The 55,678-nt window shown below is 40.1% G+C and overlaps 4 protein-coding genes across 8 annotated transcripts; all 4 read right to left on the bottom strand.

Annotated features, from left to right (window-relative positions):
- Nucleotides 1-6,692: 6,692 nt before the first annotated feature.
- Nucleotides 6,693-8,038, bottom strand: tmsb4x (thymosin beta 4 X-linked). The gene is made up of 3 exons (XM_039817869.1): nt 7,911-8,038; nt 7,142-7,254; nt 6,693-7,035 (listed from the first exon to the last, which is right to left on the bottom strand). Exons 2-3 carry the CDS (start codon nt 7,239-7,241, stop codon nt 7,004-7,006), a joined length of 132 nt encoding a protein of 43 aa, XP_039673803.1. The 5' UTR covers nt 7,242-7,254; nt 7,911-8,038; the 3' UTR covers nt 6,693-7,003.
- Nucleotides 8,039-8,539: 501 nt separating this feature from the next.
- LOC120569791 (toll-like receptor 8) lies at nt 8,540-15,323 on the bottom strand. Its single transcript, XM_039817868.1, has 2 exons — nt 15,220-15,323; nt 8,540-11,904 (listed from the first exon to the last, which is right to left on the bottom strand). Exons 1-2 carry the CDS (start codon nt 15,220-15,222, stop codon nt 8,815-8,817), a joined length of 3,093 nt encoding a protein of 1,030 aa, XP_039673802.1. The 5' UTR covers nt 15,223-15,323; the 3' UTR covers nt 8,540-8,814.
- tlr7 (toll-like receptor 7) lies at nt 14,686-20,267 on the bottom strand. The gene is made up of 2 exons (XM_039817867.1): nt 19,236-20,267; nt 14,686-18,935 (listed from the first exon to the last, which is right to left on the bottom strand). The coding sequence occupies exons 1-2, from the start codon at nt 19,248-19,250 to the stop codon at nt 15,783-15,785; spliced, it is 3,168 nt and encodes a 1,055-aa protein (XP_039673801.1). The 5' UTR covers nt 19,251-20,267; the 3' UTR covers nt 14,686-15,782.
- A 405-nt stretch (nt 20,268-20,672) lies between these two features.
- On the bottom strand, nt 20,673-55,305 carry frmpd4 (FERM and PDZ domain containing 4). 5 transcript variants are annotated; one of them, XM_039817862.1, is made up of 17 exons: nt 55,036-55,305; nt 41,251-41,367; nt 32,663-32,823; nt 32,253-32,373; nt 31,168-31,213; nt 30,224-30,328; nt 29,074-29,181; nt 28,554-28,685; nt 27,899-28,018; nt 27,635-27,771; nt 27,222-27,348; nt 26,208-26,297; nt 25,937-26,119; nt 25,631-25,754; nt 24,568-25,545; nt 22,812-23,999; nt 20,673-22,409 (listed from the first exon to the last, which is right to left on the bottom strand). In XM_039817862.1, exons 1-17 carry the CDS (start codon nt 55,077-55,079, stop codon nt 21,196-21,198), a joined length of 4,995 nt encoding a protein of 1,664 aa, XP_039673796.1. In that variant the 5' UTR covers nt 55,080-55,305; the 3' UTR covers nt 20,673-21,195. The 5 variants fall into 5 exon arrangements, with proteins under 5 accessions (XP_039673796.1, XP_039673798.1, XP_039673797.1 ...); XM_039817864.1 differs by having other exon boundaries at nt 32,271-32,373; XM_039817863.1 differs by lacking the exon at nt 55,036-55,305 and adding an exon at nt 50,195-50,716.
- Nucleotides 55,306-55,678: the final 373 nt, after the last annotated feature.

Raw genomic sequence — 55,678 nt, 5'->3', positions numbered from 1 at the left:
TAACGCACAAAAACTAAACACATGCTTGGATGCGCAGTTGCGTACGTGTTAGATCTTTTTTTTTTAATGAGCATCACTATTTTATAAAATATACAAACAGACTCCTCTCACAAGTATAATGTTTGCAGCTTTTATTATGATTCACTGACACAAATCATGCTGTTCTGTACATTGTGCAATTTGCACAAAATGTTCCTCAGAAGCAGTGTAAAATCTTGGCATGCACAATAACATGACATAATCACAAGTGACTTTAACTCTCTACACGTACCTCCTTATTTACCTATGCCTTATGTTAACATTATACAGCCCTGTTGAGCACATGCAAAACTTACATTTTTTCTTTCATCAGCTGATGAATAAGTTCCTTCTCTCTTCCTGTCTTGCTTATAAACAAAAATTACAAATTCATCAATGGTCAGCAAATTTTTAGTTACAATTTTTAATAGATTTTTTTACAAGTTTTATTTAAACACTATGCCACTCTACATATGCTGTCAGTCCACCAGCACAGTTTAACAGTGGAGTTCTGCTTCTAAATTATGGCACTGCAGCTCTTTAACCACATCCTGTTACACACCTTTGAAGCTGGTTTCAGATATATTCACAAACAAGCTCCTGTAACAGACAGCAGGACTGTGAATAGCACAAGGTGAGATGTAAAGGAGATTTGACATGTCATAAAACTTTCTTGTCAACACTGGTGTTAAGGAGTTACTTTGTATATTAATGTGGTTTTGCCATCTCAATTGCCATTGCAGAACCAGTATCAAATACTAACACTACAAGTGCTTTGGGAAATTAAAATTGACACATAAGTGCACAAAATGTGGTTATATATCAGATAAATGCTAATCATGTGCAGACAGTGTGGAACTCCATACTGTAAGTGTAACTGTGAGTGAAACATTAGTGTGACTGCATAAGGAGGAGAAGTTGACACATTGTGTAGCTTTGAGGATTTGTCAAGAGCATTATCCTGCTTGGGTATGATGTATACAAGCTGAAAGGACTTAACTGGAGGGCAACATCATTAGTGGAGCTTTGGTTCTTTGTATCCAATAACAATAATCACAACAATGATGAATCAATGCCATGTCCTATTATTCATGGGGCATATTGCCAGAAATCTTTGATGTGATTACAAAGACAATATCGGACAGTGAAAAACATTTTTCTTTCCAAGTGGTTAGCTACACAGAGGTGCTTTCTTCAGGAAAGTAGACGTCTGTCTTAACATATATAGCGTTCTGGTCACTGCTTCAAGCTCAACTTTAGTCTGCACTCTGGACAGACAGAGGCAGTCTGTTCTCAGAAGGAAACTACTTTGTTTCCTGCAGCATTTTTCAGCCTAACCTGCAACTGTGACAAAGCAGAAACTACATAAACTAATGTGGTAGACAAAGGGTTGGTCAAAAAAAAGACACCACAAGAAGTGATAGTGGGTCTACGTAAAAGCAGTAAAATAGAAAAGGCCTTGGTTCCATTTCTTAATTCATCTGCCTTTATTGCCTTGATAACTGCGTGTCCCTGTAGGCGCCATGTTTGTTCATTCATATGGGGCTGTGTGGCCCACTTTGCCAGTGTTAGGACCACTTACTCAGCATCTGAGCCAGAAGGACAAACTCAGTTTGCATGTGTTAACATTTCTGCATATACACCTTAGTGTTTGAGATTTCTAGTTCTACTTTTTTGAACACATTCAATTTCCCTCAGGTTGAACTAATGTTAAAGATATTCAATATGCAGCTTTATCACAGTACTGATTATAGTTCTGTGAAAAAAAAAATGGACCCCAAGACAGATCAGTCAATTTCCTGATGAATATATCACTTTATGGCTCATCTCAAGAGTCTATGGTCAGATATTTCGCTCAACTGATCCGTCAAATACATCGCTTTTAAGACAGCTTGTCCGAGCTCTGTATTGTCTATGTATCAACCTAAAACACTCACTTCCAGTGCTCACATCACATGATTACTGCCACACAATAAACACATGCAGACTGGTGTCTTAGTTCACACTTACAGTATTCCTCTCACTTCCTGTTTCTTTGTCACGCATGATCACTATTATCATGCTAGCTTAAACCCTCACCTTGCTCTTGGAGTCCTAAAGTTATAGCATGTAACACTGTGAATTCTTCCTGCTCGTACACATATACTATAGAAAGGGGGCATTTAGGTTTCTAGGCTCACAGATGGTGAGCTACTGAGCTCACCAGGGTGACTCTTGCAGCTGAAAGGTTGCATGCACATGTCACATTGAATCACACTACATTGCATCTCCATCAGTGCACTCGGGACACATCTGCCTAGCTATCCAGATTGCAAACATGTAGTCCAGCAAGCCAATGACGTCTTTCTTGTTGGAATTAGGTTGCTTTTGTGTTACTAACCCTGTAATCTTTCTCACTTCCTTGTATGGTTGTACATACATGGCAGTGTAGTGAACGGTTTTGAAACATTAACACCACAATTAAGGGACATAAAACCAGTTAAATGAATTAGTATATAATGTTTTAATGTTTATGGCTGCACAGAAATGTCTCAATTTCTCGGTATTGCCAAATCCAGGCTACTTGACTGGTTAGTTTCAACTTCAACATGTTCCCCTTTTCAGTGCAGTTTGTGTTTTCAATACATTGTCATGGTTAGCATGGTCAGTAATTTTGCAGTTTTTGTGACCAATACAGAAGCTGACTGCTGATTGCCAAACTGATTTTTTTTTTTCTGATCAGGTGTCTGTGGTTGTGATGGAGATACCTCTGGGTTTTCTGTTCTTATTCTTGCTATGTAATTCTGTAGGACTAACACCATCAATGCAAGGTGCATTCTTTACTAAGTTGGGGTTTGCTGTTCATTACTCTAATTAAAGGTTAACAGAGAATAAGAAACAGGTCACACATATCTTTGTATTTACTCTGCCTTTGTATTTACTCTGTGGATGTGGTTTCAAATAGATGTATTACATTTTAGATAGCTACTTAGCTTTTTCAGAGATTCCTATCAAAGATAACTCGCACAGATAAATGTTTGTATGTCTCTGCTAAGTGATCAGTTTGTTAGCCAGATAGATGGATAAACTCCCTCAGCTGTCACATACCTCACGTATAGCACAAGGCACATATTCTGGGGTTGTTTCGGGGAGATACTTTTGTCACACATAGCAACCATTATGGCGTGTCATGGGATTGGCCAGCTCACACCCTCAGCCTTTGTGTCTACCTATCACACAATAGTAGCGCTGCTTTTTCCCACCGCAGTTATGATAATGAAGACAAAGATGAATTGTCCTTGTCTTGGTGCAGTCTGGCTTAAGAACATAAAGACGCTGAACCTCCCTATACAGATAAATGACCATTTTTGTCACAGCTTCAACTTTTTATTACACTATATGGTTAATGGTGAAAATGTAGTAAACATTTCTTAAATAAATCAATCTGCATCTGTACTATGACTGAGCTATGTTCATAATAACTTCAGATATATTTTGACAGTATTAGATTTTCTATTTTACTGTTGATAACATTCCATAATGTTCCTCTTCCTAATGTATCTATAATGTAATTCTATGCCAGTGACAAAACAGATAAGTAGACCCACCCATTTGGTACCATTTGTTTTAAATGGACTCCTTCCTAAACATTTTAATGATTCACACCCTGTCGCTTGTCCCTATGTACTGAAACAACAAATAAAAACAACAAAACAACAGCACAAATTAACCCAATAACTTCAACGTGTCAGTGTTCAATGTCAGCTTTTTCTGAAAAAAATGTTGTTATTGGTATTTTAACTGGTGGCATAAACAACAATAAACTTCTGGCTGGCTGTAACGAGCATGCTGGAGATGTGATTTATTTGCTATAATGCATCAGGTGTTCCATTAGAGCACAACATATTGGCTAAGGCAAACATTGGTCAACAACATTTCTGCTGTGCAGCATTAAATCCCTGGAAAAGTAAAGCTGTGCCTAAAAATGAGAAACATGCTTGCGCAGGTAGACAAGTTCAACTTTTTTCCCCCAGATGGGGTCAAGAGTATCAAGCATTCTGTCGACCTGCACAATGTGAACCAAACCAGTGGAAAATAGTTCAATAGGGAGTAGAGTTTCACTTGTTTTACTTCACCTAGCAGCTATTAGGATTAAGGATTAGTCTACAATGCTTTATTTTCATAGTTGAACATATTTCCCACAAAAACTTAATTAAATGCTACATACGTACAGCAAAACAACCAAACTGTGTCAAGAGAGAAGCGGAGGCTCAACCTAATTCCTGAAATCACCACTACTTACACCGATTTAGTGATCCTTGTCAAAAGTTGCTTGCTTAATTGAATTGATTTAGAGCTCTGAACAACACTGCAGTCTCTGATTATGTGAAAATGTGTGGAAAGCTAAAAATCTCCTGTCTGCTACCATGGAAACAGTGCGCAAGAAAGATGGACCGGGCATTCAGGTTTTAGGCTGAATATGAGGAAGGAGCAGAGACATAGAGATGAGTTTCACCGTGCTGCTGCAGCTGTGAGATCCTGTCACGTCCTCCTGCATGTTAAAACAATAACCTGTAGGAACAAGCGTTGTTTTTACCCCTGTAGTATTTCCTTTTGAATAAAAAGACAATGTCAGGGGAATTTGCTCTTATTATCAAGGGGAGTTTACTTACTGTATTTTGTGTATTGTATTGGTTTTTATTGGTCGCACCGTAGATCAATTAAGTTATTTCTAAGCAACTTAGGCAAAAATAACACTACAATGTGGTTGTTGATATACAGTATTAGCCCCTTTGGGAGCAGCATTCCTAGTGTGGCTTCTCAAAGCACATCACGCATGTAGCCATAGGCACTCTCGGAGGCATCTGTGTTCTTAGTAGTGGGCTGCAGCCGGCCCAGAGGGTGCCCGTCACAACACCGGCAGATGGCCTCTTGGTGCCTCAAGCCAAGTTCACCACAATCGGCCCTTAGTGTCATTTCATTGTCATTTGCATTCCTTTTTCGTGGACAATTTTCAGGCCTTGTGTGGGCAGACTCACATAAGCAGCATCAGTAAAAAAGGTAAGTCAGTATGGTACAGTAAATATTTTGATCTTTCCAACATGTCTGGTGTCCATGAGCATGCTGCTGAACCCTTGAGCTGCATTCGCGTAGGAACGTTGTCAAGATAAATCAGTCTAAGGCTAATTATACTGTAGCAGTTTAACAAAGCGTTAAACAAAGAGAGAGTGTAACAGGAGAAAGCAGTGTCTTGTAATGTGTAATACGGCTACTGTTTTCCCCAAAGCACACATTGTTATAGGACACTGAGGAGCTGTTTTGGCAAGACTGCACATAAGGATGGTAGAGAGCTAAGAGGGGGGAGGCTGGCATCACAGATGTGTGTAAGAGTATAAATTGGGTATTTTGGTGCTTCTTAATAGGGCAAATAGAAAAATAAATTAACATGTCCTTTTTCCTATACTAAAACTGACCTTTGATCAAATGCAGCCTCGTGGGAAAGAGGATGAATGTGAGATTGTGCCAATCCCTCAGCAGAGCCTATTGTTACAGCACAGCTGTTATGGTCTATAGAGTTTAGTTACGTAATCCCTCTCCCCGTCCCCACATGATATACAGCTGTCGTCCCTGTGCAGCAGAATGAGATAAAAGAGGTTCTCTCTTTTTTTCTTCTTCTTCTGTAAATAGATCGTTCATTTTGTATCTTCTTGGTGACAGTCTCCAAATAGTGCAGCCTCGTCAACGTTGTGGTTTACACATCCAATGAGGTCACCAAGGCTTTGGTTAACTCGTGTCACTCATTCTGCTACAGTAATGTGTAATGGTCACCGTCCTGAGTGGGGATATTTATCTAGTTTTAATAAACTTTTTACAATCAGCCTCAACCTAGTTCAGGTACAGGCTGTTCAGTGTGCGCCTGCCATTTGTGATTACAGTAAAGAGCATGAGGGGATACCCAGTTGACGAGATACACGGGACATCTGACTGCAATTCATTTTCCATCACCATAACCTGCAATAAGGTCAATGCTCTCTTAAGCTAACATTTTAAATAAATTGTATCCAAACACGAGGCTCAATTTGACAAGAAGATGTGACTTGGGCTGGAGTGATTCATACAATAGGAAGCTGCTGTAGCTACAGCTGGAGGCAGGGTGGGGAGGTAGTCTTGCTCAAGCTTTGTGTAGCTGCAAGGAAAGAACTGGTGTACTGTACAAGTTTAGACCAGAAGTTTGCTCTGGATTCAAAAAAAGTGAACTAGATTTTTGTTCCAACTACATTAAATCCAGGATGTAAGCCAATGCTTTGTAGGCCTAAGTCATTCCATAGGTAATGAAAAGGTTACCCCCCCATCAGTTATTACAGGTAGTACAAGCTTTCTAAATCCTTTGCATTTGATGTAGAAAGTGCTCAAGCAGCAGAGTCCAGAGGTACATTAGACTTATGAATACATCTGAAATGCCAAGCCTTTGCTGTGACAGTATTGGTTGAAGGAAAAAAAAAAAAAAAAAATTTACTTTTAGCAGAAAGTCAGCTTTAGGTCAGTTTGTAAGCTTCACTGTGCTGCGCTAAAGACCGATGCAACACCTACAAAGTGCTACATGCTATCATTTACTTTAAGTGGTTCTTATAGCCCAGCGTGGGGTGGTATAAAAATAAATTCCTACAGTGGAAAACCACAAGGACACATTCAAGTCAGTTTACATTTTTTATTTTGCATATTTAACAAACTTGTGCATTCCAGATTTTGTTACAAAACATTATGTGAGAATTCACAACTGGCCAGAGAAGGGGTACAAATCAGAGTGTAGATCCCTCATGACACATCTGCTTGATAGACGCAACACCAACGATGCATCCAGTGCAACATCCTGACATCAGCCACACTTCCTTACTGTACAGTTTTACATAGTTTCGGCAATTTGTACCTCAAACTTGAAATACATATTGGAACAGGGAAAAAAAAGGCAAAAGCTTGTGGAATGTACAGTGCACAGGACTGGTCTTCATTGTCCCGACGCCTTCTCTTGTTCGATGACTGCAGGAGGGGAAAAGAAAAACAGGTTTGAAACATTAGTTCCAATGGTTAACCATAGCAACTAAAGATGTTGGCTTAAGGGCATTAGGTAGGCTAGGGTACATACTTTCTTTGGTTGGCAGTGTGTTTTTCTCTGCGGTCTCTGCCTTCTTCAGCTTGCTCTTGTCGAAGCTTTCGACTGCCGAGACGTCAGGTTTGTCAGACATGTCTGCAGATGGTCTAAACAGAAGAAACCTTATTAAAATTAGCAGTCCAACTGAATTTAAATTAGAACACACCTGGGCCTGTAGACAGCCAATTAGAGCATAAAAAAGGATACTTAACCTATATGATCTACGTTATGCAGAAGTGACAACTAGGGCTGAGAAAGGTAATGAACGTCATGCAGACCACGACGTATGTGCATGAGTTTATCAGCGCCCGACTTGAGAAACTCTTTGTGTCAGTTAGTGAACGTGAGCAGCTGAGGGGCCACCGCCCTTTAATGTTAATCTAGATGAGCAGACTGCTTACAACTAACCCCAGTCTTAATAAACCTTACCCACTTATACCCTTATAGGCAGAGCACATGTAAGCTACCGAATGTTTGGTTCAGACTATCAAAAATTACTAAAGCATTTGGTTTCATAGACTTTTTTGCCATTTATTCATTCTATAGCATCTTGTTTAAATAGGCAAGCCTTTAAGTTATTTTCCGATTAACTCCAACAGTTTTTAAACACACCATGCACAGCTGACACTCACAGCCAATCGAGCCAGGACATCGCGAGACGAAGAGAAACGTAACAAACTAAAACAGAGTGGCTAAAAATCATTCAACAGTAAAGCTTAGACGAAAGCAGGCTCACAACAGACTTGCACACGAACGCACTCACCTGGGTTTCAGCTCAGCTAAATTAAGTTATAAGATGCACGTCCCGTTGGCGCAGAAGCAGAGTGACGACTGCAGCGTCAATCACACTTTAAATACTGCGCAGTATGCAAATGATCCTCTGACGTCACATCCACTGTCTCGAAAGCCTGCTTTGGTACAAATTTGTTTTTGCGTTTTCTCCTGTCATGAAATACAGTGTCTTTATCATCATAGCGCTCCCAGGTTGTTTGTTCAAAGCGGCCAACACGTAGGCAACAGGGTGATTTATGAGTATGATTTGAAGGTTTAGGTTTAACTTGCACAAAGTGCCCTATTAAAACTGTGTCAGAGGGCGACATCTTGAGGGCAAACAAAGTAATAACCAGGACGTGAAGATGGTGACAAACGTCCAGTGTGGATTCAGAATTTACATTTCATTGCTGAGAGTTTTGGTTGTGCAAATCTTGACAGTGTTTGTTTTAATTCTCTAATAATTTAGTCTAGATGAATATACACAACAAATAAACACATAAATTAAAGGAAAATGCAGCACATTTGATAGTCTCCAATAAATGTCCCCTTTTTTGGTTGATCTTGGGACCTTAAAGATATTTTCTAAGTTAGATGGCGAACAGATAACAGACTGAAGCATTTACATCTACAAATGGCACAGATTTTTAATGGATTTATGTATTCATATAGGCTACTGTAATATTTGCAAACAAAGTACAAGACATTCAATGTCATTGTAAATAAAAAAAACATAATAATAACGAATGTCTTTATTTGTCTTCTATTAGGCAGTGATTAAAAGCTGTAAATGACCACATCGGTGTTGATATAGAACACTAGTTTTAAAAAAGGCTTCAGATGTTATTGTCCACATTTTAAAAGTTATAAATCATTCCCAAACAGTTGTCATTGGTTCACTTGCTGGTGAAGTACTTTGAATAAGTCTTGTTGTACATCACCTGGTTGTCCACTCTGACCACATTTCTCAGGTTCTGCCAAAACCAGGGCTGTGCGGCAGCTGTTCTCGGCCACTCTACAACACTCTTCTCGCACAGCCTCCTCCTCAGGCGCAGGAAGTGAGAATGCTGCAGGACGGGTTCAAGCATCAGCAGCACGATCACATCCACATTTTCATCGAGCAGTCTTTGGTGGGCCAGATACATCGCCATCTTGAAAACCCCGGTCTTAACGTAGCCCTCCGTTAAGACGAACAGGGTCTTCCGACTGTACCGGATGCTCTGAGCGAGGTTATCTACCAGTGGGACTCCAGGAAGCCAATCCCTCTCCTCCAGACACAGGGGGAGATGCTTCTCTCCTTCCTCTTCCAGTTTAACTCGCAGATTCCTCATCACCCACTCAGAGACATGTGGATCTGTGGTGTCGTAAGTCACAAAGACATCATAAACACCAGCTAGCGAGTTCATGGATATGTATCCCTTCAGCTTAGCTTTCATATAGTGTAGGACATAGGAAGCATCCCAGTAAAATAAGTGAGCAACTGTTGCCACAAACATAAAAACAACAATTAAGAAATTTGTGAGAATGTAGATCAAGAACGCCTGACTGTCATTTACACACTGGTTAATGTCAAAGTGGATCAGAGCTTGTCCCTTCTGGTTTGATGGTGTGTCACATAGCACCTCGGTGGTCAGTCGTGGGATCTTTACATCACTGTTTTCAATCCACACAATGAAATCTAATGAATCACAGGTACATTGGAACGGGTTACCCTGCAAGAACAAGGTCTGAATCTTAGATTCGGGTCTCGATTGGAAAGTGGATTCATTGATGATAGTCAGTTTGTTGTAGTCAAGTCTAAGAGTCATCAGGCTTTTTGCACCCTTTAGAAACCAATTGTCCAAGTGGAAAATCAGATTATGACTCAGGTCAAGGAAAGTCAAATTGTGGATGACGTTTGAGTTTATGCCTGTTACATTAGATAAAGAATTGAAGCCCAGGTCTAAAATTTGAATTTGATGGAAAAACTTGAGCTTGTCCCATATGAAATCAGTAAGCAAGTTGTGACTTATGCGTAGTATGGTGAGGTTACGTGGCAGATATTCATAAACATTGTCTGGAATCTTTGCAATCTTGTTGTGGGATATATCTAAAATCGTCAAATTAGTAAGATTAGTAAAAAGCATTTTATATGAGCCATCCCGTTCTTTCCAAAGAGTCCCAAGATTATTATTTGTAAACTGAAGTTCTGTTAATGATTTGCTGTACATCTGTTTGGTCGTTAGTGTAGAAATGGAGTTATGACTCATGTTCAGCACCCTCAGAGCAGGCAGATTTTTTGTAAAATTTAAATTATGCGTAACCCCGAACGCTTTAAAGTAATGATCATTGTTACTGAGGTCCAGCACTTGTAGTTTCTTTAGTTCTTTGAAAGCGTAGTCATAGGCCAGATCAATCTTATTGAATGACAGGTCCAGGTATGTCAGATTAGGCAGCAAAGAGAACTCTGTTCCATTAAGTGCTGCTGAAAATCCATTTCCTGAGAGGTTGAGACATGCAATATTTCCATAGCCCTCGAATTGCTTTGGAGAAATGAAGAAAAGATTATTTGAGCTGAGTATTAGCACTCGTCCAGACTCAAAGCACTCTTCCTTGATAAGGCCGTGTGACAGCTCATAATCAAAATCTTTCGGATGGAATTTTACGAGCGGTGAAATAGAAAGGTCCGACCTCTTTGGATTGTATCCGTTACTTGGATGTGGTGGACTACTCACTGGAATGGGATACAGCCTGTTTTCTGCAAGGTATATCATTTTCAGGTGATGGAATTGGCTGAATATGGTGGAATCAGAGTGAATAATGAAGTTAGTCCCTAAATTTAGTGCATGTAGATGTTCGAGCTTGTACAGAGGTCTGAGTGTGCCCGGTCCAATACTCTGGAAGACCAAACCATCCAAATGCAAAGTTCTGAGTGACACAAGATTTGAAAACTCTGTTGAGAGATTTAATGTTGTAGGGTATAACTTGAGAGCAAAGTTGAAAGAAAGATCAAGTTTTTCCAACTTTGGAAGATATCTTAGAAATGTTGCCTCCTCAGTAATTGCTTTTAACAAGAAGTTAAATGACAGGAACAATTGTTTAAGCTTGTTCAGCTTCTCAAACCAGGAGGGATTCAGGTGGTCCAGTGAGCTTCCTCCCAGGTTCAGTGTCTCGAGCTGTGTCAGACTGTGAAATGCATTAGGATGGATACCAAGAGAACCGTTTTTGCAAGGAACACAGGGATATGGAGCAGTTTGACATCTTGGACAGTTCCCTTGTATTTTTAGGACTTTTACATTTGGTAGCCCAAGAAAATCATCTTCAGATATGTACTGAATTGCATTATCACCCAGGTATAATATGCGTAATGATTGGGGTAATCTTTTGGGAACTTGAGTTAAGTTGTTATACGACAAGTCCAGAGCCTGCAGTTTGCTCATAACTGCAAAACTGTCTTCCATAATCGTAACAGATTTCCCACAAGGATTCCAGAAGTAGCAGTTTTTGGATAACTGTAAATGTGTCACCTTTGTTAAGCCAGCAAGGCTCCTGTTATCCACTGACATAATGTGGTTTGTGTTCAGCTCGAGGATTTCCAAGCTGAGAGGGAGATTGCTGGGAATTTCCTTCAGACCATTGCCAGTCAGTATCAGTTCAGTCAGTTTTGTCAGATTTTTGAAAGCATTCACAGCAATCATCACTTCTCTGTTCTTGTTTGCCCAGCTGAGATTGAGCTGAGTCAGATTCGGCAGTTTGGAAAATGAATTAACCGAAATATTCTTAATGAAATTTTCTGATAAGTTGAGCTCAGTTGCATTACTCGTTATCCCATCAGGTACTCTCTGCAGATGACGCCCCTTACAGTCAAATAGAACCTGAGAGGTATTGTCAGCTGTGACATCACAAGGGAACTGTGGTGTCATCCACACAGGTTTACATGCAGCAGGCTGGATCTCATAATGGCAACACAGAGAGAACAGCAGCAAGTGCATCCAACACGTCACTGTCTGTAGATAAACAATAGAATTAGTGAAATGCAGCAACTTAAACTCATAGTCAGTATTTTATAAACATATATTGAATATGTATTGTATTGTATCGTACATCATACATGTTGTGTTTTAAAGGATACATTCACAACGTTTAAGTATGTTCAAGTATGTCCGAAGGAATGATTGCAGCAAGCAAAATCTGTTTCAACGTTCATATGGGTACCTGACTAATGTTTAAGACATACATGACACATTGTGAACTTATCCTCTAGGGCCAGTTGTTCAAAACATTTAATCTGGATCAAAATGATCTGGATTTGGAAATCCCATTTTTTGCTATTCAGGATCAGGTAATCCGTCTTACTTTTATGCCGGTTTTTCAAAGCAACATTGGACTGGATCACCCTGATCCAGATACACAGTTTTCAACATTACCAAATCCGGATTACCAGTGCTCTAAATGCGATAACATATCACAATGAGGGCTTCCAGCTATGTAAAGAACAGGTAGAAGAGCCAACATGGGGTCAGTGTGTTTCTTATTTTGAGACAAAAATAACATAAACATCCACTTCCATTCATAATTTCTTTTATGACCCCTCATCTGAGCCACAACAAATACTAACAAATATACATTAACAAATACATTGTGGATATTTTGAAAAACGTCTTAAAAACAAAACAAAAGGCTAAATGTCCAATACTTAACAAAATAAAGAATGTTCAGGGTTCTTCTTCATCTGAGGAGGAGAGAGCAGCATTTCCAAGCCCTGCTTTTAGGAGGCAGATCTGAAGTTTGGCTTTGGTTTGCTGCAGTTTGGTCAGCTTGATTTGTTCCTCTGCCAGGAACAAATCTGCTTCTGCTCTTTCACTTTCTCGTTTAGACATGAGGACAAGATCATTTTTATTTTTATTTTAACTTTACTATACTGAATATCTTAATTGGTAGCCTATATCTACTTTATCACTGTTACAACGGTTACACAACTCAAGTGCAAAATATAAATAAAAGTATATACACTAAATGATACAAATGTATTATTTTACCAATTTTTAAGTTTTACTACATTTTCTTCCTGGAATCCACCTTGAAATCCTACCCCCTGTTGGGATCAGGATAATCCTGTTTTTTTGGATCAAAGTTATCCAAATCCTACTGACAAGTTTTGAACAACACAAACTGAAGGTTTGATCCAGATTAAAACTAGGATTGGATTCCGTGATATAATATGATTTCAGATTCCTTCTTTCCCTTTAGAACAACCCATTTTCAAGATTTGATCCAATCCGATAACCAAAATCCGATCAGTTTACCTTTGAACAACTGGCCCCTAAGTATTGAACATTGTTTTTCAGAATGGTACCACTTGCATCCAGCAGGTTGCAGCACTCTATAGCCTATATATCACTCCCTCACATATTTTAAATGATGAATTCTGTAACCCCTTACAGCCAGATTATGTAACGTTTGCTCAACAATGGCTATTGTATACTTAAAGCTACTGCAACAGTATTGAGAAAAGTCCTTGGGCCAGTTGTTCAAAGGTAATCTGATCGGATTTGATCAAATCTTGAAAATGGGTTGTTCAAAAGGTAAAGAAGGATTCTGAAATCCGATTAGATTACGGAATCCAATCCTACTTTTAATCTGGATCAAACCTTCAGTTTGTGTTGTTCAAAACTTGTCAGTAGGATTTGGATAACTTTGATCCAAAAAAACAGGATTATCCTGATCCCAACAGGGGGTAGGATTTCAAGGTGGATTCCCGGAAGAAATGTAGTAAAACTTTAAAATTGGTCAAATAATACATTTGTATCATGTAGTGTATATACTTTTATTTATATTTTGCACTTGACTTGTGTAACCATTGTAACAGTGATAAAGTAGATGAAGTAGACATAGGCTACCAATTAAGCTATTCAGTATAGTAAAGTAAAAATCAAATGAAAATAGAAATAATCTTGTCCCTATGTCTAAACGAGAAAGTGAAAGAGCAGAAGCACAGATACTCCTGGCAGAGGAACAAATCAAGCTGACCAAACTGCAGCAAACCAAAGCCAAACTTCAGATCTGCCTCCTAAAAGCAGGGCTTGGAGATGCTGCTCTCTCCTCCTCAGATGAAGAAGAACCCTGAACATTCTTTATTTTGTAAACTGTTGGACAATTAGCCTTTTGTTTTGTTTTTAAGACATTTTCAAAATATCCACAATATATTTGTTAATGTATATTTGTTTTTATTTGTTGTAACTCCGATGAGGGGTCATAAAGGAAATTATGAATGGAAGTGGATGGTTATTTTGTGTTTTGTCTCAAAATAAGAAACATTTACAGTGACCCCATGTTGGCTCTTCTACCTGTTCTTTACATAGCTGGTAGCCCACATTGTGATATGTTGTCCCATTTAGAGCACTGGTAATCCGGATTTGGTAATCTTGAAAACGGTCTATCTGGATAAGGGTGAGCCAATCCAATGTTGCTTTGAAAAACCGGCATAAAAGTAAAACGGATTACCTGATCCTGGATAGCAAAAAATGGGATTTCCAAATCCAGATAATTTTGATCCAGATTAAATGTTTTGAACAACTGGCCCCATAAGTCAGTGAACTGACTCAGCATTGTCAGATACAACAATATGTATCTAAACAATATTAGCTACAATAAGCTACTGATAATACCAGACCAAGAAAGGCTGTAGCAGGCATGCCCCTGAGTGTACTGAACTAAGCAATTATTTGTAACAATTTTGTTTGTAATTGAGTAAGGTATTTCTTTCCCCAATAGCACACAGTCTCATATTAGCATCTGGTTTCCCCTTTATTTATTATAAATTATTTGAGACACATTTAACAAGATGTCGGCCTGACACATGATATTATGTTCGTTATGTGGGTTTGGCTGCACAGCATGAGTTTGTAATTCCTAATCCAATGACGGACCGCTGCTTGTTCAAATATTATACTCATAGAAAGAAGATGATATATTTTTTTTTCACACAGTTGTAAATACATTTTAATGTAAATTATTTAATGTAGAACACTCAATTATAAAAAATGCCAAACAGTTTTCAAATAGTTTCATAGTAAAATACTGTAAATGTATACACCAAATATTATCTAGTGCCATAAAGTTCCTCACAGAAGACGAAAACCCTCACAGGTTATATTACAGAAACATCCAATTAAAAAGTTCATACAGGTAACCAGTAAATCTATAACAAACGTCGGACGAGGAAAACATTCATATTACTTTCAGTATGTAAATCTATTCTCTGCTATTCATAGAGTAAAGCTTAAAAAACGTACGGAGAAACTTGTATCAATAAAACTCACCATTGTGGTACTGATTCCTTATGATTCTTGAATGACAACCTTGCAAGAAACAGTGGCACTGGCAATCTTTAAAGTAAAACTGAAAATTAACTACTTGATGACACTGTCTTGCATCAAGTCACCAAAGTTAATATATCCAACTTAAAATCTATAAAATATAACACACATAAAAAAAAATAAAAAAATCCCCCTGTTGCTGAAGTCAAACAAACACAGCGAGCTGGCTGATTCTCACAAAGAGGCTCTGGGGCAGAAGTAGCCTCTCAATTGCAGAAGTGCATCTGTTTCATTTCCTTTTTCATGACATGTAAACAGTTTTGTTGCCATCTCAGACAAAGTCAAAATCATAATTATCTGTGTAGATGACAAAGAGTGCCAACCAGTTCCCTATTGAGTTACTGTAAAAAGGGAATTCATAATAGACAATTAGTCATTCATGTCACAATCATTTCTCTTTGTCTTATGTTTAAATAGTGGGATGTTCACACATTGTAATTCATTTACAGATGTACATTCAGTGCCATCTCTAATTAAGAAGGAACTAAGTATGACAGTATATTGTTTTACAATGTCTCTTTGAAGAGATTGTTGTATTGTTTGTGACTTTCAGTTGCTAATACACTTCTCAGGCTGAACCAGAAGTAGAACTGGGCTTGAGGGTTTGTAGGCCACTCCATCACAGAGCGCTTATACAGTCTCTTCCTTAATCTCAGGTACTTTGAATCGCAAGGTACTTTCTCCAAAAAGATCAGTACGATGACGTCATCTTTTTCATCCATTAGTCTTTGGTGGGCCATGTAGAAAGCGGTCTTGAAGTTGCCACTTTTGATATATTTGCTGGTGAGAATGAACACGGTCCTCTTGCTGTTGTGGATGCTCTGGGAGAGGTTGTCGATCAGGGGGCATCCAGGGATCCAGTCCCGTTCCTCCAGACAAAGCGTCAGCCGGCAGTCTCCATGGTCCTCCAGATGAGCAACCATTTCCTTCATCACCCACTCTGTTACCGCCAGATCCTCCTTGTCATATATCACAAAGGCATCATAGGTGGAGCTTTGGGAGTTCAGGCGCCCATAACCTTTGAGCTTTGCCCTGCAGAAGTGGTAGATGTACCAGACGTCCCACAGGAAGAGATGGCTGGAGATTGACAGGGTGAGGAAGCTGAGGACGAGGGAAGTCATGAGTGTGTAGAGGATGATTGACAGGTAGCTGTGCTGGCAGGCCAGCAGGTCCACTGAGAGCACAGGATGACCTCTTTGTGCCCCTGGGCTAGCACAAGTAACATCCGTGGCCAGTCTGGGGATGGGCACTGTGGTCCTGTTGAGCCATGTGACAAACCAAGTGGCGTTGCAAGTGCACACAAATCTGTTTTTGTGCAGAAGCAGCATTTTCATCTTATTGATGACGTCATCTGGAAAGCTTGATTTGTCAATGTACTGTATGTGATTAAAACTAAGATCCAGATATTGTAAGTTGTAGGCATCCTTGAGGAAATCTGGCGTGAGTTTTAGGATCTGGTTTTTATGTAACAGGAGCTTCTTTAGAGATTTGGTACAGATTGACAGCATGGGCGGAACAGTAGTTAAGCTGTTCCCACTGAGATCTAAGACTTGCAAAGAACTTAAAAGTTGTAGTTTCTCCCAATCAAAGGAGTTATCCTTTAGTTTGTTATTTTTGATGTACAGCTCAGACAGTTTGTCTGGCAAACCACTGAACACTTCCTGTGGAATGAAATTAAGGTTGTTATGAGAGATGTCGAGGACAGTCAGATTATGTAATTTCTTGAAATAATTGACATACCTAATGTCCCCGTCCCTCCACAACATATCTAACCGGTTACCTGTGAACTCTAACCTCTCTAGAGATTCGCTCTCTAGCTCCGTGTTAGTGGAAGTGGATATCTGGTTGTGGTTCATGAGCAATATCTTGAGATTTTTCAAATTTCTAGTGAAATTAAGCATGTGAGTCAAGCCCTCTGACTCAAAGTAATGATTGTTGTAACTTATATCCAAGATGACCAGACTTTTCAACTCTTGAAATGCTGTGGAGTAGAGCAGGTCCAGGCGGTTTGAGGAGAAGTCTAGATATTGTAAATTAGCCAGATAGCTAAATTCAGAGCCATTCAGACTTTGGCTCATTGCATTTCCAGACAGATTCAGGCATCTAAGCTCTCCCAGATTTAGAAATCTTGAATGCAAGAAGAATATGTTGTTTCTGCTCACATCCAAGGTTTTGCCGAACTGACTGCAGTTCTTGTTGACAAAGGATGTAATCGTTCCAAGTTCTTTATCTTTGTATTTGCAGCTGCGAGCATATTCATCATATCTGAAGTAATGAATCTCTCTCACTTCCTTACTTTGGTACTGATCTGCAGGCGACATGGGAGACCAGTACAAGGGCTCTCCCCCAGAGAAACCGACAGCTTCTTGGCCGTCAGAGGGGGATGATATTTTGTTGTCAGACAGACTGATTATTTTAAAGCTTTTTAATTCCATCAGAATACTAAGGTTTGCCATTTTAATGAAGTTTGTACCCAGATCCACAACCTCCAAGTTTGTTAGAGGTTTTAATGGAGCAATGCTCTCTGGCTTTAACTGCTGAAACACAAAGCCCTTCAGTCTGAGAATTCGAAGGGATTTGAGGGATGAGAAATTGTGGCTCAGTCTCAGTGTTTCAGGGTACCTCTGAAGCTCATAGTTAAATGAAAGGTCCAGTTCTTCCAGTTTGCCCAGGAAATGTGGAAAGTGTGTGACTCCTATCTCTCTTGCTAAAAAGTTGGATGAGAGATCAAGAACTCTTAGCTCTGTTGTGCTGGCAAACCACTCAGATGGCACACATGTCAGAGAGTTACTGTGCAGACGCAGCGTCTTTAGCTTTGTCAACATTTTAAAAGCCGTCTTGCTGATTTTAAGTGGGGAATTATTTGGGCACGGGTTGCATGGGAAAGGAGCGTTGTAACATCGAGGACAATTTCCGCTAATATCTAGAATCTCAAGGTTAGTTAAGTTTTTGAAATCCTCATCAGTGACTTCTTGAATGTTGTTGTTATAGAGGTACAACTCCTTCAGACTTGTGGGTAGTCGATGTGGAATAAAGGATAGGTTATTTGACTTAAGACATAACAATGTTAAATTGTTAAGCTGTAAAAATGCGCCATCCTCTATTTCATAGGAAACATTACATGGGTTACGGAAATAACAGTTTTGACTGAGGTAAAGCATCTGAATATTTCTAATCTCAGAGAGGTTTGCTGATGAAATATAAAAAATGTGATTCACTTCCAAACTCAGCAGGATCAGGTTTGGAGGGAGGCCTTTAGGTATACTGTAGAGCTGATTGCCATCTAGATACAGTGCTCGCAGGTTCCTCAGACTGGAAAAGGTGTTTTCCTCTATGATCACACTCTTTGTGCACATGCGGTCCTTGGGCCCAATTTTGATGGGCACACAGTTGCACCTCATGTCAATCTCAGTCAGATTCTCCAGACCATGAAAGGAGGTGGAGTTTAAGTTAGGAATATGGTTGATGGTGAGCGTCAGATTGGTAGTGTCTCTGGGGATGCCAAGGGGGATATCTTTGAGGCTTCTTTCAGTGCAGTCCACCGTCACCACACTCCCGTTGTCGGTCTCTCTAACTTCACAGGGCAGAGTTTTGGGGTAAGAAACGCTAGCTGTTGATGTGGTGAGACAACACCACAGGCCCAGCAGTGCCACACACATCTGTACAGAAACACAGGCAGTTCACTGAGAAATGTGTGCAGGTGGACAGCTGATACAGTTACATTACTGAGAAAACACACATAATGCAAGAAGCACATGCTAAAATCAACATTTTGAGTAATGTGCAGATATGCTACTTCATAATGCAACTAGGAACTGATACAAGTTAGCGTTTCATTTTCCCACCTCCATCTCTATGTAGTTTGCAGCGATTCTGATCAAAGCCAATCCTTCATTTCACTACTTATGGATACATTTATAATCTTATACAGTGTACGAGCAAAGATAAATGATACTCACCAGATGGAAGAACATTGTTCACATGAGAGACTTAAAAGAGGTCCTGCTATTAGTTCTGTTGAGATCGAGTACTGAAAGAAGTGTAACATTGATGATCAGCTCTAAGGGGATGACATGAAAGTAACAGGTGGCTTGGTTAGCCCATTGTGTGTATAATTAGCCAGCATCACTTCCCTATCGTCATAAACCGCACACATCCAAATCTTCCATCTTTTATTATGTGTGTTTGATAATGGTTGACTGATCGTGTTTGTTATATAATGGTAACAAATATGTGCTTTCTGCTGAGATTACTACAAGGAGGTTGCCTTTAGAATGGAGGGGTCAAAGGATGATAGTTGCTTGCTCTTATAGTACAGTATAACAGCACAGCTGGAGTAACTGTGGGTTATTCAGTGGCTACTACCAAGATCAGTTTCTTTTTTTGTTAGCCTGCAGGGGAAAGTGAAACCTATGCTTGGGTTTAGGTTTACCAGCTTACATGGTAAACACGCTATTCTGGCACCAGGAAGAATATTCTTCCTCAATCTTTTGCTACTTTGTGGCTCTAGATCTACCAGCTGAGTAACATTCACTCTAATGCGTAATCTGTCCAGACAGTATGTGTGTATATTTGGCCCTTTATTTGAGAAACCCAATGCAGGAATAGACGCTGTAGTTTTAGAAAAAGCATCCACCTGATCAGCCTCTTTTAGTAAAAAGGCATGATGACAAAGTGTTTTTTTAGCCATGCTGGCAGCAGGGCATGGCATTGTCGCTCTGTCTATCGGTCCACCACTTTGTCCAGACTGGACCTTTTAAACAGCTATGGATTGCACTGAAAATGTGTACAGGCATTTGGGGTCCCGGTATAATGAATTATAATTTGGCAATCGTCTAACTTTTCATCAAGCCTCATCATCAGATCAACATTTAAATTTGTCCAATACTTTGGTTTAGGACCAAATAGCTGCAAAACGTATGGTATTTCCATCAGCCTCATCTGTACTTTGTGTTTTGTGCTAATTAGCTAAGATGGTTAACATGGTAAACATTACCTGCTCACAGTACAGTACAACCTCACAGAGCTGCTAGTATGGGTATAGACTCTCATGAGCAACATGTGCATGTGCTACTCACACATAACAGTATGCAAACATACTCTCTCCAAAAGAGAAATAGGTCATCATCATCATCATTAATGCAAAAAACATTCACCACTTAGGTTTGAGTAAATGGTAAAAACATAAATTATTAAACATGGTTATGAAATAAAACATGGGTCAAACAACTTTTCTGTATAAATAATGCAATTTTAGGAGCAAGTCATTCTGTTTTTAGACCAACAGAGATCAACTGAAAAGAGCATTAATGATCATGAATTTGCATGGACCGCTGCAAAATTAATTACAAATTTAAATTTGGTAACGGAATAGAACAAAAAGAATTTGAGAAGACTTTTTACAAGTTTTAATCTTTTTAATGATGTTCACAAAATATAACAGGAAAGTACTCAGTGTTCATGTGTAAAGTATTCATTAAATAAAGGTGAATCCAGCCAATGAAAAAGTAATGTGTTACTTGATTGATCACGTCTTGTCCTGTGCAGTGATTTGTCTAGAGCTGTGTGTATGCATTTCTCCAACATAATATATATTCTTACAATGTATAAACAAGATACCAATAAGGTTGTAATAATCTAAATGTTGAACCCCTAATATAACCAATAAATCTTGAAAATAATCCCTATTATATAATATTAGATAATATACTTGAGAGGAGGGTCATATTCTTCTTCATAGAGGCCTTAATATAATCTATTCAAAACTTTAATAATTCTAGTTGTATTTTTTACTTTACATAATAAAATATTGTATACACAAGGCAAGTTTTTTTTTCACAGCAGTTCACATTGGTTGTTACAACCCATGTCTCTTATGTATGGCTTTAAAATCAATAATCAGGACAAAATAACAACAGTTTATTTGTTGAGCAGTGTTTTCAGTGAGTGAGTTAGTGCATTTATAATAGCAGGCATGGAGGCAGAGTGATGTGTCAATGCATTCACACTTTGGTCACTGGGGGATCTTCCTGAAGCTGCTTCAGCAGCTTTCAGCAAACACACGTAGCTCATGACGACCTTGTCCACCTTGGCTACCACCTCGCGCCGCTCTCTTTCGCTGCTCAGGCCTTCCACCAGTGACATGCAGGCCTGCGTTAGGCAGCAGAGTGTGTGGAAGCTGTGTGTCAGAGTGAGCAGTAACTCCTCTGGGCTGCTGTACTCTACACCCATCTGGGTGCAGGCGCTGCTCAGCACTTTCGCCTGCATGAAAAGCAGCTGAGAGAAGTTATCCATGTCAGCCTCGTTGACCTCTCGTCTCGCACCTCTGGACCAGTTGCCGACGCTGGAACGCAACACGCCGGCCATCTCTAAGGCATCCTTACGTGTAAGTGCGAACCCTGTATGAAGGCTGTAGGTTTTTCCCTTCATTGAATTTACACGAGCTAGCCGTGCTTCGAGGCTCATGTCATTCGTAGCTGCATTTATGTTACTCTGCTCAGCTTTACAGTCAGCTTTCAAAACCGAGCTGACAGAAAACAGAGCATGTGAGTGCATCTCTCTGTCTTCATCATCACCATCAGTGTTTTTCTTTCTCCGCAGGAAGCAGTGACTGAATGGCCCATGGCACCTCCACGTACCTACATCCAGCCTTGGTGCTGTTGACTCTGGCAGCAACAGGGCGGCTCCTCTTAGTAGCCTTCTACCAGACGAATTAGTTGCGACTGAACCCTGGGACAAGCTCTTGGGCAAGGTTTTGGCAGAGAATATCCTCTGTACTTTAGGGGGATCTTGAGATGGGAAATTCGGACCACCACTCCTTCTTGTAAGTGTGGCTCTGGTCTTCTCTATCAGCGCTTCTAAACTCCTGGAACTTGGCATTATGGTGCTCCAGCTTCTCCTGAGCATCCGATCCCTGCGTGGCTTCCTGATGCTGCTTGTTTTAGGGTCACATAAAGATCCGCTTGAGGGGAAAGCCAGGGTGTGTGGGTCGGGCTCGGGGCTGGCCTGTGTTAGCCCTCTGCGCTCTGTGCTACTTCTTAATGATGATGGTGACGTGGTTGTGGTGGTGGTACTGGTCTCATTACAGAGAGCTAAAGATGACTCTTCCCCAACCTTCTTCAGCTGTGTGCAAGCTACACTAGGGGTAGTAGGAAACAAAGAGAACTGTTAAGCATCTCCCTGACAGCACACATTCATCTTTAATAATAATAACACTTATATGTACTATGTTTACAGAAATTATGATATGCATCATACTTGTTAATTCCTAAAGGGTCAAATAGATGGAAAGAACAAAAGTGACATTTTCAGAAAACTCCTCAAATAAAGGCAGGGATATATTTTAAAGTTTGGTGTTTCATTTGAAAGAGAATAAGAAATATTAGAATTTGTTTTTGTAATTTTCGTGAACTGAGTGACGATTTAAAATATTTTCCTGCCCTTATTTGCCTGCAATGAGGGACATGTCCATTTTGTTCCTTTTATGCACTTACACAGACAAAGATGAGAGAGAGCACCCTCCGTTTTAGTTTTACCTGTGGTTTCTTTTATCTTGGGCTTACGGTGACTGGTATCTCGTGTAATCCCGAACCCAGGCTCAGCACTGGTAGCTGCGTGGATCTTCCTCAGCAGGGTGGGGTCTATGGGATGGCTAACCCTCCCCTGACCTGGGGGCCCATAATGTTTTTCCTCAGCAGTAACATAACTCAGCCCCTTGAGCGAGGACTCTGACAGTACATGCATGTTGTCTGTGGCACAAAGAGGAGAATCCATGGGGGTGACACAGCTGCTGCTGCCTGTGCTACAACCGGCGTCTATAGAGGAACACTGCGAGCTCTGAAGAGAATTAACGCCTTCACTCTGTATCGATGACATGCGCTTGCTCACGTGGTATTCATATAACCGTGTGACGTCATGATCCAATGGTGGAATCTTAATTTTCTGCTGCTCATTGTCCTGTGAAGTGGCATCTCCTTCTGCAAGGGCAGGCCCTTTGGACGGAGAGTGAGCATTTAACTGTTGGCTTCTATCATCTGAGTCCTGTTTCTCTTCCTTTACTGTCAACCTGTCTGTGTGGAAAGCCTGTGAGTCAGTCACACCATCTGGAGAGAGATTTTCTGCCATTTTGTTTTCGGGCACTCTCTGCTGCCATTTTTGATGCCTGTCTTTAAAATGAGTTCGCCCCAGATCAAGTTGATTCATGTAGTAGGAATCTCTCACAGTGAAAGCGTTATACTTCCCAACAAGATGAGGGGCCTCCTCTCTAGCTGAGTCGTGAGAAGTCGTGTGAGATCTGTCAGAGGATTCACAGGTAACTCCTTGCATTCTGCTCTCTGCCACCCTCTGTTTTCCTCTCTGCCTGCTCATTACTGAGCCCATGTGCATCTTAGTGAAGTATTCACTGACTGATTTTATTTCCATTGTCTCTGGCTCCATCTCACCGCCATCGGAGTGAAAAATCTGGGAGGAGGCAACGGCAGATGATTTAGCCTCCTCATCCTGATGCTCCTGGGTGTTGTACTGCATAGCTCCCGCACCACCATCGCTAGGTGCAGCGACCTCCGTCTTTTCCTCGTTCACAGCGTGGTAACCTTGCATCCTCAGGTGGTTCTCTGAGTGTCTTTGAGCAGCGGCCAGCTCGGAGCTCTCTGTCATCTCAGAGGAATTTGTCTCGTTGCCAGAATCTGAGGACTCAGGACTAAATGCTCGTGATATTTCTACACCTGTGTACCACAGAAAGACAAACAATTAACAACTTCATCTGAGGCACATGAAAAATATCACAGATTAGGGGATGAGCCAAATAAGGTTAATGGTAATGTAATTCAGCATGTATGGGGAGACATGCAGAGGGAATGATTACTTTGGAATAACATACAAATAATAAATATAAATCAATATATAATAAGCACTTAAAACTACAATCAAATTAAGGCATCTATAAAATATTGATAGAGAACAGTCAAATAATTACAATTAGCATGCGATGGGTGGCTGTTTAAAATGATCTGTTTTAAATGATCTGTTTAATTTTTTTCTATATTAGCAACACACATTTGACATTGTGCAGTGTGCAAATGAGAAAACAAACAAAATGATGCACAAAACGACAACAAATCTTGACAAAAATAAATGGTACTGTAATGAACACAATTGTATGAAGAAATACACAAATGGAAACAGAGGACAAAACGGGCTTTATTGAAAAAAATCAACAATGACAAATCAAAAGTGAATGGCTGGAACATGTGCGGTGTCAATGGATGAACGTTACAATAGTGTAAGGAGAACCTGTGCTACTCTCGGACTGTGCCGGACTCTGTTCCTCAGACGCAGCGAGGGCCTCGAGTGCCTGTAAGGTGGACACCACTGCATCGTTCAGAGGCTCGCCGTGGCCTTCTGCTCCGAGGGCGGGCACTGAATCTATAAGAGACACTGGGATATCATTGCAGGCCCCCTGGGCCCGAGTGCCGGCCCCCTGCTGCTGCTCCTCCTCGTCAGAGCTGTCCCTGAAGCCGGGAGGAGGAGCAGCGATGGCCAGGTTAAGAGAGTGAAGCAGTACGTCATTGTCCTCCTCGTCATTACCGTCCGGTGGGGGAGGGAGGGAGGTTAGGTCAATGATGTCATCGCTGGACCCTGAGAGTGAAAGTAACATAGGCTTGTCAATGTCACTCATCACCATGTCCTCCTCACAGCTGATGTCATCTTCATCCTCTGCGTCATCTGTTGTGTCTGCGTAGCAGATATCGTGCAGCAGCGGCTCCTCGATGCATTCAGTAGGACCAAAGATTTTGGTGGAGTACTGATACCCGTCCCCGTCTTCTATGGCATCCATCATCTTATAGTCGTCCTCGAGACGCCTATACATGTGGCTGTGATTGTCTAACATCTCTGGGCTCTCATCCATCAGTCTCTGGTAGCCCAGATTTTGGGGGTTTACACTGTCTAAGGGAGGATCTCCAAATATGAAGGAGACCTTTGCACTCCTGGAGGAGTCTTGGGGTTTGGGCCTGGGGACGTTGAGGTAAGTTTGGGAGCAAGGGATTCTGCAGCACTCTGCCCTCTCTGCCATGTGCATTGAGTGTTGGGGTTGGTGGATCTCAGTAATGTAGACTCGCTGGCCTTCAAATCTCCCATGCTGGAGGTATTCAGACTCCTGGTCAGAATAATCTTGGTTGCATCTCTGGTTTCTTTCTTCAAATCCTTTATGGGGTGTGCTGTATGTACACTCAATGGCCTGGTAGGTCTGCTTTACTCTTGCTGCATGGCCTGCAAAGAGGAACCAAAAGATGAAACAGGACTTCTTTAAACATACACTTTCTGATGAGTCATCGTGTAATTGTTGCAGACTTACTTGTTTCTGTGTTTTTGGCCACATTGAAGATGGAGCGCCGAGAGTCCACCAGTAATCTGTAGTAGCCAGCAGTCAAACAGGCCAGATTCATTGCATCAACAGACTCCATTAAGAGAGTGATGGGCTGTGAAAGAGGCAGATAAGCAGATGACAATGAACGCAAAATAAATGGGAAAGCGGGGCTGTAGAATGACATTGTAATGACCGCTAAACAGACTTAGTGTTGTTAGGGTGAAACCATAGAAAATATTCACAAAACCAGACAGCACATGCTTTTATATTTTTTAAAGAAGAGGATTTGTTAACCTTCACGTCCAGAACGTGTAGTTCCACTCTAACCCTGTTCTCATCTTCTGTATACATCTCAATGCGATTGACATGACTGAAATCAGCCAGAAGTGCCACCAGGTTTGTTTTGGTATTAATCACATGGCTGATGCCGTATTTGGGCCCCACCAGCAATGTCACTTCTGTGTGCTTCTCGCCTTGCTGTGAAAAGGGGAAGAGAGAGGCAACACATTTATCACTTTGTGTCACACGCTGGCTGCATAAAAGGTGAAAAAGTGGTTTCGCTCACAATTAGTGTGGATTTAAAAACTCGTCCTCCATACAGCCTCAAATCGCTGAGATACTTCAGATAATGGACCTTTGCCTGCAAGGCAGTCAGCTGGAATGGGGGAGGAAACAAGACACATAGGATGAGATACGAGCTGAAATTACTGCAATGAGGTATTTACAGCAGAATGTAATGTTCAAAAAAAGGAAAAAGGTTTAGCACTGTCTGTTCAAGAAACCACCCAGCACCATTATTTTGAAACTGAACACTCCACTAGGTGGTAGTAAAGAGTCTATTTAGACGTACTGAAAGGCAAGGAGAGAAATTGGGAGACTTACTGTACAGATAGAGAGAGAGGAAGAGAGAAAAAGGGAAGAGGTAGCCAGTGTTGGGAAAGTTCACTTTCTAAAGTTCAGTTCACACATTTTAAAATGAACTGTTCAGTTCATACTTCAAAATTTTGAACTAAGTTCACAGTTCCAAAAATGAACTAAGTTCATAGTTCTTTTTTTCCCATATGTTGCTTCAGTTCAATGTGCCGTTTCAGGTTTGCTGTGGATGCGATGTTTGCTGTGGATTTTCTTTTTGAAAGCCGGTGGGCAACGTTTGCACAGAAATGTAAGATTTTTCCCATCCTCACCAACCTTGTCATAAAACTTGTTTAAATGATCATACGACGCCTCCTTGCTGCTTCGTCGCCTCCGTGCTGCTTTTTGTTTTGATGACGCATGCGGCAGTGCGACACTGGTGGCTGGTGTTGCCAGATTGGGTGTTTTTACTTATTAAGGCCTGTTTACGGTGTGTTTTAGCCGGGTTTTCGCCTGGAAGGCTCTAAAGAAATCTGGCACCCTATTGAACAAAGTTAAACTGAGAGAGCGTGCCGTTCACAGACACCAGAATGAAAGAGTTCACAGTAACGTACATCAGGCAGTAATACAGTACGTTCAGTTCACGTTCTCCCAAAATATGAACGAGTTCATGAACTATCGTTCAATGAACGCGTTCAGGCACAACACTGGAGGTAGCATACTCTACCTTTTTACCAGGGGGCACCAGGTTCTGGTTGGTTTTGAGGATGTGAGTGAGGGCTTTTTTGATGTTCTTCTCTTTCATGCTGGACAGCACTGCAGGAGGCAGGAACAACGCCAGACCCCACTCCTTCCTGCAGACAATTCATAAAGATTAGAGAACGCTGCTCAATCACTATGAAAAACAGTTGAGTCATCACTCATGACCGGTTATCAATTGATTCACCCAGAGGTGAAGGTGAATTGATTAAGTGACAGGGTACAATCAGAATCATTAACTAACCAGCAGGAATGTATCTTCTGGCATTGCAGTAGTAAACAATACATTGTTTCATTGTATGAGAGCATTCTGGACTTAGTAACCAAAAAACAAAATTACTCTATATTTACATGGCTCAGTGTGAAATCTAATCTACTTACTCAATATACTTGAGGGAAACTTTCTGGGACTGCTTGGTATTGATGGTTAGAATATACATTTGCAGGGCAGCCAGATGGAGGGCCGTGTCGTATTTCAGCTCTGACCCAAATCTCTCCAATACCACATCATTACAGCTCTGGAGGAGCCGAGAGGGAGAGGACAGGAGGTTACACTTCAGTTACTCCATCTTATCATTAATTGCAAACTTTCACCATAAACTACGCTGTATGTGTTAAGTGTTATCTGCATATGGTGATATTCACCTGAACATAGAGGTACTCAAATGCTACTGCGTCTCTCCTAAGCAGGTCCACGGGATCCTTTGGGACAAAAGTGATGCGAAAAAAGCACTTCATCTTGTTTGACCCTGGCCTCTGTGTCACCTAGAGCACAAGTCACAAGATAACGAGGGACCCATTAGTCGAGTGTTTGCATCTGCAACATATCTAATAACAAGAGCTTACACATGTTTTAAGATTTCTTTTATAAGAAGAACAGTGACGGTGCATTATATGCAACATTTGATGTTAACTTGAATCATGTATGTCAAGATTAATTAGTTAGAGACTAATAGTTAAAGACGGGGGAAACAGCTAGCCCATCTCTGTAAATAAAGTAAATAAATCCACGTACTAGCACATCTAAATCACTCACAACACAATCTCTTTCACAAAAAACAGGGACTATTTCAGAGATGTATTTGTCTTCTCTAATTCTTGGCAACCAAGTGAATAAGCATATTTCCCAAAATGTCAAACTATGCCTGCAGTTTTGCTCCTGTTGTACTACAGCATGAATACAAAAAAAACTACTTGGCTGAATACTGAAGACAAGGCTGGTATCCTCCCTCTGTTTTGTCATCAGGTCTATTATTTAACTGCCTCTCCTGTTTAGGAGCACCCGAGAGAGCTATCTCACCTGAGTTAGCATCTCCTGCTCATGCAGGAGCATGAGTTTGCTGGCAGACCCCTCAGCTCTTTGTTCCAGCATCAGAGAGAAGTGCTCGATGCTCTTAATGGATAGCTTTTCTTGCAGGGTCAAAATGACATCCTTTCACACAGACAAAGTCAAAGTTAATACATTATGAGAACCGTGCAGATGCAGCAGCCTGCTTGTGCTCAGCTCAATGCCAATGCCATATTTAATTTTCACGGCTGAACACACACAGAAACATGAACTGAACATACAATCAGTATTTCAACTGCAATAGAAAATGTGTATTGCTGACCAAGTTCTCCCTTCTGCACAGTTAATTCGCTTTAACATTTAGTTTGAATAATAATTTAAGTTCACAAGGTTCTGAAGGCTGTGAAGATAGGAGTTTGCACTTTTATTATGTGCAGTGCAACTGTAAATAACATTCAACATTTAAACTGGACATCACTTCAGATTACACAACAGCATTTCACAGTGAAGCAAGGTTCTTTCCGGCACCTACCTTAATGGATGTGCTGCTGTCAAATTTAAATGATTTAGTCTGCCCGTTCTCCAGGTACACCTTCAAAACATTTGGCATAAAGAGAAGGGAGTTGTCCTTCACCGTTTCCTGAGGATGGAATAGCAATCATTTGATCAACAAATCTCACTTTTTCTATTTGGAAGATGTTTATATACTGTAGTTAAAGTGCACGGGAGAAAAATTCTTGAATTAGAAGACCCCTAGGGGAAAATTATTTCACATTCAAGAAATCAATAGCGTAGTAACTCTGGGGAAAATTAAAGGAATAGTTCCACGTTTTGGGCAATACCCTTATTTACTTTCTTGCTGGAATACACTCTCATTTCCATCTGGTAATTATGAAGCTATAACCAGCAAACGGTTAGCTTAGCTTAGCACCACAACGTGTCCTTTTTACACATTTAAGTACGGTTTAAACAAATCACATATAACATGTTAGTTAATGAGCTTTAATTGTTGCTGGTCTGCAGATTTTTGTATTACTGTTGGACAGATCCAGGCAAGCTGTTTCCTCCTGCTTTCATTTTGTATGCTAAACTAAGCTCTCCTGACTGTAGCTTCATATTAAACAGATACAGATACTGTATGAGAGTGGTATCTATTTTGGTATTTGGGTGGTATATGTTTTCTTATCTAATTCTCAGCAAAAAAGGAAATTAGCAAATTTCCCAAAATGTCAAACTATTTCTTCAAACATGTACTGTATGTTTTCACATTTAATTTAATCTCCATGACATTTTTCAATGAGCTGAAATTGTAGTGAAAGTAACACACTGATGCATCTTGAATAACCACTTTCTGGATTTATGTATGATGCTGTCCTTTTAGCTCAGAGGTCATGACTGCCTCGTAGTCTTCTTACTTTGTGGTTGCTCTCTAAAGAGTCTCTTGTCTGTGTGATACATCCAGCAAATCAGGGAAGCCCTCTGTGAGTTTGCCCCTTTTTCTGTCAATCATACCCACATGCACACTATTTCATTCCAATGATGAAAACGTGTAAGAGGAGGGAGTGCATTTCTTGCTCATGCGTATCTTCATTTTCCATTAGTGATTTCTGATATATTCACTCTGCTCTATGCCCACAGAATCTTGATGTGTACAGAATGAATCAGTGTCCAGTGTGACTTACGGGGACCTGGCCATTGATGATGACCTCTTCAGCGAAGCGGACCTTAACAGGATTAGTCTTTAACTTGGCCTTTTTGGCTGCGCTGATGAATGCCGATTTAGGTGACTTTTGGAGGGAAAGAAGGAAAATAAAACAGATTTAAAAGGACAATCAGTTTCTTTATGAGTCATGTATTTTTTTCAGCTCCACACAATTCAAGGGCATGTTCCCTTCTTGAAACATGACAACCTCCCATTTCTCCACTCAGTGCTGATGCAATTAGAGAGGCTCTGTGTAAGGGCATGAGAGGGAGGACACCCTCACTGCCGGTGTGGCATTGAGGCTGCCTGGTAAACCGAAGCAATTACAGGCTGGATTATACGAGTTGCTTGGTCCTCTGAGTATTGTGGAATACTACATGTTTTTTACCCTGCAAATCAGATCCGCTTTCAAGATGTTAAGTGGCTGTTTTTTAAAGACTCAACAGTTGTCATGATGAGCCTCTATTGAACAAACTGATACATGCACAATGAACTGAAGAAGAAACAGCATTTATGTTTTTTTCTATGTGTACGCACTTCTGGAGGGAATTCAAGCATAATTCATTCATTTTCACTGACTTATTATGTTAACTGTAAACAATGGCCAGATATATGCTCCTGGCACTGTGTGTTCACCATCTGGTGCTCTGTGACTCCAGTCATTTTTTTATGTGGCAGGTTCATGAGGTCTTGCAAGGATCTGACGCTAAAACATGAGAAGACTTGGAAAGACTGCAGCAATTGGACTCCCTTTGAGTTAGCGGGGCTCTAACACTCAGCTAAGGCCTAACTGATACAGTGCCAGCACAAACATATGGCATGATTAATGGATGCTTTCAAAGTCAACAAAATAATCAGCTCCAAACACACAAACAGTCTGTTGGAATGTACTTGATTTCATTCATAGGGAATGGAGAAACTTACTGGGCACGGCTGAATGACGCTCAACAATATGGACTCCTTGCAACTCCTGCAAGACACAAAAAATGTTAAATAAAGAATCATTTTTCATAAACGATTTAAACAAAACAAACGTGGTTAAGAGAAATCTGAATTCATTTCGTTTTCTTCCAGTTACTGTTATTTTTAGGACATCATGGTGGACGGTAGCACAAGGACCATTGTGTCCCAGTGATGCTCCTGGCAGCCTGTCTTGCCTCCATAGTGCAGAGTTTTACTGCAGAGACCGAGGCCATACAAGGCCACATGGGCCACGAAGGAGTGGCCACATGGGCACTTTTCCCTGCACTAATGTACTGTTGACAGACTGCCACACAGGTTGTACGAGGACCAAGCGCTCACAGCCAGCCACTCAGCTGTGTCAGTGATATTAATTTAATGAGACGCATGAAAAAACACCACGGTGAATGGAGCAGGTGGCTACAATAATGTACTACATCTGCCCAGCCGATTTGGTTTAAAAAAAAAAGAAGCTTATTCTGGATAGTTGAGGTATTGTGGCCATCTACAATATGTCCATAAACTGTAAGAGAGAAGTAGTTTGATTATTTACATTGTTTACAAAAGTGAACTACAGTGCCTATATAAAGTATTCACCTTTCTTGGAAGTTTTCATGTTTTATTGTTTTACAGCATTGACTCATAGGGGACTTTGAGTGCCTTTTTGACACCCATTTTCTAAGTTGCTTGGAATGGTCCTTTGTTGTAATGGTGTACTGTACAATGCTGATTCAGCAATTCCAGATACAGATGTATTTTGACCGCACATATTATATTATTATAAAACTAATTGGCTGCAATATCGAGGATTTAGGTGTGTCCTAATTAAGCGGGTGAATACTGTATTTTAAATTTGTAATAACAATACAGTACATTTTCACTTCAACATTACGTGTAAGTAATCAGGTATAAAACAACAACATTAAATCTACTTTGATTTAACATTGTAAGAAAATAAAACATGAAGACATCCAAAAAGGGTCAATACTTTCTATAGGCACTATACAATTATCAACAACAGGTTCAACAACAGGCAAATGACATCTCACCTTAATGTGTTGTCATACCTGACAAGGTCAATAACCCTCTCCCTGGGTGCTGAAGTGACTGGCTCATCATTAATCATGATGATCTCGTCTCCTGGGATCAACTTGCCTTCTGATGGACCCCCTGTCAACAAACACCAAACAAGGGTTAAGTGGTACAAGCTGTGCACAGTCATGCCATTTTTCTTGATTTCCTGTCTCGTGGCTCAAGGCTCTAATGAATGCTTACTCATTGAGCCCTGTTAAAATCAATGAATCATCCACGTAAACTACAGCCTGTGTGGGTTTTATACTCTGCTTTCTGGCTACTTTTTTGGAGGTTTTCGTCTGCTTCGAGGAATATCTTGATAATGGCCATAGATCGGATGAGTCACTCCTGTATTAGAGCTCACGGTACAGCTTGGTCACTTTACCTGGTGTGACTGAGCGGACCACCACAGGTTTTTCACTGCCTGCCACAAATCCAAAGCCAAGCACTGGATCTCGTCTCATCTCCACCTTCCGGGGCGCTTGTGGCACAAACTTGTCCCCGTCCAGACGAACCTCCTCCAGGGAGCTGCTCTGGGAGACGTGGCTGTAGAAAGAATAAAAAGGATATTTCCTCCTTTTGTCATCACTACTGGTTGTATTTGTTACATTGTAAAGCAGTGTTAGTGTATCAAGGAAAACAGAAATGTAAAATCTTCATAAATATTTCAAATTATAAGAATTTAAAAATGCCATTGCTAATGTTGTATTGAAAATGTATTCGGTCATTATACCGAGCGACAGATTTGATTTTGAATATTGGTATGTAAGTAAACATGTTGCGGAGAAGAAATAACTGGATTTAAATTGTCAGTATTCCTGAACCTAAATGTGCAATAGTTTTTAATGCTGCTGAAACAATTAGTTGATTAATCAATAAGTCAATTGACAGAAATAAATTATGAATTCACCTACTATTTTGATAATTGACTAATTGATAAAGTCAAATTTTAGGCTTTGAGCTTGTTCCCTGTGAGGACAGTCAGTCAAGACGTCACCCTGGGAACTTACGACGGGTATTTATGACAAGTTTCTGGCCGATAATGAAAATTGAAATAAATAAAATAAATATATATATATATATATATATATATATATATATATATATATATATATATATATATATATATATATATATATATATATATTAGGGCTGGGGGAAAAAAAATCCATACAGCATAGTATCGCGATATTTTCCGTGGCAATAGTGTATCGATACACAGACGCCAAGTATCGTTATTATATATGTGTTGGTCAGTTTGTCTGCTTGACGATCCCATTTTGCAGCAATAAAATTGAAGTGAAATGAACAAACAGAAAAATGTATCTTTTTAGATAACACAGATATTGACAAAGTTTCCTGTTGGGTACATCATTTGAAATTGGGGAAACATTTGAAGTTGGAAAAAAATGAATAAATTGCAATATATCGCAGAATATTGCAATATGTTTAAAATCGCAATAATGTTGTTTTCGTGAGATAAGTATTGTGATGATATCTTATCGTGAGGCCTCTGGTGAGTCTCACCCTATATATATATATATATATATATATATATATATATATATATATATATATATATATATATATATACAGTATATATGTATATAACCACTAAGAAAATTCCCCCCTAGAGACAATCAAACTGCTGCTCATACTGGAGAACGCTGTTCAAATGTTTACATAAAGGGGACAGCAATTAATGTAACTGCTAACTGTGTATAAATAGTTGTTTACCTTTTTTACCTTTACCTAAATCCCAAATGTTTCAAGACAAGATGTGAGATATGGTTTTGAAATAAGGAACTAGTGCAATACTGCAAAAATAGAACAAGTGGGTGCTGGTAACCAAGCTCCAATGTTTTTATTCTCACATTGCAGATATCCTGTGTGTGCTTTACCAAGAAGCAGTTAGAGTTTTCTGTAGTACTCACACTGTTATGCTTCAGAATAGGCTTTTGCCTTGCCACACTAATAAAGATGCAGGACAGGTATGATGTGGAATGTCATGCTGTTAAAGCCTCCTGCCTGCCTGAGTTTGAGATTTGCTATCTTGAATCCTGTCAGTAATTGCTGGCTGCAAACCAAAACTGTATGGTTTGTACCTTATTTGACCACTATCTTCAGTCACCCTAAACAATGTACTTTATTTCGTCCTTGCAACATAATTATTATGCTCTCCTCTAGCTCAAAAGACGATGCACAAACTGTAGCTTTCACATAATCTGTGATTAGAGTTTTTACAGTGTTTCTCCACTTTCTCTCGCTGCAAAAGCAGCAGCAGCAGCTCCTTATGGTGCCAACAATGTTGGTTCATTTAAGCCGGGGGCAGACAGTGTGTGATTCACAGTTATTCTTGACACATGTACTATTCACCACTAAATACTAACAATTAATCTTTCATTGCACAAAGACACAGAGAGATCTGTCAATCGCAATCCTGATAGTAGGAGAAGAAAAAAAAAACAGATTCAACAAGATGTTCAAAGATAAGTGATTGTCAACTGAGATTTAGACTGAGATGAGGATTTAACAATTTCCTCCCAGAGCTATGAACCAGAAATACATGAATATGTGATTTGTCATTAGGATGTGCACTGCAGCTGCTAAACAGATAATATAAGATGACATATAAAGTGAACATATATCATGCCTACATATCATGCCTAGAAGTGAACCCAATCTCTGTGATGCTCTCACATCCAACTTGAAAGACTTTAAATAAAAGAGATAGTTTTACATCTGCAAACCAAAAGCTCAGCCCTCAAAGTAACCCTGATCCAAAAGAAAATAATGTAGGATCAATATTACAACCATGTGAACATTGACTTTATAGTCAATTCTTGTAAAAAGGGGCCTTTAATGTTTGGAGTGGGGTGAAGAGGTCTACATTACATAGCTATAGTTTTGAAGAGACTTTGCTGAGCTTTAAAAGTAACCATCTAAATAAGTACAGTACAAAGATGTTCTAAATGAACCAAATGGTCTCTTTTGGTTCCAGATAAATAAGCTGCTTTCTTTTCAAGCTAAACAAGAGCCTGATGTCTAATAGGCTGATGCAAAAGGAGCTAGATTAATCTAAAGAAGGTATTTCAGCTGAAGATACAAATATTTTGAGGGCTGGTATGCTCTAAGTTGAAGGGATGCTGCTGTACCACAATAACAAATGGTAAGTAGCAAACACATCTTCATGGAATAGGTTGTTTTAACTGTACGAAATTTTTTTTGTGTTATAAAAGAATCCAGCAGATGTTGTGTCAAATCTGACCCGCTGGCACACGGATGCTGGCAATCTCGTTTTTATGTTAATTAAACAAATGCCTCAAAAGTAATGGTCTACTGATTCAATTTAGACCATAAAACACACAAGCTTAAATAATAAGTACTGTGTGAGTACTGTGCAGAGGCCATAAACTATACATGTATTTGCAATTAAGATATTATCCTCTTTGTTTCAATTAAAAATGACATAGCCCCACGTATTCTATTGGTGGGTTTGGTAACACATCTGCATTAAGGTGTAGTTAAGAAATAAAATCACATCTTCCTTCCTTCCCGCATATAAATGTTGAAGTGGAGTGCCGTGTTTGAGGCTGTTTCTTGGCAGATATATTTGACTTTAAACTGTTTATACATACTGTTTTTTTTTTTTTTGGACAACCATTTCTTCAGAACCAAATTCTTTTTTAAGAATTAAAAAAGGAGACTAAGAAAAAAAAATTTAACAAACAACAATACCACCTATAAAAAAATAAATAATGCAGATACTCGACACACTTTGTTAACCGGCATTGTAATTCTGCCATTCTTTGTGATATTCTATTGTAAAAGTCTGTAAAAAGGCGTTTAAAAAATGGCTACCAAGAAGCTAAAGGCTAAACCCATCATAGCTAGATTATTTCAAGTGTTTTAAACACTGGATCTACAATGTCACAACATGTAGGACATTTGCCACAATAACTGACTGTATCATCACATCAAAACATCACAAAATGCTCACTCATTCTCACACCAACACACACATACACACATGCACACTACGTGCACACATTGTGCCTATATGAAAGGAAGGCATAAAGAGTCACATTTCAAAGTTGTTAAAAACCCATTTTGCACATCCATTATAAAATGAATTGATTCATTTGTTAAATCAACACAGAAGCCTCTAATTGCGGTGGTCTGGTACAGTAGTAATATGGGCCAGCAGAAAGACTGGCAACGGTGTGTGCCAAGCCTGCGGTAAAAAGACTAAAAAGGTGGCGCTAATTGAAAATAATGAGCTGAGTGGGTCCCTGGGGTCATCGAAGGAATCACTCAATCTGTCACCTTAAAAATAAGAAAACATGTTTGTGTCAAATAAGTTCAAATAAGTTTCCCTTGGCGGCCTATTTAACACATTTCCATGTGTAAAAATAACAATTAGTCCTGAAATGTGTTATTATATTACATGAAAGTGACAGGGGATGTGTAGTATAATTGAACAGGACTGCATGAAAATGTGAGGGTAGGAAATGCTATTGAATTGTACAGACAGACTCAATAAATGAATAAAGAAAGAAGTTTACTACCTTTATTATTTTAGTCCCTGTTATTCCCATATTACTGCCTTTGACTTTACTATTCAATATGTTTCTCATATTATGTCAGTATGATATTAAAGGGATCCAGAGGCTGTCCAGATAATAATGGAGAGTAAGCAAATATTTATAACACACCCATATCAGTATTTCCACACCCAGCCTGGCAATGTGGCAGCATAAACATGACAACAAACACCGGTGTGGCGTTGGCAGTTACTACCTGTTGAAACGATATTAAATGCATTATTAATTGGTGCATTTACTCACCCTTTTTACAAATTGTTTTTTAAATGTTTAAATGTAACAGACATTTAAACAATCAAAGTGTTTTCCAAATGTATCAGTTCAATATCTATTTGAGATACAGGTTGCTGGTCTACCTGCAGGGCACTGCTGTTTATCTTTTCCCTGTTTCCATCCGGATTTCTTTAAATATAATATACTTGATTCTAATGCCTCTTAACATGACACATTTTGTCCTCATCCTTGTCACCCCAACATTAAAGCAGGGAATTTGTTTCAGTATTTTGACAGTCATTATACGACAACGCATAACAACAATTACCGCACAGTCAACTCTATCACTTTACATTTCTGAAGGTCCCTCGAAGACACATTTGGTTTGGATTTATATGTCAGTTTTATCTCTCAAATGACAAACTCAACAGATTGTGCACAAATCTAAACCATATGGACCTGTGCATTCAGGAAGAGTACGGTCACCTCCCCTGCACGGCCACCTGCTAAACATGGCTGGATTCCCATTGTGCAGACAGCCATGCATCTAACAGTCCCTAATTATACTCATTAGCTGCTAGTGTAGCTCCACAACACTTCATACAGCAATCAGAAACCACACTGTGAGCTATACAGTTAACACGATAAATAAAAATGAGTAGCATGAAATCCAGTGTTGTAATGTAACGGAGTACAAATACTTCGTTACTGTACTTAAGTAGAAATTTCACGTATCTGTACTTTACTTCGCTATTTAAATTTATGTCAACTTTCACTTTTACTCCACTACATTTCCTAGATAAAATGTATACTTTTACTCCGTTATATTTCCACTAAGCATCTTCGTTACTCGTTACTAAAAAATAAAATTAGAAGAAATGTGTGTTCGACTGCAATAAGGGACGTTTGGCGAATCACTGCTCCTAGATTGCATTACGCACGCTCCGCACACCGCGCGCTCTATTTCAGCGCTTGTTTGTTGCAAACCGCCATGGAAGCATGAGCACCTACTGGAGCACCTACTGGAGGACCTCCCGTTATCGTAGACCACCAGGCTCAACATAAGCAATGGCCCGATGGCCCGCCCGGGGCCAGTAAAAACGTATGTCGGGCTAGTTGCAGCCACAGTCACTGGTGTGTGCCTTACTTCACGCAGCACATGTAGCCTACTGACTGGAAACGTTACCGAGGATTATTTACCGCCGATGGCACAGATGAACGCTACACTCGTTACTGTAAGTAGGTAGCCTACAATAAAACCTCCATGATTAAAGAGTCAATACTTATCAATAACCCACGTAGGCCTACCTGTTCTACAGGCAGAAACACGTAGAAACCATATCTCAGTCTGATCTGTCTGCGCTGTCCACTCTCGTCCACCCCGCTGTGCAAACACAGCTCTACTCTGCAAATAGCAACTTTACAAACGAGCTAAAATGAAAGATGTCAGTTTGTAGTCTAACTGTTTGTCTTAATTTGCAACCAATCTTGAACTTTGGAGAAACTATTGTAAACGTAGCTGATTTCTAAACGAGCCATCCTCTCGCTGGAGCGGTAAACCTATGGATGTAGGCTATTTTAAGAACAAAACAAATACACGTGGCTACTTAATATGCACGTGAATGACGCGTTCTTCATTGTTGACGATGTTGCCAGTTGTATTATTTAGCAACAGAATCGTCTTATTTCAAATTAGGCATACAGGACTAATCTGATATCATTTTCTAGTTAAGTAGCCTATCTAGTTATCATTAGGCTATGGATTTTCCATGTTTTTAGGGGTTTGCTTACTAATGTAAAAAATATAGCATTAATTTAGTAAGAAAGTGAAAATATCAAGATGACAAGATGATGCGTATTAGGTATAATTTTATTTTCTTTATTTGAATGTAGTTGATGACCCCTGGTCTAGCTTTGCTGCTAATGGCACAACATCCAGTGGCAGTGGCTAGCTTTTTTCCTGCTTTTTTGTCCTTTTCCAATCACACCTATGATATTTCTTTCAGGGCCAGTAAAAATGTAGAAGGGGCCAGCAAAACTCTGATCTACTGGCCCTAGGGGCCAGTGGGGATTTTTTTTTATGTTGAGCCCTGCGACCACTCCGACGATAGTGGTGAACTCGGTGAACAGGGTAGTGGTGAAGATAACGTCATACACCCGTGTTGCAAGAAATGTTTCTGTACATTGATGTCAGCTCTAAACATATGCTGTTTGTTCTTTGAACTTAAGAGAATTGTGTCTGAAAAGTCCCTGAATATGCTTTATGCTTTACTATAAGAAAGCCACAATAAAAGTTCTAACCGCTTGCTTTTAAAAAAACAACTTTTACTTTTACTTTTGATACTTAAGTACATTAAATATCAGAAAATTACTTTTGATACTTAAGTACAGTATATATCAGATACTTTAAGACTTTTACTTAAGTAATATTCTAAAAGGTAACTTTCACTTCTACCGAAGTCTTTTTCTAGTACGATACTTGCACTTTTACTCAAGTATTGCTTTCTAGTACTTTATACAACACTGATGAAATCCAAGGACTATTTTTATTCTTGCTTTCTTAAAGCATATTTTGGACGAACTGGAGTAAGCTCATTACCAAAAGCAATATCCTGTTACTCTTGTTCTGAAAGGCCGCTTTGACATGGCTCACAACTTGTTGGTTCTGTTATATTTGTCCTGCCTGGAACACCATCTTTTTAATTAAGCAATCTCAGCCAGATTTTATTAGCATATAATTTTGCTGTGTCATTCCTCCTTTTAGGGGACTGGCTGCTGTGAATTTTCTAAAAATCCCAAATGGAAATTTGGGATGTTTAGATGGGTTTAATGATGGGCTTAATGAAGTCAATTTAAGTACTGATGGAACTACTGTTCATTTTACTTTGACAGCTTTGTGTACTGTGAAAATAAATCGCCATCCTGCCATCTCATGATCAGTCTTTACAAAGAAGAAGTGTCTTTATCTACTCTGTTGAACAATCCTCCAGACTAAAGTCACTATGTTAACTCCCATGTGTTTCAGTGTAAATATGAAATAGCAACTGCTTTATTCATGTGGTCTCCTGTCACGCAGATTAGACATGTGTTCCACTGAGATATACAACAATTTAGTATCAGCCCCCTGGAGACAAACTCAGATGACCACGGACAGCCACAGAAACAGACATTTGATTATTCATGAGTCTTCCTTAAATTTAGAAAGATAAAGCTGGAGCCAAAACAGCCTCCATGATCTGCCTCATCCAGACACACTCTCTGCATCCAGCACTGTCCCTGCTTCTTGCTCCTTATATAACTCCTCTGACATCACACTTCTCGTGCTATAACCCATGTGTGACAAGTGCTCACCTCCTATTCAGTTTATCATGCAAATACACCGGTGTTTTCACATTAGATAGATGCATCTAGGAATCAAAATAAGCTACTGTTCATGTTGTTGCATTATAATAAATGTAAAAAGGAGAAGAAGTGACAATCTTGTGAACAAATGAAAGGAGCAAACATTGCAGACAGTCAGAATCTAGTATGCACAGGGGTTCATAAATGCAGCATTTATTTTTAGATCTAGTATGAATGCATATTACACATCTCGGGAAAAATAGGAAAGGAAAGCACAGCCAAATCAACAGAACAAGCAAAACACTAACTTGTTACATTAGAACATGTGCACACAAACATATAAAGATCCAGTGCTGAGTTTCTTTTTACCTGCCAGTACAGATATCCAAAAGTGCCAATTATGAAGGATCAATCACGCTGATGACACAACAACCCAGCATCCTCTAGGGAACATGCAGACTCTCAGATCAAAACAAATCCCTGCACAGGTGATTTTTTTTTTCCTCAGTGGCAGCGTACACACACTGAAAAGACCTCTTCTGAATTTGGGAGACTGCATGTGGAGTGTTGTGGGTGTGTGTGTGAGTGAGAGAGAGAGAGAGAGAGAGAGAGAGAGAGAAGAGAGAGAGAGAGAGTAGGCAGTGGCAGAGTGTGCGCAGCAGTGGAGGGAACAGAGAATCAGTATTCTGAACGCACAGATGGAGACAGTGTGGAGGCAGTGACGTGGCCGGAATAATCACAGGTTGGCAAAGCGTCTGAAACATCTGGGACAGAGAGAGCTCCCACTCTGTTTCTTTAAACACAGGGCACTTACTTGATGTAGCAGTCACGCCCCTCTCTATTGCTGCCCATGTCCCATCCATTGGGGGGTCCCTGTGAAGCACTCCAGGTCCCTGAAGGGGGCGGCCGGCCTAATGATTTGGTCCTGTGGCTGCAGAGGAAGAAAAGGATGAGAAATTAAGCATAGATCATAGATCATAATGTGCTGTTTCATTACAGCCTACTTGCATAACACCTGTAATATCAAGCTCAGAGGTTATATGCTAAATCAGTTAATCTAACTAATTTCAAAATAATAGTTTTCATAGAGATATTTAAATCATAATGAGTCGTGGCTTGATATGAAGCAATTCAACCCAAGTTATAAGAGAATTGATTCAAGCGTGATAAACAATGTTTCATAGCCACAGTTCACTCAGTGAATACAAATCAAATTAATTACGTAAGCTAGTCACACAGGCGGAGTTGTCATGCCTCACTCTTGTGCTTTGAGAGGCATGAAATTGGTTTTATTTCTAGATGTCAGCACAGTCTTTATAAAAAAAGCCCAGAGGATTTTTTTTTTTTTTTTATAAAAGTGGTTATTTGATTTGCTCAATGCCAAGACAATTAGATACATTTTATCAGAGAATAGAATCAGCTATAACCATCATTCGCAAAACAATTAATTGCAGTCTATTGTATGAAAGACCACGCCTATCAAAACCGAGATTAAATACGATTTTTCTGATTCTACCAACAAAACACACTGCTTTGAAGTATTTTCCCTGTGCTACAAGTTGGCAGAGTGAAGGTATTCAGAAGAACTGTAATAGGTTAAAATGTTTTAATGGGTCTTTTTGTCTGCAACCCCCCTCCTTGTCTTCCCTTTATCTCCGTCTTTGTGTCTGCACACTGGTGATGCTATGAAAGCAGTGGCAGTAAGTTATGTCACTTCAAAGGCTTGTCTGCCGTGTAACAGGGCTCTTCGCATTCATTATTCAAAGCTCCTCTTTCTTTCCCTCTAAAATGTTTTCCCAGTTACTGTACCGATGATAATAAATTATGTGCAGGGTGCTGGGCTCTGCATGGGAGTGTGCGTTAGTTAGGGTGTGCCCATGAACACAACTGTCTGTATGGGCACACATGTCCATTGCATGAGGTATGAATAAAATATTCCCAACTCATCAACACAATGTATAAGCTGAGAGAAAGGTTACAAAATGTTCTGAAGCCATTCAGTGCAAGAGTTAGTCACAACATAATGTCACCTACGATGAAGTGTATTCTAGTGTCACTTCAACTGCTATTGAATGCATTTATCATAACCAATTCATAAAAGAACATGTACTGTAGCTGAAAATTGTGTTTTTCTTTTGAGCACTACATATGAACTTGGGCTCTAAACACAGGAAGATATCTTTCTTTCTTTCCCAATACACTAGTGTGTTTGGGGGGTTTTAGTGCTTCCACATGGATATGGATTTATTTGATCTACAGTACATTAGCTGAGAGAAGGCCTCCATGGTGTTTATTTAGAAAACTTTTCCTGCAGCTCAAATGATGTGTGTGGACACAACTGCATACTGTCTGACACTTGGAGCCGTATTCACCTCATTGATGAATCCAACTTGTAGCCTCCATTTCAGTCTCTGGGATAAAGCTAAAGCTGTTTGATGTTGCAGATTTATCCATTTTAGTCAACAGATGTAATATATAAAAGGTCAAAGTGTTGTAGCATTATGAATCTTATTCTATAATGAAAGTATTTCTGCAGGATTACACCTGTGGCAATGACATTTCGCCAAAGGTCTACAATATAATGAAGCATGTTGTACTTACAGTTTCAGACGCTGTGCCTTGAGAATATGTTTCTAAGCTGAAAATTTCCACAAAATCCACTTTTTTCTGTCCCTCAGCCACAATGTGTCTGTATTAATGGCAGAGTCATGGATACAGTGATCTTTGATTTCTTTTGTCTGCAGGCGGAAGGTGCATTATGCCGTTGAGTCGCAGCACTCCAGCTTACAGAGAGGCTGAAAAGGTTCACCCTCTGGTGGACAGTGAAACTGATCTTCCTCAGCTAGCATCAATAAATGATGCCTGCATAGTCACATCGGACTAAGTAATCGAGCGCCAAGTGGGCAAGCCATGCTGCACAATTCATGATCAGTTACCCAAGAGTCAGAGGGAGGACAGTTAGAAGAAGAAGTTGGAAGCAAATGTACTTTCTCTCAGGACAAATTGCACTAAAATAGCAAAATGCACTGCGACTTTTTTATGTTTGAATTTGGCTTACTTTACTATTAAGTAGCAGTCGAAACATTATCTTTAACAGTCATTAACAACAAAAGGAAAAGGAAAAAGGACTGAAAGTACATTGCAACTACTTGAAAGTCTAAGCCTCTGTTACCACAGCAACTAACATCAAGGTTGCATGATCTAAATTGGAAGAATACAACACAGTAGTATTCAAAGAATTCATTGTGTGCATCTCTAGAAGAGTCTGTCATCCAACTTTATCAGTTACTTTATCAGTAACTATCATTTGGAAGATATGAATTTAATTGTACTGTCTGCGAGATGGGGAAAAGATCACTTTTCAGTCCTTCATAAAAATTGCATGAACAATGTGATCCTTGCTTTATGACAGTAGTTCACTTTCGCTTTCATATCTCTGAATAAAAGTTAGTTGCGAAGAAGTATTCTGCTGTGTTATGAAGGCTGAAATCCTGTTAATGTAGGGAGTAACTATGCATTATAGACAAGCCACAGCTAAGAAGAGCACATTCCAACACAGACACTCAAGTTAGTTTGAATAATTTACATCAACAATCTCCATGAGGGTTAGCTATATGAAACCACCCTCTGGTGCCACAGGCCTGCGATTACGCATATTGAAAATTAAACAAGTGTAATTTTTCATGAGCTGTTCAGGAAGTTATTTCCTCTGAGAAGAGTTTGCGTCAATGACTCCTATTTGCACGTGGTAACATTTTTACTGACATTTACATGCTCATTGCCAGAGGACCAAACTCAGCACTCTTATTGGTTCTTAAGGGCTTTCCATGCGCTGGGCGAGAGACAGGGAAATATCCTGGACATGTTCAGAGAGCCATATTACTTTTAATTTTCCTTTACATATGCCATCATCACTCAAACATCACATTATTCTCTTCCAGTGCAGCCAGTTTGGTGTGCGTGATTGATTATAGGGATCCAGTCTCATAGGAGCTAATGTATTAACAAGCTATTTACTTTTGTTTGAGCAACATTCAGCACAGCTTCTGCTGCATAAATACGCACACACACACACACACACATACACACACACACCCACACATACATGCCTGTGCCTGTTTACGTTATGACCAACAAGTCCTCCAACACACCACACGACAAATAAGTTATTTATTCCTTACCTAATATAACCCACAGGAGTGTTTCATAAATAAGCAACCCTAGTGGTGGCAGGAAATTTGTATGAGTCACAGGAGTGTTTTCCATCCTCATATCTGAACCATAGAACATAACGGTCGCGGTTTTAAACAACTCGTAAACGTGAAACGGTCATGCTTATGTTTAAGCACCAAAACTACTTGGTTAAGTTTAGAAAAGAAATTGTGGTTGGGCTTAAAGGGATATTTCACCATTGGAAAGATGAATATATCTTTAAATTGGGTCACTTATGTAGTAGACATGTGAATTCTTTTTAGAAATTGGTGGCTTCTAGGCCGAGCAAAGCCAGAAAATGTGTTTTTGGCTCATGTGGATGAAAGACCAAATCCCAGAATGCACTTGCTTCGCTGCTTTAGCGTCTACTCCCACGCCACGCCTACCAATTACAGACAGTTAGACAGTCAACTCAACTCAAGTGTGTTTTATTGTTATTTCAACCATATACACGAAAAAACGTTTCACTGTGGCTTTAGTGGTGTTAAACATTTAAAATATATAAAAACGACATTATAAAAAAACGACATACGAAACAGGCTACATTTAGTGCACACACATTATATGCTCCGTTAAGTTAAGCTAACACATACTAGCATTAGCGCTTGGTGGGCTGTAAACAAAGAGTATAAACACAGCCGTGAATTAGCGTGGAATGTAGAATGGTCGGCATGTGTGTGTGTATTTCAGGCCTGCGTGTGTAGTGATTTCTAACAAACAGAGTGTAAATTGTAATTTCCCCACTGCGGATCAATAAACAGTATAAATAAATTAAAATTTAATTTAATAGTCACAAACTCCACCAGCAGTTAGCAGTTAGTTGGATATGAGCACCCCATTTTTGCACCAGGCAGTCCGTGTTAACACAGCCCACCTCCACTAGCTAGTCTTACCCGGCAACAGAGCAGCAGGCCTGGTAGCTGGATAGTCTGGTATACTGTTGTTCAGCCATGTTTCCACAACAACAAAAACACAGCAGTCTCTGAACTCGCGTTGGGAGTTTCGTTGAAGTTAGATGTAGTCCAGTTTGTTGTCTAATGAGCGGACACTTGCAAGCAGGATTGATGGAACAGGTGGCCGGCTAGCATTAGCTTTCCACCAGCACTCGTTACGCATTCCCTGAATGCACATAATTGTTGTGAAAGTTTTCTGCTGAAAAGACCATGGATGTATTAAGAGAACAAAAAGAAAAGAAAAAACGGAGCTCCCTGTTAGCAAAGATTCAAGATGGCTGACGCTCATTTTGCTTCAGCAATACTCGGAGAAAGACGGCAGTCCAACCCCCTATGGGCCGGTTGAAAACATTCAGAAGTAACTCCTACTACTGGCTGTAGTCCATTGCCTCTGGGCAAAAATGCCTCCAATGACGGAAAATTACGATTTTTGCGTCATCAGAGGCTTTTATCCAGACCCACAATACAGAGATCTCTCGTCTCAGGGGGACATGAGGGAGGGAAGCACGGTCATTCGAAAATACTACCGTGTTTCTACTGATACAAAGCTTAATGCTAAATCTGTGAAGTATCCCTTTAAATCATCTGTTCTGTTACTTAACTTCCGGTTACGCACGTGACGCAGAATGTCGCGTAGTTATGTTTGTTCAGTAATGTAAAAAAAAACATGTTTTACACAGACTGTATATCAGTCAATGGTTATATATTGTCACCTTATTTGCTACATTGCTACCGTAACAATTACAGGAGGCACTAGAGGGAGCAGCCACTATAAATGTAAAGATGAGTCGTAATTGCTGCTTAAACAAACAACTTATGGGAGCGTTTTTTTTCGGGGGGGGGGGACAATCTCGTTATTACCAATCACTGAAGACACACCAAACTCTTCACAAAGCAGGCTACAATAAAAACTATTTTTCAGTCTCCTTGGGTAACAGGGAGTGTGATGCAAGTATGACTTCAGATACACAGGCTAGGAGGCTATGACGCTGCTCTCTCTCTGCTCTTGCGCTAAACAGAGACATTTATGCAGAGATAGACCACTAATGTGATTCTGTTTGGATATAAAATCTGTGAAGAGACAGCAGATGAGATGACTATCTCCTGGGAGGAGGCTGGGCAGCGGAGCAGAGCAGAGAAGTGGCTCAGACAGTGAAGAACCTCTCTGATTAAAGGCCTTGTTCTTCTACTCCTTTTTAGACTGCCGCCATCCTGTTGAGAGCACGTACGCACTGGCTTTTGTTTCAGAAATCATCTGCCCTCTGCTTGACTTCTCCAGCCACCACCTTGGCTCTAATCCTTTGATCAATATGGCAGAACAATCAAACATGGTCTAATCTGCTATTTATATTGTGCACTGCTAATACATGCTTAGCTGTTATGAAATTCAAAAAGTTGTTATACAAAATTGTTGAATTTCATTCTACTTTTCTCACCCATTCTGTGACTTACACATCACTGTTGTTTGTCCACTTTACATTGTGTTTATTTGACATGAGAGAAGGAAATGCATTGTTTTCCTTATATGCAAGAATCCACTTTCACAACCAAATCAGAGCCTGGGCAACTAGAATTAGTATTAACACTCACTTGAGAATTTTAGAGTCTATGTTCCCCATTATTCCAACTGAATATGTGTTTGTCTTTGGAAGCACCGATATTGTTGCCATGGGCAACTGCACTATCCTCAGCAGCTCTCTGGTGCCTCTATATAGAAAGGTTTCTGGTTAGTTAATCTCTTCTGGGTGGGAATAAAACAGCAACTGGGAAACAGGCCACCCACGATTATACTCTTGCTATTTTACAGCGAGTAACCTCACAGTCCCCCTGAACCTAGCTAACCTGTTAGACAGCAAAAAAAAAATAGTATATATAATCACACAAAATATCTATTTTCATTATTACTCTGCATTTTCCCCAGGGCTCCACAGTGCTCTATGTAAAACATCAACCAAATATAGTTATGAACGTAACCTGTAGGCACTGAACTCGATTTGTATACTCATCACCTCATTGTGTTACTTGCTGCTTTTATGCTAAAAGCTCTAAAGGACAGAACTAAATAAATGGTTGCCTGAGACCTCGTCCACCAGCCAGCTGGCTCCCATTTCTGACCGTGCACCATTTCTGATCTACTTTTCCCTGAGAGCTTCTGATGTGAACAGCTAAGAATGACAGATCTTTTGGTCTTTGTGTACTCTGATGAACATTTAGGCTAATCAATTTATGTCCAGACCAGTGATTTCCTGTGCAAAAGGTTTGCAGTCAAAACATGTCAAACAATGGAGGGCATAATAGATTTTTTTTTTTATAGGAAAACACAGCCAGGAATGAAGTCATGCAGTCCAACTAAATAAGCTGTAAATGTTCTTCCATATTATTCACGTTAGGCAAAATCTTGCCAACGCCATGCAGTAGTTGCAGTTGGAGTACAGAAAGAGTAGCTTAGTTTCATCTAAAATATTTTTTAATTGTGCCAACAAAATTCCGTGCAACACTTTGCACAGCTGTCATAGACTAACCTTGCCTTTGTTGGATACAGACAGGCTGAAGTTGTGGCTAGTAGTACAAATGGATCCTAAAACTATGGTCCATTGGGTTTGCAGTGACCATTTTGACCGGGATGACTAGCCTAATGCCAGCCAAAGAGGAGAAAAAACCATATACCAAAGCAGATTACCTTAAAGAAAATTGCTGTTCAACAGACACTTATAATAACAATCTGAGCCTGCCAGTGGCAAAAACAGCACTTGCAGTGTGACGTACATCAACGGTAGTCACTCAGACACAAAAAACATTGAAGAATTGGGTCTAGGTTGAAAAATACTTAAATTCCCCTTTAAGCCAAAGTTCTGCACGGACAGATCAAAATAGAGCAGCTTTAACAACTTTGGGTCAAATGGCTCAAACTTGCTTTTTTGAGATACAATACAGAGGGTGAGAGTTAGTCATCTTTCAACAAAGGAACATCAAACGTGAAAATGTTTGCTAGATTTAAACACAACAAAGAACGAAGAAAATGAAAGCAAGAGCACACTTTTGTTTCTGACAGCAGACACGTCTGGAGGCGTTGCGAGGCAGAAGGAAGAGACAATGAGAGAAAAAGTTCCCTTTCTTGTACATCTCTAAATACATACAGTGGGTTTCTCTGTAGCCTTAGCAAAACAGCATCCTGCTGACTTAAATTCTTGCTGGCAGCTAAGAGGGAGAAAACAAAACCAAAAAAACGCCAGTGTAGCAGTGGTAACTCATAATCAGGGATAGCATTGTGTGGCATTATTAACAGTGACAGGATGCAGTGACGTTGGTGGTCCACGGGGAGCCGCATCATAAATGCTGCCGTAGAGGGATACTAACTGGAAAACAACAGTCCTATCATCTGATGGAAAATCCCAGCTACTTGTCTACTTCCCTCCTTTCCTGCAGGAATGTTAAAAAAGGAAGATGTGATTTGCATAGAACAGAAAAGAACTAAATACTGAGGTTCAATATTATGCCTCAATGCTTCAGTAAATTGCTCTAATTTGTCTTTCAGTCTGTTCAAAAAAACTAATAAAAAGAATGTGGTCTGTTGATGACTCATAAGTGAAATGACATGCACTCAGTGTGCATTCTTGTGACACATACAGTATCTGATTTAACCATTCCCATTTATGATCTGCTGTTACCACCACCACTGGTCTGTAGTGTTTCTGATGGAGCCAAATCCCCAAGGAGGATTACTGTCCACTGGGGCAGATCAACTCAATCTAGCAGACCCATGGGTGCATAAGGTGAGGTGTCTGCCCTAGCAATGAATGAAGTACTCAAGACTGTTATGTGTACTTCACATACCACATACTTGCCATCACTTAATTTTTTTTTTTTTTTAAAACAGCCCTATTTTCAGTTCTTTCTTACACTAAAATGTGCCAAATAAAGAAAATAAGAATGTAAACTATAATGTGGTGGTTTTTTTTCTTCTATTTTATTGTTTTTATTATAAAACATCAAGCTTTCAACTTCTCTACATTATCTATAAAAGCTCATCCTCCTGTTCTGGCCATAGCAAACTTGACCAATCATATTAAATGACCGCAGATATTTAATGACCCTTATGACAGATTGCAAAGAAGATATATTTACATTATATCACCAAAATATGATGTTTGAAAATGACTGACAACTCTATACTGTGAATTGGCAATCATTACCCGTGGCCCTTTAACTGAAGTGATTTAAATCTGAAACAAATGCAGTTTATCGTCGTAGTGTTTCAGAACATATATGGTTTCATGACACCACAGAAAGCAACACACCATGACTACTGTCTGCAGTATGAGAAATGTATGAACTTAGATGCACGAACCGCATCAGCTTCTGCATCCTTCCCCACTCCCATCTACCTCACTTGCTCATTCATTTCACATCATACATGACTGCACAACTTGCTCTCTTGAGCAATCAATAACTCAGCATTTTTAATCAGCCCGCTCCCCATTCCTGTGTCACTCTCTGAATCGTGCCTGTATGAACATACAAAACACCACCCACTAGAGAACGAACAGCCACATACACAGACGGGCAAATACAAACAGCATCCATCGGACTCACCCTGACAGCTTTGGCATCTTCACAAAGCTGAACACATCCATGTGTGCTGCAGACTGCAGTCAAAGCTACAAATTTACCATCTACTTCACTCCGGCTCCATTTTCCCACACTTTCTTTGGCAGCGAGGAATAAATAATTCAGGAAAAAAAAAAGTGGAGCTTCCACAAGTCAGGTGGAGAGATTAGTCCTGTTGTCTGGGCTTCTGCATGGCTGAGTGATTGCTGTGTCCTCGCCTCAGCAGCGCAAATCCACAGCCCATGGAAAAGGATCTGGCAGAGCAGCTTCCCCCGGTTACATCCTTCAAAGCATGCCTCTGTTAGCTGCGTTAAGCCACCTTCATTTAATTTCCATCGCGGTGGAATGATGTGCGGGAGCCGCACAGTAAAAACAGCTTTGGAGAGAGCCAGAGAGAGCCAGAGAGAGCCAGAGCCAGGAGCGGTGAGAGGGAGGGAGGGACAGTGGTGGCGATGGTGGTGGGAGATAAGAGGGGAAGAGAGAGGAAAGAGGAATGTGAGAGGATGTTGAGTGTGTGTGTGTGTGTGTGTGTGTGTGTGTGTATGTGTGTGTGTGTGTGTGTGTGTGTGTGTATGGTTGCAAGGGCCACAAGAATTACTACTCAAGAATGCAGCCAGCTTCCAAGAATTCCCCAAAGGCTAGCCTCATCAATCCTCAACCATCCTCAACAATCCTCAACCATGTGGTGTGTTTCCAAAAAGCAGGAAAAGGATGAGAGCGATGACATGACAGAGACACACTACATGATGCGCTCATAATGTGAGTTCAAAAGCAACAGAGGAGCAGTGAGAGCAGCTGGAGAGACATGAGGACTTAATGTGTCCCCCTCCCCAGCTGAGGTCTCTGCCTCACAGCTGCACATTAGGATGCCCATACTGTACACTGCATTTGTTTTGACCCTTTCAAAATAGTTCAGCTTTCCACTCAATGAGGCCATTCACGAGAGGTCTCTAAACATTTTAGCCATCCTCCCAACACAAACAGAGCTGTTGACAAGGTGTCAAAAGAAGATCAGGATTGTTGGATCCCCATATGCAGAATGGAATACCATAGTAGATAATAAGATGTGTGTGATTAATCAATGTCCAAAGGGGAGAAGATGAGGGCTGTTGTAATTCACAGTTAGCATGTTAATAGATGCTACAAGCATCTCATTTCCTCCGTGATATTTTTTTTGGATCGAAAGACATACATTTTCATATATTTCTCCTTCTACTTCAAGATGTAGGACAATTTCAATGTGTTTGGGGCTTTCTATTTCATGTCAGGGTACTTTCAAAATGCTATTAAACTGATAAATGAGCAGGAGAGCCCTGGAAATTTAAAACTGCACATCATTCGGCAAAGGGTAACTCCCAATTTCAGCCCCATCACCAGATGAAGAATCACTATTATCCCAAAGAGGGGAGAATCACTCTTCATAACACATCAAACACCACAGATGAGGCACCTCTGTCGAAAAAACTACCAAGGGCCAATTAGCCTTGTCTCTGATTCAAGGAAGGTTTGATACGTCTTCATGTGGCTCAGGCAGGTTTGATACTGCTAATGTTTGATATTGTTACTTCTCACAGTAATACAGACAATTTACTTTATAATTTTACGTTATCCTGATCCTTGATGCGCCTACAGGAACCACACAGCTAGACAAAGCTGTTTGAATAAATTTACTGGCATCAATAAATATAGCTCAACAAGTCAATAAACTGAGGAAACAAACATTGTACTCTACTTGTTCATTTATATTACAGTATAGTGAAAATAATACAACTTAAAAAGAGTTTAAAAAGAGATATTCTACCTATCTATACTCAGTGTGAATCTCTGCTGGGGCCTTGGCAGAATAATAAACAGTCTAATCAATAGAAATGTCAGGTAGTAATGGATAAATAAATACAAATACTGGTTGAGGAATTTCTTGCTACGATTTGTTACTGCTTCCACAGCCGAGTAACAACCTTCCTATATTAAAATGCCACAACTTGTAAGGCTCTGCAGGGTGAGTCAATGTGCCTTTGCTTAGAGTGATACATGCAATAAAGAATGTTGTCACTTCCACTCAGGCTCAGATGTGTTTGCTGCCATATAAAAGAAGCAACTAGATAGGTAAAAAGGTGAAGCTCACGATTGTCTCTGACAGATTTTACTTAAACTCTTTGAACCTGTGAAGGGATTTTTGATCCAGTTGTTTAAAAAGAAAAAAGAAAAAGTGGAGTGAATTATTATGTTAATCACATTCTGAAACACAACAGTTTAGCTGATGACATATCTCTGGAAGGCTGACAGGCAGCCTTTTTTGTGGAGTACACACAAGACTTCAAGAATGCACTGATGAGCAAGGAGAACATGTCCAGCAATTTGCTTCAAACGCAACCGCAGTGTCCTGTGGTGGGAGGATTGAGAGACTCAGCGTATTTCTGGACAGTTATGTTTGTCCATTTGGTCTTGCGGCCCAGAGGCCAACATGAGTGGCAGAGGATATTAGGGTCAGACAGGAGCATGATCTAAGGAGACTATGGCTGAAGCTTTGACCAATAAAACCCAGCTTCCCTGCTGATCCCTAACTCTCCTCTCTCTCTCTGAGTCCCTTTTAAAACAGCTGATTTCAGTCATTCTAGCACACTTGGCCAGTTAAAACCCAGCAGTGCTCAAATTGTGCAAGTCCTGCCTTTGAATCACATTGCTTACCTTTAAAGGTTAAATTAGCAGAACATGACCACTTTGCATGAATTGCTAACCATGATGGATAGCAAGGGCATAAATGTACAATGCTGTAAATCATCACAACACTAGATTTTATCTGGGAATGTCCACAGAATGGGACTGTGAGATCATGTTTTCACGTTTAGTGTTATACTGCAGGCCAAGCAACATTATAGACTTCAGTGTGCAGTACAGTAAAGTGACTTTTTAGCTTTTACTGCCCTCTGATCCCAACTTAGCATTAATGGTCCTTGGACCTCATGTGTGTCAGCGGTCACAACAGCAAACTGCCCTCAGAAACCAAAGTTAACTGTGTCATCCCCTGTGTTTTGTCTGTTTGTGTGTTTGTCAACATGCATCTGCCTATGAGCCACCTCGTTACCCCAACTTTCCCGACCTGTTAGTGCGACACTAATTATGCCAGTGCCGCGGCTGATTTATTCACTGAATTAAACAGCCTTTAGCAGGGGAGTTTAAAGATCTGAACGCTGTTTTGCCTGAATATTCAGTGGTGTGACTAATTGGGATAAGAAGTGATTACCTTAAGTGTTACCTGGCTGAGTTACGCTATGCTTTAAAAAAGATTATGGATTTGGTTTGCCAGTTTCACTAAACCTGCTGATAAAGTTCAAAGTAACTCTGGGAAGCTGTAGCCTATTCTGTGTGGAGTGAATAAAACATAATGGGGATACTGCCAAGATGCTCGACACCTAGAGGTGCTATATGCCTGGTTAACATGCAGGTTATCAGAAATTTTCATGTGCGTCATTGGCAGGCCACGTTTGGTACATTCATCCATCCATTCATCTTCTACAACCAGCTTATCCTGTTCAGGGTCAATGTGGGCTCAAGCCTCTCCCAGCATGCACTGGGCAGGAAGCCGGGTACAAAATGGACATTAGCCAGTCTTTTTTGGCCTAGTCTCGCTTTGCGAGACCATCCACACGCTGCGGAGCGCATGAGAGTCTGGCTAGTCCAGAAAAACGTGCTCTGGTTTATTGGCATTTCTTTAAACCAATCACAATCGTCATGGGCAGCGCTAAGCTCTGCACGGAGCCGCTGTAAAATAGTTGCGCGAGAGAAAACTCAGATTGGACAGATAGACTAGTTAGCTGTCTCAATTTACCCTGCACAGACATGAGGCACTGTTAGCCATAGTCCTCATAAATCCACCAGAGTTTAAAATTCCAACACAAAGAAAGCGGAAGGAAACGGACATCGGTGAAAATACATGCATCCGGCGGAATTTCCTGTGGCCCCGGCGCAATCCCAGAAGTGGAACGTCAAGGATATCGACTAATTATAGCCTGACTACTAACTTGCCACATGTCTTACTAATATATATCTAACTAAATGCAAACTTGGCATTTGTTGCTATCAGAATACACCCACATAGGCCTTCTTAACAGCAGACAGTTTGACTTGTTATAGCAGAATAAGCACCTGTGTTACCAATACATTTATTGATTGCCCTGTTCCATTTAAGTAGGCCAAGCCAGTGTGTGAGCATGCACAATAACAGGATCATTGAACTGACACGTCTAAATGGAATGCAGTCATCAACAGTTATTAATTACAGCTGCGCTTTTCTTACCATGACATGTCAAAATGTGGCTGTGAAAAAGGCCTTAACCGTTTCAGCATGCTACTGTCACTCAGGTACAAAGATATAAAAGGAAGTGTTCTTGTGAAAGTTGTAAACACCAATTATTTTGAAAGGCTGTGAATCTCAAAGAAAAAGCTTGCCAATCCCCGTGAAACACACCCAATACATCATTACTGCGATGCAGTGGTAAAGAACAAGTTGGGTAACCCACGACCAGCAGTCAGCAATCTGCATCACAACGACAAACACAAAATCAATTCTCTATTTTCTAAAAGCATTAATTGAGTCATTCACACTCATTAATTCTCATTAAAATGACTGATGTTAGGCTGAGCAAAGATGAAAAGCTAAACTGTCTATGTTTCCTTCTAATACATATACAGTCTTAATAATCAAGACTTTTTGTGCGACAACTACCATCAGTGCTCTCATCATAGAGACATGACAGTTGTGAGTAATCAGCTCTGACTAAATTAGAAAGTAAGCACAAAACACCAATCCACAGCACACTACTCACTGAATGACAGTGAAGACGCCGAGTTCATTGTCCTCTGGGTCCATTGCTGATGACAGGTCTTTAATGCAGTACTTGTTTCTGTTTTTCCTGTCCAGGCCCTTCAAGCCTCTTTCACTAATGTGTGTTCCCAACCTTACTCCTGACTGTAAACTTTCTTCCTGCTGGATTTGGACTTTCCATAGGCAACTGAGCTTGTCTGACTAAGCCATTCAGTTACGATTACATACAGTGCCCCTGTCCAAGTGAGTGGCTGGTGCCCTGGGGGAGGAGACCGAGCTTGTCGCCTCTGCCTCAGTAATGAAATAACATCACATTCCGGGCCACTGCGTCAGAAAACACAGAGGGATCAATGCTGAACAGCTGGACTCCAATGGGTTGCTGTGCTGGTTAAGGCTGCCTCAATGAGGAAACATGTTCTGTTTTGGGTGAAATTCATATTTGGTGTTTTCCTATTTCATATTTCATGGTCATAGCAAGATAATTTAATTGTGTTTCCAACAGCTGAAACAAACTTCAGAGTTTTATCTCAATGGTATTATTTACAACATTTCAGCACACAATGAAATTGCAGTGTCTGAAATATGAATCTGATCCATGTACGATGCATTTGGAAATGCCATGTGTTTTATCATCCATGAGAGCT

The sequence above is a fragment of the Perca fluviatilis genome, chromosome 12, assembly GCF_010015445.1.
Source record: "Perca fluviatilis chromosome 12, GENO_Pfluv_1.0, whole genome shotgun sequence".
Taxonomy (NCBI): Eukaryota; Metazoa; Chordata; class Actinopteri; order Perciformes; family Percidae; genus Perca; species Perca fluviatilis.
The sequence above is the reverse complement of the archived record's forward strand: the minus strand, read 5'-3'. Positions and strand labels throughout refer to the sequence as shown.

What these genes read in the sequence shown, in the direction of transcription:
- tmsb4x (XM_039817869.1), bottom strand. Translation starts at nt 7,241, where the DNA reads ATGTCTGACAAACCTGACGTCTCGGCAGTCGAAAGCTTCGACAAGAGC. An exon ending in CACACTGCCAACCAAAGAAA is followed by an intron (nt 7,036 to 7,141) that starts GTATGTACCCTA and finishes CCCCTCCTGCAG; the next exon opens with TCATCGAACAAGAGAAGGCG.
- frmpd4 (XM_039817862.1), bottom strand. Translation starts at nt 55,079, where the DNA reads ATGGACCCAGAGGACAATGAACTCGGCGTCTTCACTGTCATTCA. An exon ending in GGCGTCTTCACTGTCATTCA is followed by an intron (nt 41,368 to 55,035) that starts GTGAGTAGTGTG and finishes CTTCCTCTGCAG; the next exon opens with CCACAGGACCAAATCATTAG. An exon ending in AGCAGGAGATGCTAACTCAG is followed by an intron (nt 28,019 to 28,553) that starts GTGAGATAGCTC and finishes CTTGTGCTCTAG; the next exon opens with GTGACACAGAGGCCAGGGTC.